This window comes from Triturus cristatus, chromosome 12 (genome assembly GCF_964204655.1).
Source record: "Triturus cristatus chromosome 12, aTriCri1.1, whole genome shotgun sequence".
Lineage (NCBI taxonomy): Eukaryota > Metazoa > Chordata > Amphibia > Caudata > Salamandridae > Triturus > Triturus cristatus.
The window spans coordinates 90251632-90323720 of NC_140595.1; the positions used below are offsets into that span (position 1 = coordinate 90251632).

Below are 72089 nucleotides of genomic sequence, written 5' to 3' on the forward strand. Positions count from 1 at the left end.
TTCTAGTTGTGTTTAGACGAAGTAACTCTGTAAGCCAGGGACTAACACAGGCCTAACGGCCGCAGCATTTCACAAATATTTTCTTTAGTTATTTCCAATTGGTCGTTAAAAACATTAGTACACCAGCACAGGGCTCGTCATAGCTGTCAGCAGTTGACACCTCCCACCAATCGCCTAACGTTATGGATCATGCGCCAGTCTTTCTGACGAAGTGATTGGCTGTGGCCCACGCAACCCCATCCTCATACGATGGCTCTGGCCAACCAAGGCTCCCGACGCCACATGTATCGCTGGGTGGAGGTGTCGTTCTCTGTGGCGAGGCCCGGTGACTCATGGGTGGTGTAGTTCCTGCGTGTACTAACATGAGATCCGGGAGGAAGTAAAACACTACGACTCCCACAACAGGGCGTGGGCGAAGGCGAGCTTTAAAGGGACTAGCGGGAGGTAGGGATGGGCGAGTTGTTGCTGTAAGGGACAGAACAGGAGGTAAGAGAGGGAGATAGGGTGTCACTGGATCGGTTCATGGGCTGTATGTGGTAATGTTGGTGCTTCAACGAAGTGCATGGGGACGCTGTCTAACGGCATTGTATGCTGCTTGCTTGGTGTTCCTAAATGACATCTGGTGAGAGTAGGCTCAGGTGGGGGATGCAGTGTTTTGGAGGCGTTTCGAATGAAGGCCCTTTGTGGTCGGTACCTTGGCGGCTGAAAGAAAATACTGCGTTGCAATTCCTGGAGGGACTGTTGGAAGTGGTGGGTTGAGTGGCGTAACGAGAAATTATGCCCATAGCCCCCAAGAGTAGTAGGTTTGAATGGGGGCCCTCGGCCTGCTCCAATTCCCGTTGTTGGGCTCTGACCAAGGGATCCTTTGTATGGGAGGCATTGCAGACCCATGATGCTTTTAGAAGCAACAGTATTGGGTGGTTGTTTAGAAATGTTTTTACCGTGTCCAGTGGCAACATGCTGGTCTACAGGCATGAGCATTTGTATATCCAGAGGGCAAAACATGCAGACGAATTTCGCTGATCATTTCCATGATGAGAACGTTCTCCATAACAATTCGTTTTTTTTGTCCATCAAGACAGGTCTCAGTCGACGGGGTGGGTCGTTGCTCCCTCTCTCGCGAACACTATTCATGGGCCACATTCAAATAGGAAGTGGATTTTCATTCCTGGAGTGACAGTCCTGTGTCAATATTGAAGGATAGTGGATTGACACCGCTACTGTGTCTTTTTTTTTTTTGCTGACGGGCTGCCGTCTTTGTGGGTATCCGGCGTTAGGGTGGTAACTACAGCCCACTTTGAGTCGTAGTAATTATATCTCTTACTAGCCGTTCTAACATTATGGGTTGCATCGATGGAGTGGAGTGTTGCTGTGAGCACGAAGGCAGTTGTGCATAGTCCACCCAGATCACTTCATGCAATTCATTCAACGCTTACTTGTAATATAATTTTCACGGTATGCATGAATTGTTTGTCGTCTTGGTAAGTCTTTGGACATTTTAGGTTGACTTTTGGTGTCCTTTGTTGTGTAATCTTGACGGTAATTGCATTGGAATGGGGGCCGATTGTCCCGCTTCGTGACGTTTCGGAGGACTTGGGCAGCAAGTATGTGTTTTAACTTGGTGTTGATGGCTTCAAAGGGTGGGAACAAGACCATTTCTATTCCATGATAGTTGGTGCAGAAGTTAATTGCTAGTAGTAAGAATTTTCCATGTTAGTGGTACAACGGTCTGCTTTTAAGATTGGCCCATCTGCCAGTCACTTGACCACTGTGATTGAGGACAGGCGCTGCCAGTGACGTGGCAGAGTTACCAGAGAGAGAGAGGGATCAGATCTCTCACCTTTTCACCAAGACCAGGGAGCAAAGCTTTCTCTGAAAGTCGTGCTTAATTTTCACCATTCCTTGATGTGTTAGTTGTAGTGTCCGCTCAGTAAGTGACTTTGTGGGATAATCGGATCAACATTCAAGATGATTGGGTCTTCGGTGGTACAAATCTCATGTCAGCCGCGGACAGTCCGCTCATGGGGTATTTTTACATGGTTCTCAGTGTCCATCAAGCAAATTTTTCTTTGAGTTGACTGGATTACCATGAGGGTAATGTGATGGCTTTTAACATTGCTGTGGCCTCTTTGATTTCATCAAGGCACATGACTTTATGGCGTGACACTTGGTCTTTGAAGTTTTTGTTTTCTTTGGCACTAGTGGCTGGGTAATCTTCTGGCGTTGTACGGGGCTTTGAATGCCAAGATAGTAAGCTGGGTTATTAACACCCGTCTCATCCTCTCCACAGAACTTGATGCTGAAGCAGTACTACACGTGTTGTACAGCCCACTTCTGTATGCACGTTGGTGGATGAGGGGCTGTGCCTTAAAACAGTAGTATCAGTGGCTTGTGATCTGTGATGGTATCTAAAGTCATGCCGGTATTGATGTATGTGGGAGCGTTGGCAACCCCACTTCATAGCCAGCACTTCTTTCTTTATCTAAGCACTGCCGCACTCTGCGTTGGGGTAGTGCGAAGTAGTACTGCGCATGGCCTGCATGGAGTGACTTGTACTTCTAGTTTGGTTTTCTTGGCCAAGTCAAAATTTTTCATTATGGTCTTCATTTTAGTGGCCTAGAATGCTTCCTCATAACCTGGATTCCAAGCCTAATTGTCCAGTGGTGGCTGGTAGGGGACGTTGGCGGGTGGGGAGGGAGAAGACTTATATGCTGGCCGCCACCTCTCCTCCATACTCCGTGTTTTCCTGGCAGCGCACACACCTGCCCAAGCCAATCACAATGCTGATGTCCCCAGCATGACAGCATCGTCATGATTGGGCTAAGCACCGTGGCTCGGCGCTCAGCTAGGGAGTGGGATCCTGTGCATGTGCTCCACCCAGGCGGTGCAAAACAGGCCAGTGGAGAACATGCTAAGTGCACTTGACGGTTTGACTATCCCAAGACGGCGGGCCAAACCGTTATGCACACTTACAGTACACCTACCACTCCTCCCACGTCAAGCAAGCCCCGCCCCACCCTAACCTGACTGCACGCTCCACACTAAAAATAAAATAACGTTCTATTATCATTTTATTTTTCCTTTACACTGCTTGTAGAGCAGGTGTGGTGATTCTCCACCGCCTTAGTGGTGGAGCAGCTGCTGTACCTGTCCTTTATTTAGCTTAAGTTGCATAGCAGCTATGTGACAGTGGCAAGATTAGGGTTGAACATCCCACAGTATGTGCCTTTCCCAGGAAGCTTTGGAGTTCTTTGCTGTTTCGGGGTTGGCCTGTGGTCTGGGTCCATTAAAGGTCCGCTTAAATTCCCTGTTCTGATAGCAGGTACCCAAATAATTGTAGTTAGCTCTTCTGGAATTTCAATTTTTCCTTATGCAGCATTAGGCGCTTGCCTAATTTTTTGATAAAACTCTGACTCCTTCTGTGTTGGCCTTGTCTATTCACTGCAGAAATCAAAATATCATCTTTATCATGCTTGACACCTCCATGTGCTGCCAAGGCTTCTGGTCGTGCATTTGGAAATACTTAAACTACTGATAAAATGCTGAAGTTAATACTGCAATGCCTTCAGAGCTGGGAGTGGCGAAGGAAGTGTGGGAAGAAGGAAGCGGGTAGAGCGATTGCTTTTAAATATATCTATCATTATAAGATGGAGGAGCTTCCTCTATCAACATGCGAAAACTTGCTCTTTTCTCTCCGCGTTTCACATTAATGCACTATCACAGGCTCCCTAATTTACCGTCCCGCAAGGCTCCGCCCTCAGCCCCATGCTTTCAACATCTATGTCCGTCCTTTAGGGGATCTGGTGGAAGGCTGCGGGCTAACTCTATACTCTTACTCAGACGACACCCAGATCATTTTCTTGCTGTCATCTGAGCGGGTAGTTAACTCTGAGGACCTCAACTCCTGCCCTCGGCCTGGTCTCCACTTGGATGAACACCAACTCCTTCAAAATTAATGGCGACAAGACGGAGGTGATGTTCTTTGGAAGGAACCCTGAGCTTTGGGGTCATCGACATTGGCCTGCCACGCTAGGTATGCTACCTATACCCGCAAATAAAGTTAAATACCTTGGCTTCTGGCTTGACTCCACCATGTCTATGAAGCCACTAGTGGCCAGAGTAGGCTCCACGTGCTTTGCCATTATGAAATGGCTTTAAGAAGATGTTATGGTTACTTCCTTTTTGCCCAGAGAATAGTTATCCAGGCCATGATATTATCCAGACTTGAATATTGCAATCAATATCTTGTAACTAGGGGCTGATAAGGCGTCTTTAAGACGTCTAAAGGTGGTTCAGAACTCCGCAGCAAGGCTTCTGTTTTGCCTCCCTAAACATTCCTCAGCATCTTGGCTCCTCCGCCAACACACTGGCTTTGAGTGGATAAGAAATTAGCTTAAAAGCTCTCTGTTATATGTACAAAATCCACACCTGTTCAGCACCACAATACTTGCAAAACCTGGCATCCCCCTATCCTCTTGTTCGCACTCTACGCTCTAGCAACCAATCTCTATTTGTAGTTCCAGGAGTGGAACTAGCTCAAATGGGAGGACGATCCTTCTCCTTCCTTGGTCCTAAACTATGGAACTCTCTTCCTGAATCCTTGGGATGCCGCACCTCCCATTTGAGCATTTGCAAAGCATAAAAGACCCTGCTTCTCTAGCCCTCAGACTGACCTACCCACAACCGAAGCACTGGGAAACCCTGTTGGGTAGCCATGCGTTATACAAACACTCAATAATAATAATAATAATCCACTGGTTTCCTACAGCTGTAGGCGATAGTATTCCACTTTGATGGGATCTACTTTGCCTTATTCAAAGCTACAAAACTGTCACTTATGAGCATTAGGTATCTTTCTCTTTTGTATTCTGTTGGGAGGACACAAATACTGACCACTCCTGGATGCTTCAACTTGATGTTGACTACCATCGGAAACACTTGTTATAGTGCTAGAGTCTTCGTCTACACCCCCACTTTTTTTTCCTTCAGTTTTCACAGTGGGTCTTCTGCTTGAGGGTGTAAATGGAATAGATGCTTCATAGCCACTGGTTGGAATGTCTTGTTGCTGGGAAGTTTTATGGCATGGTTTACAACTACCCTAGGCCAGTACCCAGATGTTGAAAGTTGTGTTCTAGATACAAAACTCTTCTGGTGCTGCACTTTTTGCAGACTAGTCACGCTACGATCTTCTGTGCACCACTGTGCTAGGAGCTAAGGCCACTCTTCTAACATGTAGCACATGATTCAAACTTGACTGTCTTTATGTTGGATGGTTTTCCTCAAAGATGGTCGCTAGTGAATGTTACTAAGCCTTCATACACATACATGCTAGTGTTTATCTTTTTTAGTTTGTGTCATGGTTTTAGCTGTGTGAACTGGCGCTTATTCAGATGGTTGCCTTCACGTCTGCGTTGATCAATGCATTGACTTCTAGAATGACCTCTTGATAGTGATCTCCGGGCTTGGGTTTCCTGTCCGGTCTGTGAATGATATTACAAGTACCCAGTCACTCTCTTCTGTGGCCATTGCACATATTTCATTGGGCGACAACGAGTTTCAATGTTATTTTCCCCTCCTGCTTTTCAGCAGACGTGAAAAATAATTCATGTGGCCTAGTCAGAGCATGTTTTGCAGAGTGCTAGGGAGTTCTCCAGGTGGTGTGCTTGGCATCTCAGTAGCAATATGTGCCTATTAAGGGCCACTGGTTTCAGTTAAATAGGGTCTTTTGTAAATCGTCCTTTACGTTTAATGACTGTTTCTGGTATAATTGCGGCTTTCTGGACCCTATTGAACTTTTTAGTTCGAGCCTGCGACAGCGCATGCTCTCTATCTTGCGAGAGTATTGTGTACAAGGGGCTTGCAGCCCACCCTTTGCTTACCGTTGGTGGGCTCCCTTGTCACTCTTTGGTGCCTCTTTGTTTGCCGACGCAGGCTAAGCCATCGCTTCACTCCCTTCCTGGAGCACCAACCAAGCACAGCTTGATTACATTTAACTTGGTTACCGTCTGCTGCGCTTGCGCTTTGGTTGAGGTACTATTTCTTCTCCCCTCCCTCATCCCATTCCCCTTTGTGCCTGGTTGTTCTTTCCCCTCTATCACGAACTCAACCTGAAGGTGTTGGAGCCCTTTCTTTACATGAGTTCTATTTACATTTTAATTTAGGCACAGGCACACAAACAGTGGCTCATTCATGTATTTTTATTTATTTATTTATTTTGTTTAAGCACTGGCCGGTTCAGTGATTTGCTTAGAATCACGGGATGTTGAGCTGTTACTGAGGCTCAAACCTGGCCGCCTGTGCAGTTTTACAGTGTTGGGTGCTTTGAACTGAATTGAAGAACCCAATCTGTTCTGTCATGGAATACTTCACTGCCTCCCAAGCTCTGATGCCATCATGGAAGTCACTGCTTACCAGACAGTGCTCAACAGTATATGTGGATTAATGTTTTGACCCGCTGTTTTCTTTGTAATCCAATTGCTTTTCATAGCTTTGTTACACTCGCTGGAATCAGTTGTACATTATTACATGGCGCATATGCCAACATGTTTTTGGGGTTAGTGCTATTTTTGACTGCTAAAATAAATTAATAATGAGAGGAGGGCAGACCTACTGAATAGTTTTGTTTCTCATCGCCTGTATTGCGCTCTCACCCATGTTTACTTTACCCCCATAGCTCTGTATTGCTGCTCTGATCCTTGACGGTCTAAGGGTTGCATCATGTATTCCCGAGCGGCTTTCCTGTTGAAATGTCGGACCTTTTCTTTGTAATCCAATGGTTTTTCATTGCCATGCTGCACAGTATCGGCGATGATGTGCCGCATCGCTAAAAGTAATTGGCATGGCCAATAGGTCCCAAAGGTGAGACCTATTGACTTTGCCAATGTTTGTTTGAGGGTAGATGGCACCTTTATGGCATTTGCATTTGATAGTTTCTGTGACCTGTTGAGGGTGAGGATCGCTTGGGTAGTCAGCCTGGTTCAAATAAGAGATCTGTGTTCTCCATGTTGGTGATGAGCACACCTGGAAGATCTGGATCCAACGTCTTTGGCCAGACCTTCATCCGTGCATGTGGTTGCTAATTTACACAGTGTAACATCGAATTTCTCTATTGATTCCTCTGTGCTATTGTTCTTGTCTAAGGATACACCTCTCATAACCCAGGTAGAATGGAACTTTTGAATGGCCTCTGGAGCTTAGCCATTCTTGCGTTGTCTTCGTTGTTTGGTAGGTCTTGGGACAGTTTATGTACTTCTTCCCCTGCAGTGTGGAAGGAGTGGTCTTTTACACCCCTGTCTCTCTCTTTGGTGGCCTTAAAATAGTTATTCAGTCTCCTGCCCAGATTTTCTATTTTGGGGCTATCCCATGTTGCTGGCCCTGTGGGCTTGCAAAATGCTTATAGTTGATTGGCTGAAACACTTTCCATGTTATGCCTTGTATGAGAATGTTGTTTAATGTGCCTTCTTTAGTAACTCTACTGTTTGGCTGGATGGGTGAGGTGGATACATGAGCCCCGTGTCTGTCAGATACTTAACCGTATAATATGATACAAGTGTCTGTGTGGACACTGTAGTGTGATCTTTGAGAAAGGAGACTGCATGAGATGTTATGGGGGCGTTTGCAGGGCGAGACTGTATTGGAGCGGGAGGGCGCACATGGAAGTGGCTTACTTGGAGCTCTAAGGTGTATTCTGTGACGGGTGAGCGGGTGGAAGAGTGCCTAATTTGTGTAAAAAAAAAAAAAAAGTGCCTGAGCTCTTCTCAGAAGGCCTCTGCAGCTTGCACCACACATTGCCCCTTCTATGCTGCCAATGATAGTAACAACACAACTACTAACCATCACACTCCTATAAATGTGATAATTCGAACTATTTCAGACCCCCAAAACTATAAGATTCGCTTGAGTGGCAGGTAATAGCTATTTTTAATGTGTATTGACTTAATAATTAACTGTTGCTGTGGTCATCAATATATTAGCGAGACAGCGCCACCTTGTGGCAGACTGTGACGAGTGCTGGTGCTGACATTTAAGTTGCAGTGCCGAGCACCGGAAACCACAGGCTCAAATTAAACATTGGGTAGAATGCTCTGAGGGTGGAGAGGTTCGTAAAAACCACTCTGACCAGGAGGCCTTTAAGGAGCTCCCTGAACGTGGGTGGTTGTGAAATGAGGCACAAGTGAGTGGGGACACAGTGAGGTGCCAGCTGCTGGAAGGGAGCCTGTTGTCAGTGGTCTGACAAGAGGCACTTGTGTGGAAGGTCTTGTTTGTGAGCTGTAGTGGAAGGGATCGCTGTGTATAGGTGTCCTTCATCAGTTTTTCTGAGAGAATAATTTAACTGTGGTGTATGCAAGTTGAACACCTTCACATCAGAAACAGGGTGATTTTAAACGCCTGCTCGTGAAGTTGGAATTTAAAGTTAAATATTATGTTGTAGAACTCCTGGCGCTCGCAGTACAACTGACTGCTCTCTGGTCCACGTGTCATAGGGGAGGAGAAGGACAGGTACTAGGTGTTTCTTCCTAAACAAAGATGTGTGGCCTATAGTCTGCCCTGCTCCACCGGTGGTCTAATGGTTCATTAGTGTAGCTGTACAGGAGACGCAGAGTCCCTCTGCCTAATCATGCAGAACCTTTAATATAGCTCCACACAGTGTAAGCCAGATTTACCTGAGATGCGGGAGATCCTGGGTTATGGCTCCCACAGTGTAAGCCAGATTTACCTTTTCTATGACATGTTCCACTTTCCATGTTATTCTCCAGCCCTGAAGAAGTCAAGCGTCTTACAAACCACTGACGAAACACGTGTTGGCTGTTTTGTGCGCAGGAACACTGCATTAAAAATGAACCACACCGGTTAAGGACTATGTCGTCTTCATTTGTGAATCTCTAGAACAATGTTTTTACTATTTGTGTTATACTCTATTGCGTGTGCATAGGACTTGTTGAAATTTGTTGTTTCAGACGTCCTGTTCCTTGTTTTGGGGGTTTAAGGGGTTTGTTTTCCCCCACCTGTGGCACCGCATCTAGTCTTTCCCAGACAAGCACTCTTCACGCTATTTAGTTTAGCTCTGTTGCAGATTCCTGTGAGAATTAATTTAATAACCCCCCCCATCCTTTTCAGCATCCAGATTTACCTGAGATGCAGAAGTTCCTGGGCTATGGCTCCCCACAGTGTAAGCCAGATTTACCTGAGATGCGGGAGTACCGGGGTTTTGGCCCCCAACAGTGTAAGCCAGATTTACCTGAGATGCTGGAGTTCCTGGGTTATGCCTCCCCTCAATATAAGCCAGATTTACCTGAGATGCTGGAGTTCCTGGGTTATGGCTCCCACAGTGTAAGCCAGATTTATCTGAGATGCAGGAGTACCGGGGTTATGACTCTGCTGCTCCTGAGATAAGTGGACCTCGCCAGAGTGTGGCCTACAATAGAAATCTGGCCAGGTTATACCTTTGATACCATAATCCTGTTAGCTGTTTAACTCTGACTCCAGTAATTAAGATACGGTGGAATACTCCAATCCCACACCTAGTTGACATCATGACAACCTCAGGGATTTATCATGATTTGCCAGAGGTTCTAGGTACCTATATCTAACGCTGCTGTGCTGAAAAATAGATACTCAGGAGTCTGCCCCAGTGAACTGGAAGACCTTTAAAAAACGAGGGGTAGAAATGACTGAATACGGTTGCACCACTAGCCCGACTGCTATTAAAGACCGGTCCCTCTTGCTCATACCACACAGAGGACAGTTTAGGCCAAACTGTTAGTCCATGTCCATTATAAATGGGAACATAACTGCCCCAGATAACTTGGTTTTGGCCTTAGTGACGAAGTACGGGGTGTTGGTTGGGCACAATAAGATTTCTGCCCTTGTCTGGGCATACCCCTGCCAAGGAAGGAGGCACGCTTTTATGCACGAAAGTAGTAGATGGACACATTTTAATATGTAATCCTATGTCCTTTTCAGAGTACAGCCCATTTCGTTTGAACTGACTGTTCCAGTGCAGACAGTAACACATTTTCTGTATCTAAGATACAGTACCCAGTCAATCTCATCAGCCAAGTATAAAATACAGGGGAGACTCTTAGTCTCCTCAGACTTGTGCTGCTGTTAATGAAATTCAGGGACTTTTCCTGGACATAACCAGCATCTGAGATATTGGCCTCCCAGGGCCATCTAAGAGGCCATGTTGTAATGGAGAGGAAATGAATGAATGGAATGAAAAGGGCTTTTATATGGCGCATGGCTACCCGGAGGCATCCCAGCGTTGCAGCAAAGCCGGGGGGCTGGGGGGGGGGGGGGTGGTGGGGGGGAGACCCAATGCAATGGGTGTCGTCCCTCTGTCAATACTTGGCTTTGTACAAACCCACCACTTCCATTATGCAGACTGTATTGACCACTTGCAACACATCCTGCATTTCCTATCCCCATGACGCTTCCCTACCTACTGGATCGCTTGCATCAATCGATTCACTCATCCATAGAGGTACTCATCCGTCCATTCATACATGTAATGCACCTGGTTGTCCCTCCTCTGCATAGGGTGATTGGACCTGCATCTATGCACGGTATACATTTCTGCATCCATGCACGTGTTGCTTTTTGTCACGACTTTTCTCTCTGTTGAAGCCTCCTGTCACTCACTAACCGCTGGTGTGTATCATTCTTTAACCCTTCTCTGTGAATGGCTTCTTGGTTTCCTTCGTACCACAAGTACTCTTGCTGGGCTGGGAGAGCTTTTATTTGTTACCTTCTGCACAGTACTTTCCTAGCTGATTATATTTTTCTTGTGTTTTCCTGCAGCTTCTTTGGCCACAGATTCTTGTCTCTAATTTACCTTTGTGCGCATTGCTCATCCCCTGAGTTTGGATAGAAAGTGTTTAGTTTACATTCCGTGACCATATCCTTGTCTATGTCACAAAGTCATGCAGCTAGGCTGCAGAGTAGGGTGTTGTGAACAGAGACAGCACGCGGTCTGAAGAGGTGGGCTGCTAGGGCAGAACCCTGATGACGTCAAGGATTGAGGCTTTGCTACTAGCTACGACAGGAGGTGGGCCAAGGTTGCCATAGAGACATCATGTGGTCACGCTTGCTATGGACCAGGCGGTCCCACTGCTGCGCCAGCTGGGGGAGGCATCTGCCTGTCCCTCGAAGAGGCCAGACCAGCCTGCCTTGGTTCAAAGTTGGCGACTCTGGAAAGCTACCAAAGGAGCAGCTGCCGTCCATGGCACCTACAGTGAGTGAAGACCGCGTTGAGGTTTTTTTGTGGCCTTCAGGGAACACCTCACAGCTGCTTTGAGGGAGGGGTGGTCCTGCTTGGCACCAGATGGGAGAAGGACAATCTCATTTGTTTTTAGGTCGAGCATTCGAGACTTCTTGTATATACTTTAGTATATACTTATATGTGTATATACTTTGTGGGCTCTGCGGATCAGCCCTAGGACTTGTCTGCTTCCGCTTAGGGACTTTTTTTCTGTTCAACTGCCTCTATTTAACTGTCTTGATAGAAAACGACCAGCAGAGGTCCGTAAAATACCAGAATTGCTTTCTGCTGAGGAACTTTCTTTTTAAAAATTTTCTGGCAACTGCCCCTATTTAACTTTCTTGATAGAAAACGACCAGCAGAGGTCAGTAAAATACCAGAATCACTTTAGCATTCTCCAGCTCATAGAAATTGTCTTCCACGAGCGCCCGTAGATGTGAAGAAGTTGCTGACTCCAATATGCCATCAATCTTCTTTATTCAGGACATACATCATCCAAGGTCCCATCCACAGAACAGTAGTCTTCAACTGTCACCAACACAGACATCCACAAGCAGATGTCATTACATTCTATACAGATGTCATTACATTCTACTCCTACGTAACATTCCATAACCAAGCCAATGAATACCTGTAAGCTATATATAAACATATGAAAGCTGTATATAAACATATGACAACATCAAGGATACCACACACCTTCCCCCGAACCAACAAAGAAAATACAAATGCAAGGATGTACATTGTTTCAATATAACACAAAGTCATAGAGAACAGCAGGAACCTTAACAGCACGTGACCTCCTGCGCTTTAACATTCTGATCAATTTAACACGAAATCATGAAGAGCAGCAGGAACTCTAACAGCACGTGAGCTCCTACGCAATAAAGCACTACCATCCCTTTGTATGGACTTAGGCACCGGTCTTGAAAGTTTGTCATCACGCTCAGGTAGATTATTAGAGATAAGTGATATCCTATTTAAGTTCCAAATGCGTCCATCATGAAGTTTAACCGCATTGTTAAAAAGTTTAACAACTTTAAAAGGAGAGGAGAACTTTGAGCCGCCCAATTTATGAGGGAGTCGCACTCTAACACGATCACCAACATTTACACAGGTGCGAGCCACAGCATGTCTAACATCAAACTTACTTTTCCTTTGCAAGGACTTGGCACTTTGTCTTGCTAGCATCTGAGCATTGCTTAAATTTTCCGTCTCGGCCCCTTTCTCCCTCATCCAGGACTGGAACAATACACTATTAGGAGTACAACCTCTAAAGAGTTCAAAGGGAATAGCACCGGTAGTGGAGTGAGGTGTGATCCTGTAAACCTTGACTCTCTCATGAATCCCAGCTACCCAGTCTTTCCCTTGCGCCTTGGCTAACTGGATGGACTCCTTCAACACTCGGTTGAATCTCTCCACCATCCCATTACATTCAGGATGATAGAGAGAGCAACGTTTATGTTTAATGCCTTTTTTTGCTAAAAACTCTTCCATATCATTCGAGACAAACTGAACCCCATTGTCAGTTAACAAAGATTCAGGAAACCCTTCTCTACCAAATACCTCCTCCAAGAACTTTGTTACATTACTGGTCTGTATAATCTGTGTAACTTTTATTTCTGGCCATCTAGAGAACATGTCCATCAGAACCAGAACAAAAAACTGGCCACTCTTATTGTACACAGGCCCTAGAATGTCCAATGCTACATCTTGCCAGCATCGTATGGGTGCTTCACGAATAACCATGGGTTGTACCCTGGTTTTGCATACCTTGTCAGATATGTTACAATCAGTGCAATCCCTTATCAGACGTTCCACACTTAAATCCACACCAGGCCACCAGAAATGTAGACGCACTCTTTCTTTTGTCTTTGAAATGCCCTGATGACCTTGATGGGCAAGATGAACAATTTTCCCCCTAATCAAAGACGGAGGAATTAATCTTGTCCCTCTCCACAACAGACCCTTACTCACAGACAGTTCATTCCTCACATTCCAATACCTACGAGCATTTTCTCTCAAATTTCTCAATAAAGGCCAACCATTCGCCATTAAACCACAAATTTCCGTCAAATCCACATCCTCAGACATGGCATCCCTCCAATCTCTTTCAGTGACAACACCCTCAACAACTTCACACACCTTAAATTCGTCAACCTCCCATGGGTCCTCAACACCCTCAACACTATCTTCATTTTGCGTTGGAATTAACCGGGACAGACAGTCCGCTACTTTATTGTCAACCCCTGGTATATATTTGACCACAAAATCAAAGTCTTGCAGCGCAATTACCCACTTGCAAATCCGTGATGATATTGCATCAAGACTTTTCTTGCAAAACACATCTTTTAAAGGCTTGTGATCCGAATGAACAGTAAAAGCATTACCCCAAAGGAATTTTTTTAACTTCTTGATGGCCCAAAAAATGCACAGTGCCTCCTTCTCAATTACAGAATAAAGAAGCTCAGGACCTACCAGAGCTCTTGAGAGAAAAAGAATGGTAACCTCTTTCCCATTCTTGACTTGCTTGAGAACCGCACCCAAACCACGTGAGCTTGCATCTGTAACTAGTATGGAGGTTGAAGAGATGTCAAAACTCTGGAGAGAGGGAGCAGAATTAAGGGCCATCTTAACGTCATCAAATTCCAACTGACACTTGGAGGACCAGATAAATTTGACCCCCTTTTTTAAAAGGGATCTCAAATTAGGTGTACGGGAAGCAAACTGCGGTACAAATTTATTATAATACTCCGCCATACCTAGAAAAGTAACCAACTCCTCCCTGGACTCTGGAACCGGCAGTTCACTTATAGTTTTAACCAGGCTCACCTTGGGTTTGACCCCAGTGGACGTTAGACAGTGACCTAAATAATCAATTTCTTTAAGATTAAACTTGCATTTATTTTCTCTCAAGGTCAGACCCCTCTCTGCAAATCGTTGCAAAACAGCTTTCAATCGTTGATCATGTTCCTCTTGAGACGAACCATACACTAGTACATCGTCCTGGTATATTTTTACCCCATGAATCCCATTAAGTACATCCTCCATGACCCTCTGAAACACAGACGCTGCGGAAATCAAACCAAATGGCAGCCGTGTAAATTTGTAAGTTCCAAATGGGGTTATGAAAGAAGTAAGACCCATGGATTTTTCATCAATTTTGACCTGGTGATATGCAGCCCTTAAATCCAAAGACGAGAAAACACACGCATCCCCAAGCTGTGTTAACATGGTTGTGATGTTAGGTAACGGATATTTATCAGGTACAACCTCACGATTGAGAGCGCGCAAGTCCACACATAAACGAACCTCTCCGGAAGCCTTGCGTGCCAAAACTACCGGAGCCAACCATTCACATGCCTCAGTCTCCACAATAATACCTTCTTTTCTTAACTTCTCTAATTCTAGACGCATTGGTTCTAGCATGGCCAAAGGTACATTACGTACTTTACACGTAACAGGGTTTGCCTCTGCTTTTAGAGTTATACTGTGAGTGAATCCAGTGAGACAACCTAGTTTATCACTGAACACTTTTTAAAATTGAAGCTGCCATACAGTACTTGGTTTATCTTTAAAAGACACAGAGTTCAAAGTACCAGGACCATGAGAATTAACTCTAGCAGAAGTACCCAAATCTCTTAGAACTATACACGGGTCACAACCAGGAGCTAACGACACTCCTAAATCTGCTTGATGAAACCAACTTATTATGCTGTCGCCTCTGCAGGAGATATAAATTTTGCCTGCAGTTAACCTTCCTTTATATTCGATGTCGCCTAAGAAGTACCCAAATAGTTTTATAGGCTGTCCACCATATGCAAGAGGTTTGATGTCAGGCTTGAATACCTTGACCTTACCACGCAATTCCTTATCAAAAAACACTTTTGGGAATTAGTGATATCTTAGCCCCAGAATCAAAAAGCATTTTGATACAAGAACTGTTCACATTTACATCGTCTAGAGATCCCATCAATCGTCGCCAGTGTGAAGAAGTTGCTGACTCCAATATGCCATCAATCTTCTTTATTCAGGACATACATCATCCAAGGTCCCATCCACAGAACAGTAGTCTTCAACTGTCACCAACACAGACATCCACAAGCAGATGTCATTACATTCTATACAGATGTCATTACATTCTACTCCTACGTAACATTCCATAACCAAGCCAATGAATACCTGTAAGCTATATATAAACATATGAAAGCTGTATATAAACATATGACAACATCAAGGATACCACAGTAGACAATAATATTTTTTTCAAATCTTTTATTTTCAGTGATATGACCACTGAAGGCCCTGATTTTATATTCAAAACGGAGCTTTGGACTATTCCATTTCCTGCTGAAATTCAATCTTTCTCTCCATGTGTTCCCATACCCGGCGTGTCACGCAGTTTGGTGCTTACTTTCCCTCCATGTTAAAGAACAGTAGATGTTTCAGCACCCGGGCTAATGTGCTGCACAGCTAAATATACATAAGGTCCCGAAGGCGAGACCGATTGCATTGCAAATGCTTGTTCTCTGTTACAGTCCTATGTTAAATAATCTGATTTATAAGACTATATTAGGAGCCTTTCGAGGGCTAAATATGTGCAACCTTTTATTTAAGACTACCCCTTCTCCCAGAAGTGATGCTCTTATTTTCGGAATGGTGCATAAGGACACTTGCAGACAGGCCATTGCTTAAAGCTAAGTTGATGGCGTATGCTGGTAGGACTTTGGGACCTTATCTTTAGTTTGGTGGACCGTATGTTTCCACCACAAATGTGGCAGATGTCCCATCCACCGTACCACAAGTGCATTATAGCCTGTGGCACTCATTCGACCAAGGCGTAGTCTGCCTGCCAAACCACAAACCAGGATCTCAGTCTTTACATTGATTTATCATACTAAAAGAACTTCTATGCAGTGTAGAGCTGGCGACATCTGACAAGTTCTATTGTACTGCAGCAAAACCACTGAGCCTTTATATTAATATGCTCTAGTAATTTCACCTTCGTCCCTGACAATAAAATCACACAATATTCATTTGTCATGAGATGTATGTAGCACCACTTTGTAGATCAAAGTATCAAACTTTTAGGTTTACGTATGCTATTGTAGCCCATCCTTCGTAGGGCTTTTATATAATCTTAGTGTGGATGGCAGATTCTGAAATCTGGAGGAAACATTCCAGTTGAAATTAAATACCTCATGCTCCCACGTTGACATACCTGCTGGTGCATAGAGCTGTGACTGCAAGAGTCCCTCCGTTTACTAAATTAAAGGCAAATGTAGACTTCTAGTCCATATGTGTTTTTTTTTTTTTTGTTTTTTTTTGTGTGTGGTTTTTTTTCTTCAATTCGAATTGATTGGAAATCGAATTATTTAGAAAGAAAATGAAACTAGGCATTTAATCTGTGGCAGATTCTTCATTTTGATTGACACCCTGCCTCTATTCATTACTGGGCACTTGTCAGTACTGGGTACTTTTTGGGGTACTCTTACTTAGTGTGTAGTAAGAGGTATTACAGTAGCATGGTAGCACTTTTTCTTGAAATTCGATGAAATTGCTATTATGTGCATTGTTTGCATATTGTCCTAGACATCTGCCTCTGGCATCTTACATTTGGGCTTGATGTCACTACTGTTCTTGCTTTGGGACACGACAGGTGAGACATTCTGTATGTGATTAAGTTCTTTTTTGGTAGAGCTCTCGCTTTATATCAAAAGGGATGTTCTGACCGTATGTATTTTTTTTGCAAAATTATACACGAAAGGTAACTCTGCATGAACTCGAAGCTTACTGAAAGTTCCAAAGGTCAAATGTTCATCCTCGTTTAACAGATTCCTTCTTTCCAATCCATCACGAAGTGGGAGCCATAATGTAGTATCCAAAATAATTGTATTGTTGTTTTTTAGACATCACAATCCAGCCCAGCCAACACGTTTCATCCTGAGGAGGACTTCCTCAGGGTTCATAAGTTGTTGTGTTGTCTTCCAGGATTTGCGGTAGATCAGACTACTAATGTAATAGTAGAAAGTCACTCCCAAGTGGTTTCTCCAAAGTATAACCGGCACAGCACGGCACCGATACTGAGGTTCCTCCAAGTGGGAATCCTTAGCGTTATATAGGAATTTGGGCCAAGATGTAGTAAACCATTTAGTGGTGCAAACCCTGAAATTTGGTGAATGACAGGGTTTACAACCACTAAACCTATTTTGCAATTCAGTAAATAGTTACTGAATCAAAAAATTAGTTTAGGAACAAATAACGAATCAGTTTGGAAGGGGCGTGTTTAGGGTGTCACTTCGAAATTGCGATTTACAAAGTAATGCATCCGATTTTTGCAATCACACTTTTAGTTACCATTGAAAAGTTACCAACTCCTTTAAGAAGCAATAGAGCGGAGGCCCCATTGTGTGAATGTTGAAATACATTTTTAAAAAAATGAAGTGTTTGGGTCAGACTGTGGTCTGAGGACTCGCTACCAACTCTAAAACGTTAAAGGAAAACAAGCTGCATTTCTAAATATAAAAGTTGACTGTATTTAACTACAATCACAGGCATAGGGGTCCGCTGACCCCTGCAGGCCACATTCCTTTGATTGCATCCAGTTGTAGTAAGCTGCAATTTGTGACCTATCCCATTAATATTCAAGAGGTAAGTCTGGTTGCGACCCACTCCGAATGGTGATTGCATGAACCTACCTAATATTACATAGATCAGTTTGCTAAATCTCACTGGATTCAATAAAAAGCTGACACGCAATTTGAAATTTTTTGTGAATCCAATGTTCATACATCTGGCCCCAGATGAAGCATAAGAAATTGACACTTTCATCTCTGATCTCGTATGCCGATAGGGTATTTAGAACCAATATTGGAGTGTTGCAGACTGCAGATTGCCCGTGACATCCACTCTGCACATAGGGTCCCTGGTTGGCTCTAGATCCCTTTTTACAATTAATCTGATTGATAGGGGATGGTTTGCTCCCATGTAGCCAGAACCCAAGATAGTCTGCAGAGGGCACGTTAAAGGTCTTTGTGGCACCTCTTGGGTAAACTACACCCCACTCATTACCAATTTCTATCTCTTGCACTGAGAGCTGGTGTTTGTATGACACTGCAGGGTCTGTCCTTGGCCTGACAGTCTTGTTTTTTACTCCTCGTAGTTAGTAACATCCCATTGGACTCCCTTCTCTAACGCCAGTGCTCAGAATGATTTGCGACTAAGCATAATCCTATGCTCTGCCCCATCTCTCTATCTTGTTCAGTCCTCAAAGTTATTTGGCTTTAGATGAATTGCCAGGTAACCCCATTTCATACACCGGTCTCCTCCATTTGAGTGATGCAGGGTGTGTGACTCACCATCATCAGATCTATCACTCATCGCTCTTTTTAAGGCACTAGGGTGTAAGTGACCAACCATAGACCTCTCGTGTCCATTTTTCTCCTACTTGCGGGCATTGTGGGTGTCTATCTAAACTGGTCCTCCAGTCTAACCCTCTTGTCTTCTTCTTTCTGCACCCAGGCTCTGAGAATGAACGGCACACAGCGGTCATCGTCTTCTGCTGACAAACAGGAGTTTGTCGGCTTCTTTACGCAGATTTTGCAGGACCTCACGGAGGATGATCTGCAGCACCCGGAAATTGGAGACGCCATTGTGCGACTCAAAGAGGTAACGGCAGTGAGAACTCCCTTGTGACTCCAGCTAAGACAGACATTTACAAAAGCTTTCTTATGCAGGTGGATCAGTCTTTTAGCCTTGAGGATGTTCTCAATTTCCCATAAACCTTGTAATAAAGTTGCATCTAGTATTTTTCCCTCTTGATTTGTACCAATTTTTTTTATGGCTTTTGTACAGCTTAATGCTTGTTGTTCCTTGCATTGCACCCGGCAGACTCGCCCTAGGTTATTTAACTGTTCTGACTTTTAAGCTCACTGCTTATCTTACATACGGTGTGTGTGTGTGTATATATGTGTGTGTGTAATATATAATTAGTCCCATCCTGTCTGTTTTTAACCAATGCTACGGTGTTGTACTCCTTTCACTGCAGTCACATGGATGAAGTCTGGTGCATGTGATTATATACAAGCCCCAGAGTAAAATGAGTGTTTACCACTCTTCATCCACCATCTGTGTTGCTGCTCTGTCCTGGTTTACTTTGAATCCTTACCTTGTACTTGTTCATCCGGCTTCCGCCTTTAGCTTTCTTAATTCCCTCAGTCTACTTGTCTCATTCTTGCTTCCCTACCTCATGGCCTTCCCTCCTGCATTTGTTACTTTAAAAAAAAAAAAAGTTACGATTTTTTTTTCTCTTCACTTCTCGCTAGGCTTTCCCACATCTTAACATTCATTTAAAGTGCTTCATTATTCAAGTTCTCCTATCTTTATTACAAGGAACACTTCCTTTCTTTAGAACTCCAAGAATGAAGACCTAAAGAGAGAACATGTTTTGGGTAGTTTCTGGTACATGTCTCATTGCAATGTGTTTTTTTTTTTATTTTTTTTAAAAAAAGGCCATTAATCATAATTTATTTGGAATGAAACCTACAAAATTTCTGCCAGCATTCAGTAAATTATAAAATGGGCACCAAATTCATAGGTCAACAACCAAAAATATCAGAAATTGTAAATAAGCCGGACTCCTTCGTAAATGAAACCTTTGAGGCATTTAATGAAAGTTCAAGCAAATTAATGCTACCAGTTTGAATGTGTTTAATGTCAGCTGTAGTAAACGTGGCACCATCACTGGATGTGTGGGTCTGTGCTGATTCATAGTTTCTGCTGAAGGGAATAATTCAGCAGTGTTTGTTTCAATGTTGTGTCACTGCAGGTGGTGGAGTACACAACGCCAGGTGGAAAAAACAATCGCGGCCTGACTGTACTCGCAGCCTACCGAGAGCTGGCGGGACCAGAGTTACAGAAGCCGGGAAATCTCCAGTGTGTGCTGGCTGTGGGATGGTGCATTGAGCTGGTGAGTAAGGCTGTGTTGTCTGCCACCCGATTGCGTCATAAGGCAACCGATGTTGTGACTCTAGTGGGGTGTGGGGCTTGTCAAGTGTGGCGTAGACTGTAAAGCACTAGTGGGGTATGGGGCTTGTCAAGTGTTGGGCAGTGTAAAGCGCTAGTGGGGTATGGGACTTGTCAAGTGTCGGGCAGTGTAAAGCACTAGTGGGGTATGGGGCTTGTCGGCAGAGTGTAAAGCACTAGTGGGGTATGGGGCTGGTCGAGTGTTGGGCAGAGTGTAAAGCACTAGTAGGGTATGGGGCTTGTTGAGTGTCGGGCATGGTGTAAAGCACTAGTGGGGTATGGGGCTTGTTGAGTGTCGGGCATGGTGTAAAGCACTAGTGGGGTATTGGGCTGGTCGAGTGTCGGGCATGGTGTAAAGCACTAGTGGGGTATGGGGCTTGTCGAGTGTCGGGCAGAGTGTAAAGCACTAGTAGGGTATTGGGCTGGTCGAGTGTCGGGCATGGTGTAAAGCACTAGTGGGGTATGGGGCTTGTCGAGTGTCGGGCATGGTGTAAAGCACTAGTGGGGTATGGGGCTGGTCGAGTGTCGGGCAGAGTGTACAGCACCTGATTGATCAGTGAGTGCCGTAAGACTAGGGAACAGACTTTGAGGAAACACTGATGTTATCAAATGCCCTTCAATATCAGACTTTACAGCGTGGGCCTTTACCCTGCCGGCATACAACGCGTTCAGCCCTTTACAACATGTTTTAATGCCACGCATGCCTTTACCCCACAATGCTGTTGTAAAGGCTCATGCTTTTCTCTATCTCCTATATAATATGCTCTAAACACATTTTTTTTTTCTCTTGTCCGCTGGAAGGGGGTGGGCGGGGGCACCTGAACGAGGGGCTCGCCTAGTCTTTGGGCTCATTCATTGACTGAGAGAGACTTTGGGACTGATTCATTTTGCATGTGTGGGAGGTGGTTCACAGGATAAAGACAGCAGCATGTGTAACTGGGTTCATTGGAAGCAATGTTTGAGAGGAATCCCACAGGCCCTTAGGAGAAGCCAAGTTTAAGATCAGAAAGCATGAATGGCTCCGTACATGCTTTGCGCATGAGCGGAGATCTTCATGTCCAATAAGATGCCGAATATCTGGGTTTTGTTGGCCCATGATATTTTGGAGGGAAAACCCAGGAACCAGGGCAAGCTTGACTTGGTATCTAGTCCTCATTGAAAAAGACCGCTGAAGTGCAGCCACCTTCCTCATCCGGTCACTTTTTAGTAGGGATTGGGGTGATGCTTAAAGGAGAAATAATTGCTTCCTCTCCACAAGAACCCTTCCGGAGCAGTCGTCAGTGAAAACATAGTCCTCACCAGTGGTTGAAAACCCTAAATAAACATACCTAGAAGTTGCCACAACGAGTCCCGTAATAGGCCTGTTTCACTTGTACCTGTTCACTCTGAAGTATCTTTTTTGCTTCCCTGCAGCTCCAAGCGTTCTTTCTGGTGGCTGATGACATCATGGACTATTCAGTGATGCGGCGAGGGAAACCCTGCTGGTACAAAAAGGTGAGGGTCCGAGGGTGTAAATAGGTGCTGCAAGGTCTGTGGTTACTACATTATGCCAGAGGAAGCGGGCTTGTTTAAAAGCGGCATATCACTTATTTGCTTTTGTAAAGTAATCTAGTGTATATGTGTAACTTTTATTTGTGGTTTAGAATGTGCACTTTGGTGACCACATAGTCTTCCCTTGAGAGATGAGACATGCTTGTGAGTGGGAGCTCTTTCTTTTGGCCAGCCCTATAAAGTGGGGGAGGATTGTTGGGAAGCCTTTTGGCAGAAAGCCTAGCCTGTTTAATTACCAGAACCATCTTTTTCAGTACTTAATGAATCTGGTAACTTGCTCTGCACATTTTATCTGCTTGCCACATTTAATTTGGCAAAAATGTCCAGCGCCCCAAAGTTCTTCTGAGGAGCTCCAGAATGCCATGGTCACACAATGGCACTTCATGGATCTTTAGCCCAGGTTCATTTTCACAGCCCCTTTGTCGCTGTTTTGTTTCTGTTCATCCTTCATTCTTTCATTTCTGCCTTTTTTTTTTTTTTTCCCCCACCCTTGCTCTGTCTGGGATGAGCGTCTGACAAAATTAGTCCCAGAGCTCACCACTGCCTGAAAGTAAGAAGATCTCCCTCCCCCTGCAGTCTAGCAGCTTTATGTTGGCAGTGCTTGGGTGTACTGTGGTTAAATCTGTCGCATTGTCTCCGGGTTAGATCTAATCTCCAAGAGGATAGGCCATGGAGATGGTTTCTGCCTACCCTTTCCTGAATCTCGGATTGCTCTTAGACAGCAGTCCATACACTGCTCGTGTGCATGCAGCCGGAGTGACGAGCATGCGTGGTGATCCTTGCTTTAACCATCTCTTCTGTTCCAGGGTGGCATAGGCCTGAGTGCCATCAACGACTCCTTCCTTCTTGAAGCATGTATATACCGCCTACTGAAGAAATACTGTCGCCAGCAGCCCTATTACCTCAACCTGCTTGAGCTCTTCCTACAGGTAAGAGTAGCCAATCTGCTCTTTCCTTTTGTTACTTGATCTCTGCCCTGTGTTTTTCTCCTTGCTCACTCTTCTCCTCCGCTTTCTTTCACTTCTTGACTTTTCGTGCTGCCTGTACAGTTTCCCTTCTACTCCCATTCAGTCCACTGTATCTCTTTTCAAGCTTACCTGCTCTCTCGCTTTCCCTTAATAGACTTGTTCGTCCACTCTGTTTCAGCCTACTCTGCATCCCTTGTCTGGTTTACTCTATCACTTTTTTTTAAATCCTAAAATTGCTATCACCATTTTTGTTCTCCATCACTCTTGTCCTTTTTAAAGGCATGATGTTATTGGTCCTTCGTCTGTTTACTCTGTACTTGCCACCATAGGTACATATTGTATTTGTTTCGTTCCATTGTGTGTGTTCTACTCTGTTTTCCTCTACCTGTTCTGGCTTCCTTTCCTAGGCCCAAGCTTGTTCTCTGACCTTTTCCAGTGTTGCCATGTTTTGCAGGTGAAACTATTTTGTAAAATTGAACCAGTGTTTGTTTCTTTCGCACAGACTACCTACAATACTGAGCTTGGCCAGTCCTTGGATATAAACACCGCAGAGCCCGGCAAGGTTGACTTTACCCGGTTCACAGAGCAGAGGTGGGTGTGATGGATGAGCGAAGGAGCCTATGATCCCTGTACATTTGAGTGGGAGCTCCAGAACCCAGCACTGTGACTGGTGTAAGTTGTACTGTGAGCAAATTGGTCCAGGAACCCTGTATTGTGAGTGAGAATGGAATGCTATATTGTAGGCTCTGTCTTAAACAACAGTCTGCATTCTTCACCACAACTTTGTAGATCCCTCCCCTTCCAGTCACATGCTTGAAAATGTATTCCCCGCCACCCCTTGTTCCGACCATCTTCCCCAAAACTGTTCAGATGATCAATTGGGTAGATAACTCCACTTGAGACTGCCCCTCCCTTTCTCTAAAAGTTTACTTCTATTCTGTTTTTCACTCCCCAAGTTTTTACACTGTAAATATTCACAAGTCTTTTGGTTGAGCGATACTAATTAGATAAGCTACACTTTAAACTCTTGCTGTAAGTGGGGGTCCCATTGAAGCATACAAAGAAAGTGATGGATGGGGTGCTTTAATACCAGTCACTGGTGATTACTCTTGGCTGCATCCCAGTCTGTCATTATTTTGACCCAGTCTTGCACAAATCAATCTTGCTCTTCTTTAGTGGTAAGAGTCCAGCCAAACCACCAGGTCAGGTTCCTCCTGAAGTGGTACACAAGGACATAAGACTGGTTTTCCCTTGATTGGAGCTCATCAGTTAGGGGCAGCTTGGTTCCAGTGGCATAGTGCTCACGGAACCCACGTCTGGGGGATACCCTTCCTAAGCCACCCGCATGAGGCACTACAACCAGCAGCGAATGTGTGTGCGTGTGTGTGTATAATGTATGTAGTTACAGTTGGCACCTAGTATCCATAGGAACAGCAATATAACTTTTGGTATCGTTTGACCAATCTTCATGAAATTTTCCCAAACAGTTGTCAAAGTAGGTTCTGTGTGTCATGGAGAGTTTGGGGGTGATCCTGCAGTGGGTACCGAGAAATAGGGGCGTGAAAAAAAGGATGCATTTGTAATATTAATTCCCATAGGAACATGTTGCCGAACCTACAGCCCAAATTGCTGGACGGAATTACACCAAATTTGGCAGAAAGGCAGATGTTCTTACTCAGATTGTGATATTTGGTGTTAATCCGTTCAATAGTTTTTCAGAAATGTAAGAAGAAAAAGATAGATACATCTCTGGTTGCGAAGCCTTTGCGGAAAAAAGACGATCGTATAGGGAAAAACACTGCTCTGATTGGCTGCCAACACTTCAACACGGAAGTGTTGGCAGCCATCTTGGGACTCTGCTTCAGAGTCCTAGAAAAAAAGTGAAAATAAAGAAAAGGGGGCAGGGTAGGAATACCCAGACCTCCAAGCCATTGTTTTGGGGTCCCCCTGGAACCCCGCCATGGCACAAAAGCATTTTTTTTTAATTTAAATAAAAAACATTTGCTGCGATATTCACAAATTTGCAGGGAAAAACAAAAAGCATGTGCGGTCTCCCGCTCTTGCTTTCAAATAACCCCCGGTTGGGCCAGGTCCCGGGGGCATATAATAAATATAGGAGGGGGGCACACAGGTCCCCCTTCCTCAGGCTATCGAAAGCCCCGGGGACCACCAGCTCCCTGGGGCAGTTTTTGTTATGAATGTGGCTGGGCCCAATGGGCCTGTCTGCAACCCCGTGGGCCACCATCTCCCTGGGGCTATTTCCAATTATGTGGTGGGAGGGTGCCTCGTGGACACACCTCCCATAGGCTAAAATGAGTAACAAAGTGTGGGGGGGAGCACCGCCCCCTCCCCCCACGCAGCCCCGGGGACCGCCACCTACCTGGGGGACACATACAATAATTAAAGGGGTCCATTGCGGACCCCTGGGACCGGGAAACACCACCTCCCCGGGTCCAATCTGAATAAAGGAGAGGGGCGCGTGGCCCCCCTCCAAAATCCCTACATAGCCCTTGAAGATTACCACCCCCCCAGGACCGGCTCTAGCAGTGTTCCAGGGTGCCCATCTCGGGACATTGCAGTTTGTTATGGCTTGGTGGGAGAAAACACTGCTCTGCTTTATTAAAAATGCTCTTGCTTCCACGAAGCTGCGCAGAATTGCTTTTGGTCAGAGGGAGCTGCATGTGCAGCAGCTCCCTCTGTCCATAAGCAATTCTGGCTACCTCAAGAGGAGGGCAGAGAGAGCTGCCTAACTATAATGTCCCTATAACCTTTGTTTTTTTCAGTGAATGAATATATATATATATTACAGTGGTCTCGGATAAGTCTGATCTTGAAAACAATGAGGTAATGGGTGGGTGTGAAATAGATGGAGTGCCTTGAGGCGGGAAGGGCGCATTTTGTTGTCTTGGACAGCAGCGTGGTGGGTGAGGATGAAGGGGGCAATCGAAGGCATTGAGTTTTTATTTTTTGCCTTGTTAGAGAATCTAGTATGTGGACTATTTTAGTTTGCGAAGCAGGTGGAGGGTTTATTACCTGCATAGCACAGGGTATGTACCTCTTCCTGAGCGGTGTGAAAAGTCTTTCTTTTAGGAGCTTTGGATAAGGCTTTGCCTCAAGGGGTTGCTGTACAGCGCTATTGAAGCGAAACTTAAAAAAGAGGACACTTAGGGAGGCACATCGATTATTGTGGTAGAACGAGGTGCTTAGGGCTGCTTTGCCCCTCTTGTGAACAGTAGTTTTGCTGCACTGCACTCCAATTACTTGTTTACTCTTAATTTGATCAACTTTTTAAATACATTTAAAAATTGTTCCTTTTTTTTTTTTTTTTTTTTATTAGGTACAAAGCCATTGTTAAATACAAAACGGCCTTCTATTCGTTCTACCTTCCAGTTGCTGCAGCCATGTACATGGTGAGTGGACAAGCAGTGTTTATCTGTGCAGGGGGAGGGTGCCTGTATTTCAGTTTCTCCTTCGATTCCCAGGCTGACCAAGGATAAAGAGGGCCAATATTGTTGTATAGCTTTTTAGTAGGTTACAGTCCCCGAAGGAAAATACTTTATCAAATTATTTTGTCCCTCACTAGTCAGTCCCCTATTTTGCTCCCCCAGATTGTTTGTTACTTCCCCCACCACTCCTCATCCTGCTTTTCCTACCCCAGCTCTCTCTGTTACTCCCCCGCCGCAGTCTCCTCTTTACTACTCCCTGCTCCTCCGTGGCATTGAGCAGCTCTGCTTACCCCACATCTCCATTTCTTACCCACCCCATTATTTTCTCTTCGTTCTTTGAATTGTCTTTTTCAGAGGGATCGATAGCGACAGTTAGCTACGTGATAGATAATTTCTCTATAGCATACTTTTGCACACTTTTCAGGTTGTTTATAACCATCTTTTAACAGTGACTTACAAGTAAATCAAATGGCCACCTCCTCATCATGGCTCCTATGTCTTCATGCAAGGCCCAGCCATTCTTCCATTTTGGATATTTGGGTTATGTGCTTATTTATTTTTGACTGATGCTGTTCTGCAGTGCCAACAAGAAATGGTAAAGCCAAAGGGTACGCCATAGCCTTTCCAGGCTAAGTCCTTTTAGCTATACCACTGCATACGTGTGCGTTTGTGGGTTTTTTTCTTCTTCTTAAATTTGCATGTATATTTGGGGATGCATTGTTTGCTTTCGAAATAAAAATCACTAATCTTGTTTTTTTTTTTCTGCATGTGTTTGCATACATAAAAAAAAAGGCATAAAAAAAAGGTTTCTGAGATCATTACAGATTTTTAAAATTTTGCAAGCTTCTGCACAGTTTTATCTGAACCAGTCAGTACTTGACTTTTTCACAGTAGAACCACTGTCAGTAATGCAGGATGAGCTTACAGCTCATTGTATATATTTTGGTAGCTCAACTTAACCGCTTAGGTTTTGGGCTAATGAACTATATACATAAATTTAGCATCTTCAACAAAATTACTTTCCTATTCCACTGTTGCCTTAGAGGCCAACCTGTCCCACAAATGTACTGCAAATAGGCAGACAACTATTTGTTGATGCAGGAGGTGGAGGCTACTTGTCCTAAGTGCAAAATGAATGAAAGCTGCTTGTCCTTGTCGCCATAAAATGTCCTAGACGGTGTGGCTTTGGGAATGCCCCAACCCTGGCTGATATAAAGTTTTTAGAAAAATAATGTGTATTGTTTACTGTGTACCTCCATGTAATCCTCACTGGCTCCCCAGTTTCCTCATTAAAACCTCCAAGGACCTATTTAAAGTTTCGAAAAGCTTTTGGCAGAACTTCATTTTATTAGATCCTGTTATAAAGGAAATCTCTTCACTCCACAGGGTAGCAAGAATCATCCTGCATCTTAGAATAATTTAAAAAAAAATGTATTAGTAATATTAGCACCACATACACACAGAAAAGAGAATACTCATGGAGTGAAACTATACGCTCAAGGACTGAAGCAAAGCGTTCTGCTTCTGCAGATTGTATTGACTATTCCTTCTTTCCTCAGGCCGGCATTGACGGAGAGGAAGAACACGAACATGCGAAAGCCATCCTGCTGGAGATGGGCGAGTTTTTCCAGATTCAGGTACTGGGCACTGCCCTGTTATGTAATCGAAGGAGGGGCTGATTGTGAGAGCGCCTTCACGCGTCCTAGTTGGCAAGAGTGTGAAGCGTTTGGGATGACACCTAGATCTGTCCTTGTTTGTGTAACTGTGACTCATGCACAGTTTGAAAGTTCTCTGAAGGTAGAGGTGTCCAAGCTCCAAGGGAGAGCTGAGCCAGAAAGGAGCTATGGATCTGCTTCGCCTTAAGAGCAAAACTACGAGCTGATCCATTGCTAACCCATCATGTCTACTAGAAATAACTCTCACTTTGTGGTCTGCATACAAGTAAACATGCATATCCTGTGTAATTAAACCTGTTCAGTTCCCATTTTATTCCTACTCTTGTCCGTTATGCAAGGTGATGCTCCTTTTTTATTTTTTAAATGATTTTTATCAAGCTGCACAATGAAATCCGGAGAGAGATTTCTTCCCTTAATTGGTCATCAACAGTTTTAAGTATGCTCTGTTGGAAGAACAATCTTCATGACTCTTTGATAGAAGAATACATCTGTATAGTGCTGGAGCAAGGAAGCTTCAGTCCTACATGCATTGTATTCATACATATATGAAGGTGTGAACCAATAGGCAGACGACCGATGCAGTGTACATAGTTGTTCAACAGACAACAATCATTATAATGCAAAGACATCGCTGTGGGATCCCAATGGTTGTGTGTACACGAGTTTCCAACAATAAAAAGAGGCTCAAAGAGTCTGGCCACCCTTATGGTTAAATTCTAGGTATCAACCAATTGGGAATGTTTTTTGATGTTTCGACCCCAAGCAATTTATAGGGGGTCTCCTCAGGACGTCATCAGACTATCACAGCTGTGTGAATAGAAACAGAGGAACGGGGGGTCACAGCTCAATTACTTATTATGTAAGACTAAAGCAGTGGCAACTCTGTTAAGTCCACTAACTTGACGCGTTCAATCAATTCCTAAAATATGCTACGATTAAGTAGAATAAAGCGGGCCAACCATTAGCCAAACCTAATGTCCTATCATTTAAACTTTAAAACAACTCGAAGTTGGCAGGGAGGTCCATGCAATCGTGCCAAAAGTGCTCTTTAGGCTGGGGTTAAGTGATCTAAAAGCACACATGAATATGTGGCCGAGGCCACAGCGTCCCCAGGAGGGAGGGCAACACCTCTATGAGAATATTACTTGCTGTTCCCATATCCAACTAGAATGGCACCCAAATAGGTTATACCAAATCGTATCATATTAAGCGTGTGGCATCCAAGTTATCCAAAGTGCTAAAGTAAAATACTTACATTGATAGGTAGGCATATAGCCTGTAACAGTTGCTGTGTCACCTCACAGTGGGAAATGCCCAAAGAGGCATGCACAAGACTCGCTAGTGCCGCGCTATACCAGTGCAGTAGCCAGGCAGGTCAAAATCAAATGTTAGCTAAGTCTGTGGTTACGACAATCCCAAGAATAGATCGGACTAAAGCATCCTTGTGCAACCGTATCCTACTTAAATGGCATGCAATCTGGTTTTCCCAGATCATACTGGAGAATTCAACGATTAATCAGTAACAACCCCAAGAACGTGGCATGAAATTTCTCAAAAGTGCTGTATACAAATGCTTACTTAAATGGCTCGAAAATGCATAACGGTCGCTGTGTCGCCTCTCAAAGCGGCATACACCGGAATTGATGATGCCGCTCTGCGCTGCAAAGTCACTGCACTATTGATTCACGCTTTAAACACCTTTTATATGTATGGATACAATATATGTACGACAAACTTCCTTGGTCCAGCACTTTATTGATGTATTCTTTTATCAAAGAGTTGTGATTATTCTTCCAACAGTGTAGACTTAATACTGTTGATGAATTAAGCTAAAATAGCTAATATTTTCTATTGATGTTTAGAACCCTCTAATTTCTGTATGAGGTTTCTTGCCTTGAATAAGACCTATGCGATGTTTTGCATCGCTTGATATACACATTTACACAGGTCTTGTGGGCGTATTGGGTTGTTCTTGTGATTAAGGTATATCTTCAGTTAATTGAGCCCCATGTTTGTCCTGAGGTTACCTTGGCTCGTTCGTCTATCCAAAAAGGTTCTCGTGGAAGCGGGATATAACGGGTGGAGATTTATAAGCCCACGTTCCTGGAGTATAATACCAGTTCACAGCCCTAACAATAGTTTTTGCAAGAATTAGATGAACTAGCGACCCAGTCCTTCTAAGGTTGGTCCTTGGGTACCTTTTTAGGTCTCGCTGAGCCAGCGCATGCGCTGCTCTGCGAGGAATTTAGTAAACGGGGTTTTAAAAGTGCTACTAGAGGCTTTTCCTGGCCTCAAGCTTGCGTGCACAGGCGCAGCTGCCATGTGGGTTTCTGTCAAGGCTCATTAAGCCTTGCATGCCTCTCTCCGCGCTTCAATTCCCTCTTCCTCCCCCACCACAGATCGCGTCACTCTGCTGGCCTCCACTCCTCCCCCCCCCCCCCCCCCCACCCCCGCCTCTCTATACAGCAGCAGGCCGTAGCGTGTTTTTTTTTTTTTTCTCTTCATTTTCTTCCTCCACAGTTTCTCAACCTGTTTTCTTTACTTCAGACATTGCAGAGTACTTGCGCTGTATTTAGCAATAGTCAGTCGGCATTGGCAAGATAGTGTAATCATTGTGTCATGGCACCCGGTTGCCTGCAATCGCAGTAAAATGTCTCTTAAAGTGCAGTTTAATCACCGGATGTCACTTCCACACCGTAGCTCTTTTCAAAATCCACCAAAAGCGATGATGTTCCGTCTTTACCAGACCAAACACGGCAACATAATTGCCGTGCACATAGAAATGGCCTTTACGGGCTCTTTGAAACCTGCGGTATTTGCTGAAAAGAAACCTACCCTACATACTGACACCGCACCAGAGTGCATGACTTTTGTTTCATCTACAATTTCAATAAAAAAAAAAGTATCCCGCTAGCAGGTTTTCGTCCGTTTTGCAGATCTTGACAATAAAAAGACTTTAATATCACTCTTGTTCAGCCCTCAGCAGCTTGGTAAAATTATCTGAAGAGACTGATTTCTCACAGTAGGGTCTGCAGCCGTGTTTCATGACATCATTGAGCAAGCACGTGCTGGTATTAGCAACTCCCCACTTAATTTCTGCAGGAAACTACTTTGGGCTACACGGCGAAATTACAATATCGACCTACCAATCGAGGTTAATTTTCAAAATCCAAAAATATATGCATTTTGTCGTTCTGGAATCCCAATTCTCATTAGAATACCAGGCAAGTAGTGACGATCACTGAAAAAATATCCCATCGACTCTCCTAAGATAACACATTAATTCAATATGCTCACGTACATTTGATTTTTGTAGATATGGATCTGTATGCTTTCACATATTTGTAAATCCTATTAACATTGTAATTGTAATTAAAAAGACCTATATTTTGTAATAGCCCTTATTTAAAGGTTTGCATGATTTATGGCAGTTAAATTAAATTGATTTAGATCATTATCTGTCCTAGATAATACTGCTCCGCTACTGGAATCGCTAGTATTAAGTATTTTTTAGTAGTCAATTGTTCCCAGAAATCAAGCGTTTCGTTCAGAAATAATTTTCAAACATGAAATTACAGTAATTTTATGACTAAGTGGCGTCAGTGGTCAAACTAATCGAGCAAGAATGTTCACTACCCATAGCAAATCAATGGTCCCTTCTTAATATGAGCTAAATAAGAATTGTGCGAACAACGTTGGCTTTGCAACGACAGACGTGTTGCTTTTTAAGGCCCATACATTGCAGTGCCCCTTACTGGTATTCTGCCTTACTTGGGTTTTCCAAAGAAGCTGTGTCAAGACAGGAGGACAATCATCAGGTCGTCATACATACATACTATTGGGGTGCTTAGGAGTCCAGTGCTTTGGGGGTCAAGATTTCCCACACACAATAAAATCCAGTATCCCTGGGTTTAGGATTTGCTGAGCATGAAATAGCATAAATTAAACATTTTTCAACTGTACAATGGGGAATAACATGCCGATGTTGGTGGTTTCTGCACTTAATTGCACATGTGCAGACATTTTTCCTCCTGTAAATTTCGTTGGGGGGATTGGCCTGCCCCGATTACCTGGGGAAACGTGTTAATGCAGTAATTACTGCAAACTTTTAATAATGATCCCTGCAAGAGTTTGCACAGGAATCAGGAAAAAAATAGGCCACTCGTACTGAGTGCCTATGTGCAAAGGGTGTGGTGTGGCCAATAAGCTCCCATTATATTTTCAACCGAGACCATTGAATTTCTCAAGAGACTTAACAAGACTCTTAAAAGCATGACTGGAAGTTGTGAATAGCCCCATTATTCATACAGCATGCACTCTGGACACAAACCTGTTTGCTACCTGGCGTCAGAGAAACAGGCAAGCATTGAACATTCTTTCGCTTTCTTCAAAAATAGGAAAAACAGTACATCCTCTAAGGCAGTCTTCACTTTTTAGGTCGAGCCTGCGAGGCATGCTGTATTGAGGTATGAACTTGAAGCTCCGCCCACTGTCCGTCCATTATTTTTCATTGGCGTGTGTCATTGTCTACTGTAAACTATGGCTTTTCATTGGTCAATAGGCTTAGTAGTCCCTCCTTAGTACTGCCTTGTCTTATTTTGTAACCTTCCATAAGGACACCCCCTGTTACGTGTGCTGTTACTCGGTAGGCTTTATTTACAGCCTCCGAGCACTGTTTTCTCAAATCGCTTTGTCCTGCCTGCTGTTGCAGGCAGGACACACTCTCTCCTAACGCTATTAAAACAAGCATTGGTATAGCCAATAGGTCTCACCTTTGGGACCTTATAAGTGTTTAACCATACAACAGTTGATGTTGTTGCACCAAGGATATTGTGCTGCATAACTAAATACTTATAAGGTCCCAAAAGCGAGACCTATTGGCTATGACAATGCTCGTTTCTTTTACGGCTTGTACATGGGGAAACAGCTAGTAGCTGTCACGCTTCTGTTGTTGGAGACCACCGTGGGAAGTCGGTAGTCAATCTGGGACCTGGTTCTTTCAGGATGCTTGCATGATGGGACTAGAAATGACCCTATTATGTAAATCGTACAGGCTAATAAATAATTCTAGGGGTTCTATAATCTTCCTCCTTTCTGCACCATACCCCCATTCCACCCCTCTGGGAGAACTTAAACCCACAGAGGGTGACGTGGGAGAGGACTTCATCCTGGATCGTCTTTGGAGGAGGAGGGAGGTAAAATCAGGTGCCTTCTGGAATGGAACTGTGGGCACTTTCCTTTGCAATGTGATGCACCTCAGCTCTTATGTTTGTCTTCAGTGGATCTTTGGTCTGAGGCAACCTATGTGACTCCTGGACACTGTCTCAGTGTCCTCACACAGGACCCAGTCAACTGGGGTTTCTGCAGGTCTTCTTGGGGGTCAGTGTACAGTGGCTCCTCCTGGCAGCTGTAGTCCACTGATTTGGATGGCTGGGCAGCGCTCCTCCTGTCTGATGGTCAAAGTAGCGACTGGATCATCAGGCTTACCGTACTTGGTACAGAGTATGGAAAGAATAGCTCTGTCGAGGTTCCACTTGGGATACAGGTTCTTCCACTTGTGCAGGCCTCCTAGCTGTCCAGATGACCAAGCCAGGAGAAAAGGCCAGGTACTGGCGGAGTGGGACAGTACATACACCCCCTCGTTGGTAGGTGTCCAATGCCGGAAGTTGTACAAGAGCAACAGCCTGTCCTTGATTCTAGCCAGTTTTGTGCACAGTTCTGAGCCCAGAGTCTGCAGTCAGACCGGTTTACTGCTGTTGCCAAGTGGAATGACCAAACCACAGGATGTGGTGAACTGGCGTGCTCACCTAGGACAGGGTAATCCTATAGTCTGCAAATGAAGTCGCTGGAATCCTCTGAACCCGCCCTCCAGATGCACATATTTCCAATAATGGGGGCAGAAATAGGGGCGTATGCAGGCTGAGTTCTCACTGGTTAAACACAAACATGACTACCCTTTTTACATTATGCTCCGCGTCCCAATGTACTCCATTATTCGCTTGTCCAGCTGTGAAAAACCACAACCCACGATAGGTGTACCCAGGCCCATGGCTCTGGTATTTACTAATTACATGGACCACTGCTAGTCTACTAGTTTGTTTGTTGATTTCATTCTACTTAGCAAACCCTGGGTAAAGTAAGACAACAGAGCTTTCCCAAGTCCTGCAGGGGACTTTTGTCCACCCCTCATTTATTAAATCTACCCTGTGCTTCTTGGAGTTCATTATTACATTAGAGCATCTTCAACTGGGCTGTCATTTCTTACCAACCTATTGTATCCTTTGTGGGAGGCAGCTAAAAATGCAAGCTTGATTTGAAATCTGGAGGAGCTACAAATCGGTTTTGGGCCCTTGATCTGACAACTGTGTGTCACATGTGCCTCCATCAATAGTACCTCTGTCTACATGCATCTTGTTTTACACTCACACCCCTTCCTCCCACAGGCCTTGAGATATTGTATTGTAATTGCATTTGTATAGCGCTTACTACCCCTGACGAGGCGTCGAAGCGCTTTTTCGGCGAGTAGCTAATATTATTACTAATATTGTTGCTCTTTTCATGTAGGATGATTTCCTGGACATCTACGGTGACCCCACGGTGACGGGCAAGATTGGCACAGATATTCAGGAGAACAAGTGCAGCTGGGTAGTGGTGGAGGCCTTGAAGCGTGTTTCACCTGAGCAGCGGCAGACCCTGGAGGTAGTACTGCATGACACACAGGGATGTGTATTCCACAATACACCATGTACTGGAAGAAAACCAGCTTTGGAACCTTTTTTATTTTGTCTCCACACACCTGTGCCATGCCTCTTGATATTAACTAGTTATGGGGTTTGTTTACATTGATTTGTATGCATCTGGTATTTGTATGCTTTAAACTATTCGCGGGCATAATTGCCCTTCACATGAATTGACCATTCTGGCGGCTAGTAGGTTCTTTGTCAGACTTTTGGGTCTTTCAAGCTACCTTATGCTCTTGAGTTCTCTAGGGTGCCATCTTCTCATGCATGTGTTTCAAATGGAACTTTCTCCAAAGTGTTTAATTGCTCTGTGTTGAATATGTACATTTAAGGGTTAAAGTATTACATACTAATATCACCATCATCTGCCTGCCAAGACTTCTAGGTTTCTGTTAATAAGTTTTGGTCTATATGTGTCGGCATCGGTTCGTCAATGTACTTCTGGAAAGGTGGTTCATGTGGAGGGACTGGACTTGAAGTCTCTCCCCCAGGGACATCCGCAATTCTTTCACTGCAGCTTGAGTGACGGAGTGCATAGTTGCTCATTCTCATTTCATCTCCTATCCTTAATAATTTGGAGTGCTTTAAATTTTGTAGTCAAATAGAATTTCAGGTTTTTGGTTTTCCACAAGATCCATGCAGTAGTCCAATTTTCATTTTTTAGTTTGTCTACCAGGCAGTCCAAGATGTCTGTTGGAGAAAATACATCTTGTCAGCTTACAGTGGGCTAGAGCCCGCCCCTTGCTTACCATTGGTTAGCTTTATTGTCACTCTCAATTGCCTGCTTTTTAATTGTTGGCTTGAGTGGGCTTTAATTCCTCTGCTTGTGGTTGTACCTCCCCTGGATCATGCGGTACAAAAGGGGGTGGTGATGGACGGAGCATCAGAACCAATCAAACACTCACACCCAGTCAATAGATCTGGGTTTGATCCATCACCGTTCTTTAGCCCACTCTGTCACCCCAGTTCAGACATGGCCATATGCAAATCAGTCTGACCCTGTGCCTCATGGGAACAGTCCAGCCCGAACTGCCAAGCCATGCCTTCCCTGGACCGGAAACAAGCTTCCTAGGACCGGTTTCTGGCATTTCAGCCGTCTTCAGCCAGGCTTGCTTGAATCCAGTGGCAAAGTGAGCAAGGGACTCACGTCTGAGCATACCCTGCCAACTTATGGCGAACAAAGCGGTACAAAAGGGGGTGGTGATGGACGGAGCATCAGAACCAATCAAACACTCACACCCAGTCAATAGATCTGGGTTTGATCCATCACCGTTCTTTAGCCCACTCTGTCACCCCAGTTCAGACATGGCCATATGCAAATCAGTCTGACCCTGTGCCTCATGGGAACAGTCCAGCCCGAACTGCCAAGCCATGCCTTCCCTGGACCGGAAACAAGCTTCCTAGGACCGGTTTCTGGCATTTCAGCCGTCTTCAGCCAGGCTTGCTTGAATCCAGTGGCAAAGTGAGCAAGGGACTCACGTCTGAGCATACCCTGCCAACTTATGGCGAACAAAGCGGTACAAAAGGGGGTGGTGATGGACGGAGCATCAGAACCAATCAAACACTCACACCCAGTCAATAGATCTGGGTTTGATCCATCACCGTTCTTTAGCCCACTCTGTCACCCCAGTTCAGACATGGCCATATGCAAATCAGTCTGACCCTGTGCCTCATGGGAACAGTCCAGCCCGAACTGCCAAGCCATGCCTTCCCTGGACCGGAAACAAGCTTCCTAGGACCGGTTTCTGGCATTTCAGCCGTCTTCAGCCAGGCTTGCTTGAATCCAGTGGCAAAGTGAGCAAGGGACTCACGTCTGAGCATACCCTGCCAACTTATGGCGAACAAAGCGGTACAAAAGGGGGTGGTGATGGACGGAGCATCAGAACCAATCAAACACTCACACCCAGTCAATGGATCTGGGTTTGATCCATCACCGTTCTTTAGCCCACTCTGTCACCCCAGTTCAGACATGGCCATATGCAAATCAGTCTGACCCTGTGCCTCATGGGAACAGTCCAGCCCGAACTGCCAAGCCATGCCTTCCCTGGACCGGAAACAAGCTTCCTAGGACCGGTTTCTGGCATTTCAGCCGTCTTCAGCCAGGCTTGCTTGAATCCAGTGGCAAAGTGAGCAAGGGACTCACGTCTGAGCATACCCTGCCAACTTATGGCGAACAAAGCGGTACAAAAGGGGGTGGTGATGGACGGAGCATCAGAACCAATCAAACACTCACACCCAGTCAATAGATCTGGGTTTGATCCATCACCGTTCTTTAGCCCACTCTGTCACCCCAGTTCAGACATGGCCATATGCAAATCAGTCTGACCCTGTGCCTCATGGGAACAGTCCAGCCCGAACTGCCAAGCCATGCCTTCCCTGGACCGGAAACAAGCTTCCTAGGACCGGTTTCTGGCATTTCAGCCGTCTTCAGCCAGGCTTGCTTGAATCCAGTGGCAAAGTGAGCAAGGGACTCACGTCTGAGCATACCCTGCCAACTTATGGCGAACAAAGCGGTACAAAAGGGGGTGGTGATGGACGGAGCATCAGAACCAATCAAACACTCACACCCAGTCAATAGATCTGGGTTTGATCCATCACCGTTCTTTAGCCCACTCTTGTCACCCCAGTTCAGACATGGCCATATGCAAATCAGTCTGACCCTGTGCCTCATGGGAACAGTCCAGCCCGAACTGCCAAGCCATGCCTTCCCTGGACCGGAAACAAGCTTCCTAGGACCGGTTTCTGGCATTTCAGCCGTCTTCAGCCAGGCTTGCTTGAATCCAGTGGCAAAGTGAGCAAGGGACTCACGTCTGAGCATACCCTGCCAACTTATGGCGAACAAAGCGGTACAAAAGGGGGTGGTGATGGACGGAGCATCAGAACCAATCAAACACTCACACCCAGTCAATAGATCTGGGTTTGATCCATCACCGTTCTTTAGCCCACTCTGTCACCCCAGTTCAGACATGGCCGGTCCTAGGAAGCTTGTTTCCGGTCCAGGGAAGGCATGGCTTGGCAGTTCGGGCTGGACTGTTCCCATGAGGCACAGGGTCAGACTGATTTGCATATGGCCATGTCTGAACTGGGGTGGCAGAGTGGGCTAAAGAACGGTGATGGATCAAACCCAGATCTGTTGACTGGGTGTGAGTGTTTGATTGGTTCTGATGCTCCGTCCATCACCACCCCCTTTTGTACCGCTTTGTTCGCCATAAGTTGGCAGGGTATGCTCAGACGTGAGTCCCTTGCTCACTTTGCCACTGGATTCAAGCAAGCCTGGCTGAAGACGGCTGAAATGCCAGAAACCGGTCCTAGGAAGCTTGTTTCCGGTCCAGGGAAGGCATGGCTTGGCAGTTCGGGCTGGACTGTTCCCATGAGGCACAGGGTCAGACTGATTTGCATATGGCCATGTCTGAACTGGGGTGGCAGAGTGGGCTAAAGAACGGTGATGGATCAAACCCAGATCTGTTGACTGGGTGTGAGTGTTTGATTGGTTCTGATGCTCCGTCCATCACCACCCCCTTTTGTACCGCTTTGTTCGCCATAAGTTGGCAGGGTATGCTCAGACGTGAGTCCCTTGCTCACTTTGCCACTGGATTCAAGCAAGCCTGGCTGAAGACGGCTGAAATGCCAGAAACCGGTCCTAGGAAGCTTGTTTCCGGTCCAGGGAAGGCATGGCTTGGCAGTTCGGGCTGGACTGTTCCCATGAGGCACAGGGTCAGACTGATTTGCATATGGCCATGTCTGAACTGGGGTGGCGGAGTGGGCTAAAGAACGGTGATGGATCAAACCCAGATCTGTTGACTGGGTGTGAGTGTTTGATTGGTTCTGATGCTCCGTCCATCACCACCCCCTTTTGTACCGCTTTGTTCGCCATAAGTTGGCAGGGTATGCTCAGACGTGAGTCCCTTGCTCACTTTGCCACTGGATTCAAGCAAGCCTGGCTGAAGACGGCTGAAATGCCAGAAACCGGTCCTAGGAAGCTTGTTTCCGGTCCAGGGAAGGCATGGCTTGGCAGTTCGGGCTGGACTGTTCCCATGAGGCACAGGGTCAGACTGATTTGCATATGGCCATGTCTGAACTGGGGTGGCAGAGTGGGCTAAAGAACGGTGATGGATCAAACCCAGATCTGTTGACTGGGTGTGAGTGTTTGATTGGTTCTGATGCTCCGTCCATCACCACCCCCTTTTGTACCTCCCCTGGATCATGGCCTCATTACTTGTGTCCTTTCACTGATTACGTTTCCAGCACAATGTTTGTTTGGTTACGTGCTCCATGAGTGCAAGGGTTTTTCATGGATTCCTCATGTATTTCTGTACACCCCCCACACGCTCCGTGCTGCTGCCTGTATATTGTGCTGCTCTCCTGCCGCCTGCTCCTTTCTCGCTTGTGTGCTTCTGCCTTGCGTGACTCCACGTGCCCTCAGTTGCTGCTGCCTCCCTGCCTTTCTTTACGGAGGACCAGGCAGCAAATTGCTTCTGGCCTGGCCACACTGCTTTAAAAGGCTTTTGACGTTTATATAATACCGATCCATCTTGGATCGGTAAATAAAATAATGGGCGAGTCCTTTCATTTGTTGTTATCATTAAAGCTTTTAGCCAGGCTGCATTAACACGTCTGGCAGCTTCTCCGTAATCCCTTTGCCTCCGAAAGCCTTATTTTATTGCATCATTGGATAAGAACTGCAAATATTTCACTTGCCTGTTTGGAGGCTTTATACAAGAACTGGGATGGTGTCACTGCCAGTTCATATAAGGAACACCACTGCTTGCTGAAGATATGTTTCTTAGAGCCTGTTTTTACAGTTCATAAATAGAAGCGGACTTTGAATAACTACATTCTCCCTTCCCCATTCTCTTAAATCCTTCTAAACCAAAGTGAACTTGGTCATTACAGCTGTAGCCAGAAGGTATTTAATACGTATTGTAGTCACTTATTTTATACACCCTGACACAAATGTAGACCGTCTGATATTTGAGGTCTTCCCAACACTATTCTTTAGTATATGAGCATCTATGCACCCTGGCTTATGTAGTGACCTACGATCGTGAGATGTGGCAGAAAATGTGCGCAAGATTAGATTAGTATATCTAAGGAGATAAATTGCTGCTAATCCTCAGTGTTGTTGATATTAAAGATTTAGGGTTCAGACAGATGTCCATGGAGACTGTCCTCCCAAGGTGAGTTAAAGCAAGTGAATGTGAGGCCTTTTGTTGGAACCCTGGGGCAGTCCCAGGTTACTGATTGCTTAAGTTCTGTAGCCATCGGATCCATTTAGGGACTTGACTCTCAGGGTGGGGAGGGTGAGCATTCAAAGCTTAATTTGCACCATTATGAGGTGCTTCGAGCCTTGGAACAGGGGAAATTCATCCGCATTTTTCCCTTTCCTGTGTGCAAACACTTGTGCTGTACCTGACGCTGATCCAAAGGGCTAAGAAATGATTTTCCCTTCTAATACCACCAGTGCACTAGAAGAACAAGACCAATTCCAGTGGCGGCCAATACAAATAAAAGTGGTGAGACGAGTGGAGGGGGCGTGTATGGAACGCTGGGGGTTAAATATAAATAAAAGACTTACCTTATGCTGCCGGCCACCTCGCGCCTCTGTGCTCCCTTGCTCCCAGCAGTCCTTGGGACACAACAGACTACCCATCCAATCCAGTTTAAATCTATATTTATTATCTTTTTGGGGAGAGATCCCTCTTACCTTAAATGCGCAGTAAAGTCATGCATGGTAAAGGCCTATGCGTGCTAAACAAATGTGTGGTGAAGGCACTGCTATGTAAAAATCGCTTTGCAAAGACTGTTCCCCCCCCCCCCCCCCCCCCCACCCTTGAATCGTCATAGCAAGGAAAAATGATAATGTTTTATTATCATTTTATTTTTCCTGTATTCACTGATCAGAAAGCAGTGGGGCGGTGTTCCTCCGCCTTAACAGAAGAGCCGCCACTGCCCAACTCTTGGGGGGAACCATAGTATTTTACTTACAAGATAGGACACTCGGGGTGAAGTGCGTTCTCTGAAGATGCAGAGCAACGTTTTAAAGAGAATTAGTAGAACAGCAATGCTAAACCAACGTCTAGAGCCAGCATGAGGCCATATTGTTGGTGCTAAAATAGACTACGATGCCACATGCGTCTTGAAGGTAGCAAGTAAAAAAATGTATGTTTTGCACAGGATCGTAAAATCGTTTCTGTCAAACATATCACCGTATCCCTCTCAGTGTTGCAAAGACCTTGGCTTCAAAAATACTTTTTCTCCTATTCCTTGGCCATTCTTAACAACTAAACTAGGTCTCTGGTGACACTTCCTGTGTTCCAAAAAGACTTGGTGAAAGTTCCATTCACACCAGTGAGTCAGTTCTGAAAGGCAGAGAAATAATCGCGACTTCCAACCTATCTGAACTGTTCCCGGCACCAATCCTTACAGACTGTCATTGATAGCATCCCCAGATATCCTGAGGTTGCTGAATGCCTCCCTCCAGAAAAGCATAGCCCCAAAGGCCTTAAAGCATACTAAAATCTCCTTTCGAAAAAACTGGCCGTGGGCTGGCATAATCCAGTCAGCTATTATCTGACCTGCAACATGACCATCAAAGGTGAGACCATGGAATAGATTCATTTCTTATGGTGTCTTGCAGCATCCTTCCAACCTTCACATTATAAAAGCCTACAAATGCACCCGAAGTTCGCCAAGTTCATCTACTGGTGGATGAATCATCGGTTGAGCCTGAATGGTCATGAAAATGGCTCATGTAGAGAAGTTTTCCTCTCAGTTGGCAACTTACCTCTGTGCATGCCACACAACTGTAAAAACCCTTAGTACTTGGATCGATTAAGACATTTCCATTAAACAGCCAATCACTGCACTTGTTAAAACAGCAACCCTTTAGGACCTGGGACTCGGGAGGATCCTTCTTTTAGTGCAGATACACAAAAGAATGTAATCGCACCCCGAGGACATAGTGAAACCTAAAGAATCCCAAACCGGTTACCTAGACTGTCTGATCCTGAATAAAGCCTATCACATCCATCTGACCCTGAAGAATGCTTCTGGTTCCAAGAGGGAGAAAAGGAACAATTCCTAGTACGATGCAAAGAGTACAGATCTTTTGAGAGCAAGATTTCAACACCTCTGCAGAAAATGGCACCACACTACACCCTCTGTTAAAACTTGGAATGCGACTGTACAAGACTTATCAACTTGACCAAAAATAAGAAGCATGAAGGTAAAACTGTCTGGCTTGAAATGCCTTGGACCCCCCATTTAATAGTCTGCCGGCAATCTGCTTACCTGGGACCTTCATAAAACTATACTGTACAATTGGGCCTTCGACCAGGCCAAACACCAGCCATTATTTCATTCACCACCCTCTAAAAGCACCACCACTCTCCTCGAAGGCCAAGATTTCTGAGACTTGAGGCCTCTCCCTACGGCTGGAGATCGCTGCATAAAGTATTCACCTTGAAATCTAATATAGGTCTTTGGCAACTTGTCTGTGCGTCCTGAGATCAACAGGATCATTAAGTGCAGTCCTCAGTAAGCTGAAAAAAGTGCTTTGCCATGGAGAGATGTGGATAAGAATTTTCCCTTCTGATGGGAACTCTACTAGAGGTTTGTGTCCAGGGGAAGACTATGAAGCGGAATGCGAGGTAACTGGAGATGCTGGTGTATGTTGGGAACTGGATGCTTTAAGAATATAGGAACAAGCATATGCAAATAAAAGAAAGACTACAAGATTAATGTGAAGGAGACCGGCCTTTGTGGTGTGAGAGCGTTTGAACTCATCTGTGGACACGAAGGTACAAGAATGATGGAAGAAAGGGTATGTAGGCTTACAAGAGGAGTGAAGAAGCTGCTGTACCACTATTGCCCTCTGGCTAACGTGAAAGTGTTTGTCCAAGCAACCAAGGAGCAGATGTCAACTATGGATTTTCAAGGACCATTGGAGATCACTGCCTTTGTCTCTGTTATTGATGTTATATTGGAAAGCATTCAACATTGGGGTTGTGAGTTGGAAGTCCATGCTTTTTTGAACAGGACTAGAAGAATTTTTTTTTTTTTTTCTCTCCCCTTTTTTCAATATGAATAAAAGACAAAAATACAATTAAACAATACACATGTACCAATACACAAAGCATAATATCTGACCATGTACCTATAGAAAGATACAAATTGTGATGAAATAAATTGTACAAAAGAGAAACTAAAAAAAAAAAAAGACACCAAACATTATAATCGCAAAAAAAACTATCCATAATACAGCAGGGAGCGGGGAAGTGACGTTGGCACTGTGTCAAGGTTCGACAATACCGGTATATTGTTTCATGATATAGTAGGGCAACAGTGGAGTAGATTGCCATGCCTAATAACAGAACTGAGGGAGCTGACCACAATGTAGGAAAGCTTTGAGGTTAATAGTTTAGTCTCGAGAGGGGGCCCGATGTACGAGAATGGGCTCCGGGGTCGGGTTCCGCAGGGGTAGGGACGACCTGAGACGCAACAAGGGCTTGTTGCAGATGGAAACGGTAGATGCACCATATATCTGGAGGTGGGAGGTTGGAGAGAGGGAGGAGAAAATCTCAGTTTGTAGACTACAGTAGGCTAAGCTGCGTGTCCATGCCGTCCTCTGGGGAATAGATTTTGCCTCCCAGTGGAGAGCTACTTCTCTTTTGGCTAACAGGACAATAGCTATGAATCGCTGCTAGCAGCACTTGATGCGGTTAACTAGACCAAGGAGGGCCAGACGTGGTGAAGGAAGCAGAGGAGCGTCCATGATAGCGGCAAGGGTCTGAAACACCTCCTTCCAAAAAGGGAGGATCCTCGCGCAGGACCAGGCCATATGGGCAAAGTCGGCATTTACCGCACCGCATTTCGGGCACTCGGAGGATTTAGATGGATCAAATTTGGCCAATTGCAGTGGGGTTATATATGTACAGTGGATACATTTTAAAAAGAAGGAGTTTGTGTCAATGATTAGGAGAGACTCTCTGAATTTGGTCGAGACAGTAAGTCCACTCTTTATCTGTCAGGGAATGTCCAATATCCTCCTCCCATTGTTGCTCGGACCCCCCTGTCTTTCACAGTTTTAAGAGACCTGCAGGATTTATAGAGCTTGGTAATTAAGTGGGAGCCGTTTGTGTCAGAGATGAGCAAAGTAAGCGGAATGAAGACTATAACAATAGTTGCCGGTCACCCCGCAAAGGAAGCATTTTGATCGACTGTTCTGCTCAGTTTCACTCCAAGGGGTTAATTCTTCAGTCAGTTGGAGAGTGTGCAGATGAGTTGCAAGGAGGATTGTTGTCCAGAGTTTCACAACAAAGCCTCTTAAATATTTCACAGTGGCTGTCTTTTCAACTTTGTAGGGTTTTTGTGCTGATGCACTGACCAGCATCAACATGGAGAATCAGCCCAGCTCTTTCTAGGTTGATGAGTGGCTCTTATGAAACAACCACTGCACAAATCCCAAGCGTTTGTGATCACAATTGCTTTTAGACCCATCCGTGAGATTCCAGCTATTCCTACACCTGATCTGCTTACCAAGTGCTATAGTATTGTGGTGGTTGTTGGAAGACCTCTCTTGTATCATTCCTGAAGCGCTCTCAGGCTGTTCATCCTATGAAAGCTTCTGTCTTGCAAAACCAAACTACACCGGCAGACCAAGTGGCCTTGCACTGTAAGCCCATTGAGGGAAGGTGATACGTTGGTAGGACAAGGAATTTCAGAAGTTTTTCCCCAATGTTTGTTACTTTTGGGTCTAGTACTGAAGACCAACCACGACCGATTCCCAAGTACTGAAAGATGGATAGTCTCTTGCGCATAAAATTAGATTATTTAAAGGGGAATTGCTTTCTTCCTGTAAGGGTAACAACCCATTCGGCAAGAGGCAAATCTGCCACAGCCATACTGCGATTGAGTATAGAGAGATAGGTCTACAAAGCAGCCCTTTGTACAGTTTCCTCATGGCCTCCAGCCTCACAAACCTGGACAGCGGGGTGATGTGGAGTAATTTGTGTACTGAGTGAAGAGCCACATGTGACCGTGTTTTATACTCCATTCAAGGCATGCTCATACATGTAAGATCTAATGCTAGAGGACGAAAAGTCGCTTGCCATGAAGTACAGTTAAGATTCGCATATTTCATAGACTCGCATGCAACGTTTCCATCGCCTCAGTAAGACTCGTGCCTGTAAAGATGTGTTTCATGGATATAGAGTTGATGATCGTTTCTGAGGACAGGCTCAAGACCTATTCAAAGATTTGCTGAGCCTTCTGTAGAGTAGGACTTTTGTGTTGTCTTGACCATGTATTGAAATGTATCCGTGATTTCAAGAGTGATGTTATTTATCTAACAAGTGATGCATAGATTTATTTAATCTCCACCATTGGCGATTGCTCGGGGCTTATCCAGGTCTTTTGTGCTCTCTACCACACTAGACAAATTCCCACCATATGCATATTTAGTCTTGGTCCTGAGCTAATCGGAGCAGTCCAGCCAGAACTGCCAAATCTGGTTCCTTTCAGAATAGAACACAAGCCAATCCAAACCTGTTTTGACCTTGTCGGTGAGTTCTAGCAGGAGTTCCGGGGCCCTGCAAGCACCGTAGCCACGTCTGGGGCGGGATTGGGCCTCACTGGTGAGACTGAACTAGATCAAAACCAGTTCAAGGTTACATGTGTTTACTTCTGCAGGGGAACTGGCCTTTTTTGTTCAGGCTGGACTGACACTGTTTGAGCAGGACCATGGTTAATTTTCAAAGGGCTGGTCTGTCTAGAATGGCACATTGAGTGGAATATGATGAAATGCAGCCTCAAGTGATCACCAGTTACTGAAATGAATCAAACAATCTTTCAAACAGTTTGTTGCAACAAAATAATCCAAGAATGAAATACTATAAAGATAGTGGTGGCGACCTCTAATTACAGTTAAGTAAACATTTTTTTTTATTTTTTTTATCTTAAACCGAAGCGTACGAAAATAAAAAAATATTCAAATTTGTTGTGAGATGACTGAGAAGTGAGACTTGGTGCCCAACTTTTACATGTTATTTTTATTAGGAAAACTATGGCCGCGACGATGCTGAGAAGATATCAAGAGTGAAGCAGTTATACGATGACCTGGATATGCGGGCTGTGTACCTGGCGTATGAGGAGCAGAGTTATAGCAACCTTCAGCAGCTTATTGAGACGCACGCCAAGAACTTGTCCAAGAACATCTTCCTGAGTCTGGCTGCCTTGATCTACAAGCGTCAGAAGTAAGACTGGTGACTGGACCCTAACATCATCTGACCTGATGCTGGTCCATTGTTGTGCTACAAGAGCCCTTCCCGCTACCCAAGCAGAAACTAGCTAGTAAAATGGAATGGGCGCTGCTTGGGCTTGTGCTCCCATGATGGCTTGGATGCTCGCAGACTGTTGTGCCGGCGGAGAACTTTACCTGCATTTTGTTTGGAGGCCGGAAGAGTAACTTTCAGTTGTTGAATGTGTTTTCATAGATCCTTAAACTGGAATCCAGGTCATTGGATGTTCTGAACTGAAAAGCAAGAACTAGTATTGTTCCCACTGCATCCTATGTGATAAGGCGCTTCAACGTGTGCTGCCACCATCTGAAAAAGGATGGGTCTGTGTTACCCATGGCACCTAGTACTCATAGTTGCAGTCTCTACCCATTGACATTATGTCGCAGGTTTCAGACACCTTTTATTTGTATAGTGTCTTAGGATCAACTGTTATTTTAAGGTTAAACTTGATAGAATCCATTGTATTAACGAAAAATAAATGTTATGTATTTTTTATTATGTTTACTAGCTACTTCTGTTTTCTGTAGCGGGAGCTCGGTTTGAGCAAGATCGTTGGTACCACCTGTCTGTCTTCTGTTAAAACGTTTGTGAACTTTGAGTGTGTACAAAATCGTGATGACTCTACATCTGAGTGCCCAGAAGATTTGTTGAGTAGGGGGTAGAGTTCGTCGATGGTTAAGCTGAGGTTAAAGCCTGTTGAGGAAATACTTAAGTTTTGCCTATGGCAAGTTACTTAAATGGGGGAAAAACTGTGAACGTGGAGTGGGTATGGAATAGCTATGCTTAATTACGCGGCAGCTTGCGTAACTTGTGCACCCACGTCTTAATATCTTTTAGGAAATGTCTGCATTTGAACACGATGCTGGGAAACCTATTGATAATTCCTTCCAAAGTGGGGTTGATATTTTTCAGGTGAGCCTGATTGAACGGCCTGGGTCAAAAAATTCCTGGCGTGCTCTCCTAAATCCAAAATCCAGTATTAGCCGCTTTTAATGATGTTTCCTTGCCCACCAGTGCATAAAGAACCGAACACTATTTTGTTATCTCCATGAAGCATGTTCTTTATCCGTGTAGACATTTTCTACTATCTGGGTCTGCAAAGCATTGATTCTGCAGTGTACCCTTCATTGGTCCTTTGTGCTTATATGAGCTGAGACAGAGACGCAGCAAGAGCTCTGGGTGTTCGCGAAATTCTTATTTGACCTGAATGCCTTCCACCATTGCTGAATAGTCCTTGGAGAGCGAAGCTTCAAAAGGATTCGTTAAATCTGTGCAATGAGACAAAATCTCAGTGCACGAACCTGCTCTTAGCCCTGTTGAAATTTTCCTTGGTCTTCGATGCCTTTATAAATGTTGGCCGCTGGCTGACACTGAATGGTGAAGTCTGTTTTACTCTCAGCTGGTAAGATGGCTTTGTTGTTTACAAGCAAAAGTAAGGTGACTCCTTTTACTGTAGCTCAAAAAAGCATAATTTGGCTATACACTAAAAAAGTGGCAGTAAAAATAGAGAAACGTAGTTCTAAAAGTTTTTTACTATACAAATGAAGGCTCAAACTTAAATTAACCGGCTGGAATGAGATCAGGATGTGGACAACCGTATAGTTTTGGGGATAAATGGTAGGCTTAATTGCTGTCTTTGTAAGGCCATTATTCTGGTTTTTATTTTCCTACAGTCTGCATGAATATTGCATTTAATTCTTAGCATAAGGAGGTACACATAACAAAATGCTGACATTGTCATAATGCTTGTAATTCTGGTCTTCCAGAGGGAAGGACTATCCACACTGAACGGAGAAAGCCAACAGACAACACTTGACCTATTGTGCAGTCCAATAACTGACTGTGTGCAGTAGGCAACAGCAGGCACAGGACATTCTATTCACATTCCATAACAATGTGTACAACACAGATACCTGCCCTGCTTAGTACCGATGCACACTGCTCTTGGCTGCCTAGAACAGTGAATTGCCAAAGAAGCCCCATGTACCTCGCGTCCATGGGTGTTGTTTTTCAATGCTCTCTACCTAAATAGGATACACAAAAGTGATTGTGGAATATTTGTGAATTAATCTCAGCCACTGTTAGTTACTCTGAGCTGCATTTCAGTCCAATGTTTTTTGCCCACCATACTACCGGAGACAGGAACCAGTTATATGCGATTGTCTTGATCCTGCTCTAGTAGGGACCATTGGCAGCTCCTCACCAGTGGCTTCAGGACGCGGTGTAAACTCCTGTGAGGGAGCACTACTGCTTCTTGCAACAACTGCTAATTATTTAACTGAACAGGTTTCTTAAAAATACGTCTTTCGTGTTTTCATGAACACTGCTAGTGCGCATGTCAGCCCTCTCTGAGTCGACTCCAAGCTCCTCCTGGTGGCAGGAAGAGGGGGTGGTCGAGCAGGGTGAGACATGATTATGTTTTAAAACCCAGCACGTTGTAGGTGGATGTCTGGATTGCGTATGTTGAGGGGCGTAATTCAACTATAATGCCCCCACACAGGCACAATCCATATTTCTTTTGTAGGGGACAAACTGCGCACGCATTGTGCAGGACTGTATATCAGCTAAAATGTGACTCCTCGTTGGGAATCGTGGCTCACTCGTTCCAATGTCCAGTGCCAGATTCCTGCACAGATGCTGCCATGAAGCCTCCGAGTTGCAAGCAAAGGAAGGTAAAATAAATGTTTCCATGAGCATGTGTACAAGTGTGTGTTTGTGAGTGAATGAGAGTGTGTTTGGGAGTGTCAATGACGGTGAAAGTGAATGAGCCTATGAGTTTAAGAGAGTATGAATGAGGGAGGGAGTGAGTGAGTGAATGTGTTGTGAGTGAGTGGAAGCAGAAGTGAGTCCGCTGCATAGCTGTCAGTGGTGCAGGTGCACCATGGCCCAGAGTCTGAGAGTTGAAACAGTGAGTATGTTTGTGTGAGTGGTAACGAGTACTAGTGAGTGTGTTTTATGATTGACTCTGCTGCTACAGACTCAATGTAATCTGGGATTATGGAAGCACCCAAGTTAATATGCTGCAGCTGACCTGTTGGAGCTAATTCTTAACAAAATGAATAGCAACCGTGTCAAAATGCAGGCCTTAACATACTGCAAAAAGAACAATTGATGGACGGAATGCTGAACAATGTCAAACATTTACCCCCAGACAGAGATCTGGGCCTAAATCCATCAAAGTTTTGCTCACCATGCCGCACCAGTTTAATCCCAGCCTTATGCAAATCAGTCTTGACTCTGCGCCCCATGGGAACAGTCCAACTCGAACTGCCAGGCTAGGTACTCCCTGTACCGGAAACGAGCATTCTGGGACTGGTTTCGGAGTATCGCCCCTAATCAGCCAGGCTAGCTTGAATCCAGTGGCATGGAGAGCACGGGACCCATATCTTATTCGTAAATCATTGTTTAACTGGTGCCCTGTCCATGATTTGCTCCTACCAATCTGTGAACATGTGACATGTTGTGGCGTCCCTTTCCTTCACCACTCACATCATACTAGGCACAATGCATCTGGGCAAATTGTGTGCTGGTATGCAATGCGGCGTGCTCCCTCTTCGATCCACCCCTTGTTTAAATTCAGACTACTCTTTAAGTGAATGAAAACGAGGCATGCCAAAAAGTAAACGAAATGTGCATATTTGCGATTCACCAAAGTTGTAAACCAAGCGAAAACGTTTTTCCAATGGAATTTTAGGCCAACTAGAACTATGGTGTTAGATTCACAGACTCTGTAGCAATACACATATAAAAAGGAAGATCTTGCGGAATGTTGCGCAATTCCATTATCCTGGATTTTCGCTGAACCCACAGATCTTCTTGAAGGGTGTGTCAGGATCCTTGAATCTGTGCCAGGACCTGTGAATCGGGATTTTTAAAAATGTTTTTATTTAATCTTGTCAAAGTGGCACTCCTTAGGTAAACGCTGCCACCTGCCATGTGCTGCTGAGGTTGGGTGCATACCGTGTGGTCAACCCCAGTTGATGTCTGCGCACCGGTGTGTTGGACGTGCTCATGGATTGAACCAGCAAGTGTGTTGGGCCTAGGGCCCGGCCAAAATCTTTTGTGCATGGGCACAGCAGGGGTTTGCGCCCTCAGGGATTGTGCCCGCCAGGTGGTAATGCAGTATATGATCAAACAAAATATGGTTTCTTTCACGCTTAACATATTAATATGTGCTTACAAAAAACATTTGAAATTCACTTAAACCGCTTCAGATTTAGTTTAATTAAAAACTAAAACCCCTATGCCTTCTCCCATTGTGCCTGTGGTTCATAACTTGCACACCAAATGCAGTGCTTATTACCTCACAAAATGTATATCAATAAGAACATCTGACAACAAAACACCATTAAATAGTGACACATGCCCAAAGAGATCTTCTATCCACAGTTGCTTGGTCGGTAATGTTAATCGTAACATCTTGTCACCTTAGAAGGCATTTACGGCATCTGCAATGTGATCTGACGTGAGCACTGTATTTGGTGTTAGAGTTATGGTTTGCATGGCTTTTATGCATTTCAGCTCTCCTGCCTCCATACACTAATCTGGGCGTTGCTGCAAGTAGCCTGTTAGACCCGGCCCTCGTAACATAGCTAGACCTGACCCCTGCACCTCACACCAGCCCCCAAACCCACGGCCTAGCCGATCCTCCCCACCAGAACTCACACGCACCCAACCCGGACTTCCCCGTCCATGGCCTTCCTCCCTTCGGCCACACCGGGCCCGCTTGCCCACTTCATGCACCAAGATGGCCGCCCGGCCCCAGCGCGACCCTGGCCTAGAGGCGCCACTCCGGCTGGAGGACATCGCGCTCCCCTTGGGATGAGAGAGGGAGGAGCAGTTTCTATCACACCTCTGCGCTTCCCTGGGACGGTGGGTTTCGATCGACCTGCCGGCCTCACCGAGGGCTGGCTCCACGCCTGCTGGGTGTCTGGGACTCCTCCCGACCCGGCCCTGGAAGGATCAAAAGACAATGGCAGGAAACCCCAACAAGCAACCCCCCCAGGTGACAAGACTCCGGGCATCAAAGAGGAGTCGCCCTATAACAAGGGGTGCTCTGGGACTGTCCGGCAGATTCGCCTTGGAACACCTGAGCCCTGCTGAGTGACTCGCGGCTCCCTGAAGATCGTAAGACCTCCGAACTTGTGCTTGAGCCCTGCTGAGTGACTCGCGGCTCCCTGAAGATCGTAAGACCTCCGAACTGGTGCTTGAGCCCTGCTGAGTGACTCGCGGCTCCCTGAAGATCGTAAAACCTCCGAAATGGTGCTTGAGCCCTGCTGAGTGACTCGCGGCTCCCTGAAGATCGTAAAACCTCCGAACTTGTGCTTGAGCCCTGCTGAGTGACTCGCGGCTCCTCGAAGATCGTAAGACCACCGAACTTGTATCCGAGCCTTGCTGAGTGACTTGCGGCCCCCGCAGACTCTCTTGGTCCCGCCGGACCCCACGACGACAAGCGTATCCCCCAGCTCGAGGATTGTGAGCTGTGCGCCGGGTACGCTCCTGCATTTGATCCATATCCCCAAAGACTGTCCCGCTACCTCCTACCCCCTTCCGAGACTCTGAGAGCCCACGCTCTGCTTGTATATATTTGCCGTGCTGATCATAAAGATCCTACTACGCTAACCTGATAAAGATTTGCTCGTAATAACTCCTCGTGTGGTGTGTCTCTGTCGTGTGGTGCCGAGTGTGCGATCCTAGATACGAGGTTCCTCCCTGGAGGAGTCTCCCGCCAGTGCCCGGCTACGATACTTCGAGGGTGGGTCTCAGGGCAGTCAGGGCCCCCTCCGGGCCCCTCTGAGGTCGCCTTCTAACATTGGTGGCAAGCGACGGGATTCGGGCCCATAATCTAGAGATCGTACCGTGAACGGCTGACGCACTACCGACAAAGATGGCGGAAGGAAACGCCGTGGTTCTCATAGAAGACGACGCCAGTACCGTGTTCCAGGTGGAACAGCTGGAAGCGTACACTCACAAAGAACTAAAACAATTCTGTAAGGAACTCCGAATCGCTACCACTGGTCTCAACACTAAAGAAGATATGCAAAAGGCACTGAAAGCTTGGGTGGATTCAGGGGCCTCCCGGCCAGAAGGAGCGGGGGAACCCCACGACGAAGCTGGACCCTCCCAAGGAGAACGCAGCAACAACCAGGTGCGAGGCTTCGTACCAGACGGGGGCCTATCCCCGGAGGAACTCGCAGACCGAGAAAAAAGTCGCCATCACGAGCTCGAATTAGCGAAACTCAAAATTGAGGGCGAGCTGAAATTAGCCGAGAAAAAGCTAGCAGTAGAACAGTTGCGAGTACAAGGAGAGCTGGAAGAGAAGAAACTCCAACGAGAACACGAGGGAAAGAGACTTCAACTGGAGCATGAACGCAGCCTGAAGGAAATAGAACTGAAAGCAAAAAGCGGAGAAACGCGGCCCCCGGGGAACCGGGAGGCGGCCGCCCCAACGGAACAGAAGGTCCACATCCCCAAGGATGTGGTCAAAGAATATTATAAAAATGATGACATCCAGCAGTGGTTCCGGGCCTACGAGGTCGCCATGACCTCCCATCGGGTCCCACAGAAGGATTGGGGGGCTGGGTTATGGGGACGATTCCTGAGCGAAGGGAGAGACACCCTGATCGACCTACCCACCTCCATGCAAACGTCCTATGAACACATGAAAGCGGCCCTCCTCACAAGGTACGGCCTCACCCCCGGAGATGTACCGCCAGCGGTTCCGGGACTGCCGGAAGATCCCGGGTACCACCTGGGTGGAATATGTGAATTTCTTCAGCCGCGCCTTCGATGGGTGGATCAAGGGCAGCAAGGTAACCACCCTGGAAGAACTAACAGACCTTATGTTGTGGGAACACCTGGCGGCCAACTGCTTTGTAGAACTCCGCCAGCATCTGCTCGACAGCAAGCTCACGGACCCAAGGAAGCTGGCTGTCGAGGCGGATCGCTGGACCAACACCCGGGTCTCCCGGAGCCCTGTAGGAGAGTACCCCCGAGCCAGTCAGGGACCACCCCGCCAGAGAGGGGGGGGAAACCAGGGAGGGCAGAGAATCCCAGGCTAGTCCCCCGAAATCCCAACCTCCACCCTTCCCGGCACCCCCACCTGCTGTATCCGGCCCCCCCCTTAGACGGGGGCACCGGGTAACCATCACTTGTTTCCGTTGCCAGAAGCCCGGGCATTACGCCAACGACCCTGAATGCCCCATGGCCCCACGCACCTCCCAGGCAGCACCCCCTGCTAGACAGATCGCCAATGTAGCCCTGGGGAAGGAGGTTGAGGAGGCCGAGGAGTGGGAACCCGCCGCTATGGCCCTAGTATCCTTAGGAGATAGAGAGATGGTCCCTGGGAGCCTCCTGCCCTCTAACACAAAGAAATATGGGCAGCTCGTAACGATCAATGGCCACCAAGTAGAAGCCCTCCGTGACACCGGGGCCAGCATCACCGGTGTCCTTAGCCATTTAGTACACGAAGACCAGGTCCTCCCCAACGTCTTTTGCCCTGTCATCTCAGCCGACAACACAGAAAGCCTATGTAAAGTAGCCCTGGTGCCCTTTGAGTGGGGAGGGGTGGTCGGTAAACTGAAGGTTGCAGTAAACCTCCCAGCCCGTCGACTGTCTCCTGGGGAACGACCTGGAAAGTTCCCCCTGGGGACAAGTTGAGCGCAAGACCCATCTAGGGATGATGGGCCTCCCTGAGTGGGGGTGCGCCACCACTCGATCCATGGCGGCCCGACTGACCCCCCTGAGGGAAGTAGACGACGCCCCGACCCCTGAAGATAGGATGGTCCCAGCCGAGGGTCCCCCCATTACCCCACCAGAGGAGTCGATTGCCAGTGACGAACCCCCGCCTTCCGACTCCACCCCAGTCACCGAGTTCGGCGATCTGCCCGAATTAGCCCAGTGGCACCACGAGGGGGGCCCCTCCCGAGAAGAGTTCTGCCGAGAGCAGGCTTCCTGTCACTCCCTGGACGGGCCCCGGCAACAGGCAGAGGCCCAGGCCGCGGGCGACCAGACGGGGACGCACCGGGTGTACTGGGAGAATGACCTCCTGTACAGTGAACAGAAGTCGGTGGAGCTAGGGTCCGGCCGGGTGCTGGTGGTACCCCTACGCTTCCGAAACCTCCTCCTGGGCTTGGCCCACGATGTCCCCCTCGCAGGCCACTTGGGCCAGGACAAAACGTACAGTCGCCTCGTGACCCACTTCTACTGGCCCCGGATGAAAGCCGATGTAGGAGCCCACTGCAAGTTCTGTCCCATGTGCCAGGCCAGTGGGAAGAGCGGAGGGAAGAGCAAGGCTCCCCTCCAACCCTTCCCTGTCGTCAGTACCCCTTTTGAGCGGGTCGGGATCGACATTGTAGGGCCCCTGGACCCCCCAACTTCCCAAGGGCACCGGTTCATCCTCGTCCTGGTGGACCATGCCACCCGTTACCCTGAGGCCATCCCCCTGCGCACCGTCACGGCCCCTGGGGTGGGCCGGGCGTTGATGGGAATCTTCTCCCGCATGGGTTTCCCCCGCGAGGTCGTGAGCGATCGCGGTACCAACTTTATCTCCCGATACATGAAGTCCTTATGGCAACAATGCGGGGTGTCCTATAAGTTCACCACCCCGTACCACCCCCAGGGAAACGGCCTGGTAGAGCGGTTTAACCGGACTCTGAAGGGGAAGATCGCGGGCCTGGAAGAGCCCCTCCGGCGTAAGTGGGACATCCTGCTCCCCTGCCTCCTATTCGCATACCGCGAAGTTCCCCAGAAATCCTTGGGGTTCAGCCCCTTTGAGTTACTCTACGGGCACCCCGTCAGGGGGCCCCTCAGCCTGGTCAAGGAAGGCTGGGAGGCGGCGCCTCGAGGCCCCCCCCCCCGAGATGTGTTCCGGTATGTCCTGACCCTCCGAAATCAGACTAGAAGGTTCCGAGAGATGGCCGAGGCCAACCTGGAGGCGAGTCAGGAGGAGATGAAGCGCTGGTACGACCAGAACGCCACTCTGGTCGAGTTTCAGCCGGGCCAGCTGGTATGGGTCATGGCCCCAGTGAAACCCTGCGCCCTCCAGGATAAATGGACCGGGCCCTTCAAAGTGGTTGAGCGGAAGTGCCAGGTCACGTACTTGGTGGACGTCCAGTCCCCCCGGGACCCCCTCCGGGTCCTCCATGTGAACCGCCTCAAGCCCCACTTCGTGCGGACGGAGCTGAGTCTGCTGCTGGCCACCGATGACGGGGCCGAGGAGGAGTCCGATCCTCTCCCCGATCTCCTGTGTACCAAAGAGAAGGACGGCTCCGTAGAGGGAGTGAACCTCTCCCCGTCTCTCACTCCCCAGCAACGGGAAGATTGCCGCCAGCTCCTAGGGCAGTTTTCGGACCTCTTCTCCCTGGTCCCTAGGGTCACCGACTGGTGTGTCCATGACGTGGATACCGGGGACAGTCCGCCAGTGAGACACCGGGCCTACCGAGTCCCTGATCGGGTCCGGTCCTGTATCCAGGCCGAAGTCTCGAAAATGTTGACCCTAGGCGTAATCGAACCCTCAGATAGCCCCTGGGCCAGCCCCGTGGTCCTGGTCCCTAAAGCAGCCGCCCCCGGGGTCGCGCCAGAACTCCGCTTCTGCGTGGACTACCGGGGACTCAATGAAGTCACCCGAACCGATGCCCACCCCATTCCCCGAGCCGATGAGCTCATTGACCGGCTCGGGGCTGCTCGGTTCCTCGGTACCTTCGATCTCACCTGTGGCTACTGGCAAATTGCGCTCACAGAAGGAGCCAAGAAGCGGTCCGCCTTCTCCACCCCGGATGGGCACTATCGCTTACGCGTGATGCCTTTCGGGATGAAAAATGCCCCGGCCACCTTTCAGCGACGGGTAAATAGAGTCCTGGCCGGGCTGGAAAAATTCAGTGCCGCATATCTCGACGATATCGCAGTTTTTAGTTCTGAGTGGAGTGAGCACCTCCAGCACCTTCGGAGGGTGCTGACCGCCCTGCGCCAGGCAGGCCTCACCGTGAAAGCCAGCAAGTGCCAGATTGGGCAAGGTTCGGTAACCTACCTGGGGCACCAGGTCGGAAGCGGCCAGGTCGCCCCCCTACAGTCCAAAATCGACGCCATCCTAGCCTGGGAACCACCCACTACCCAAACGGAGGTTCGAGCCTTCCTGGGCCTCACGGGCTACTACCGGAGATTCATCCGGAATTACGGCAGCCTGGTCGGTCCCCTCACGGGACTCACGTCCAAAAAACAGCCCAAGAAGGTGCAATGGTCCCCTGCCTGCCAAGAGGCGTTCGAGGCCCTGAAAGCGGCCATGTGTACTGCCCCCGTCCTCCAGGCCCCCGACTACTCCAAAAAGTTTGTGGTACAGACTGATGCCTCCGAGCATGGCATCGGGGCAGTCCTCTCCCAGGTGAATGACTAAGGCCTAGACCAGCCCGTGGCCTTCCTCAGCCGAAGGCTATTGCCCAGGGAACAGAGATGGAGCACCATCGAGCGAGAGGCATTCGCCGTAGTCTGGGCCCTCAAAAAACTACGCCCTTACCTGTTCGGCACCCATTTCAAGGTCCAAACCGACCATCGCCCCTTGCGATGGCTCATGCAGATGCGAGGAGAAAACCCCAAGCTACTGCGGTGGTCAATCTCCCTCCAGGGGATGGATTTCACCGTAGAACATCGCCCTGGGAATGACCACGCCAACGCCGATGGCCTCTCCCGGTTCTTCCGCCTCAGCGAAGAGAACCCCCAAGATGATGGGTAGTTCTCTCCGGCTTTCAGCTGGGGGGGACGCATGTTAGACCCGGCCCTCGTAACATAGCTAGACCTGACCCCTGCACCTCACACCAGCCCCCAAACCCACGGCCTAGCCGATCCTCCCCACCAGAACTCTCACGCACCCAACCTGGACTTCCCCGTCCATGGCCTTCCTCCCGTTGGCCACACCGGGCCCGCGTGCCCACTTCATGCACCAAGATGGCCGCCCGGCCCCAGCGCGACCCTGGCCTAGAGGCGCCACTCCGGCTGGAGGACATCGCGCTCCCCTTGGGATGAGAGAGGGAGGAGCAGTTTCTATCACACCTCTGCGCTTCCCTGGGACGGTGGGTTTCGATCGACCTGCCGGCCTCCCCGAGGGCTGGCTCCACGCCTGCTGGGTGTCTGGGACTCCTCCCGACCCGGCCCTGGAAGGATCAAAAGACAATGGCAGGAAACCCCAACAAGCAACCCCCCAGGTGACAAGACTCCGGGCATCAAAGAGGAGTCGCCCTATAACAAGGGGTGCTCTGGGACTGTCCGGCAGATTCGCCTTGGAACACCTGAGCCCTGCTGAGTGACTCGCGGCTCCCTGAAGATCGTAAGACCTCCGAACTTGTGCTTGAGCCCTGCTGAGTGACTCGCGGCTCCCTGAAGATCGTAAGACCTCCGAAATGGTGCTTGAGCCCTGCTGAGTGACTCGCGGCTCCCTGAAGATCGTAAAACCTCCGAACTTGTGCTTGAGCCCTGCTGAGTGACTCGCGGCTCCTCGAAGATCGTAAGACCACCGAACTTGTATCCGAGCCTTGCTGAGTGACTCTCGGCTCCCGCAGACTCTCTTGGTCCTGCCGGACCCCACGACGACAAGCGTATCCCCCAGCTCGAGGATTGTGAGCTGTGCGCCGGGTACGCTCCTGCATTTGATCCATATCCCCAAAGACTGTCCCGCTACCTCCTACCCCCTTCCGAGACTCTGAGAGCCCACGCTCTGCTTGTATATATTTGCCGTGCTGATCATAAAGATCCTACTACGCTAACCTGATAAAGATTTGCTCGTAAGAATTCCTCGTGTGGTGTCTCTCTGTCGTGTGGTGCCAAGTGTGCGATCCTAGATACGAGGTTCCTCCCTGGAGGAGTCTCCCGCCAGTGCCCGGCTACGATACTTCGAGGGTGGGTCTCAGGGCAGTCAGGGCCCCCTCCGGGCCTCTCTGAGGTCGCCTTCTAACATAGCCCAACCACAAGATGGCCCTATCACGTGACCCAGCCACAGGCTATCCTCCTCTCTGCCGCGGGCCTTTATGGTGGCCATCCATCATCAAGGTGTGCCATGGGGTTTGGGATCTCCCTTTGTTGAAAGCCTCTTTGCTAATCACTTGCATCACAGTGATGTAGGCCTTGGAGAGACATTATCGCGCCTTCTAACGATTGGGCTAATCATCCTGCAATGAATAATTTAAACACCTTGTGCTCTGCTTCTGCACAGGCAAATCAATTTTTTTTTTTGTTGCTTCTTGGTTTGTCTTTTTTTTGCTCAGTCCTGTGTGGGAATGTATCCAACAAGCCGCCATCCAAGGATAAATCCACCATCACTACTGTTCCTTCAGAATCCTCCACTCAAGTGGTCGTCCTGGTATTGCTACAGCTGCTAGTAACTTGACAATGAAAGAAAAAAGCTTTGTTACATTCACTGGGCATTTGGTCATCTGCCACAGCTGGCCTGGGTGCTGGAGATTACTAGGAGTTAATAGAAGTGAGCAAGGATTTCAAGGTCATCGTCTTTATCCTTTATTTCAACTATATGAGGTACAAGAGAAACATTATTTAGAAATAAAATATTAAAGTTTGTATATAAAGAGAGCACATACAATTACAGTACAATAAAAGCTTAGAAACCCTAATACAATCCTTTTGGCATGGACACAATCCAATAAAATTAGTGTGCATACTAAAACAATTGCTCAATCCCACTTAATAAAATTCTATATAATCTTCATCTAAATAAAACCTATTTGTTATGCAATTAATGAAGTAAGAGCTTAACAATGAAGATAGAGCCCAAACCAATGATCCAAAAACAACTCCAGCTATCCAAAGTGGCCACTGGACGAAGAAAGCCCTTACATCTTGAGTCCATTTGATTGTAGTACTTTCATCCTGATGTACCATATTGAGAAGACAATACGGTCTCTACTATTTGTTTTGCATACTCTCATGGCATTATGTCGGTCAGTAAAGCCAAGGAGACGACAAAAAGGGATAGTCTAATATGAACATTGCTTTACATTGGCAAGCCGACTTCTCCCCATATGATGCACCTGATCCACCCAGATCAGGTGGGATTTATCCCACGTCGCAACACCATGATCAGTCAGACGACTAGCCCAGTGTTGCACGACCTGTGTATAATGCAGGAGGAACATGCTTTAGTCCTCCTAGATATTGAACAAGCGTTCGATTTGGTGGCCTGGCCCTTCATATAGGCAACACTGCAAAAAATGGGTGTGGGCGCGGGGTTTATTAAATGGGTACAATTACTTAATACATTGCCCAGTGCCAGGGTGAAGGCAGGGGGTAGAATTTCAGAAGCGTTCCGACTGGCAAGGGGTACAAGGCAGGGCTTCCCCCTATCCCCCCCCCCGATATTTGCAATTGCTCCACTGGCTTGGGCGCTCTGAAATCTGCTAAAAGAAGGGGGAATCAAAGTGGGGAATACCAGCCATGTGGTCTCAATGTATGCCGATGACCCTCTGGTGTATTGTAGACGGCCAACTAGGTCAATACCTGTTCTGTTGGAAATTCTGGAGGAATTCGTAAAGCTGTCTGGCCTCTGGGTAAACCCAAAGAAATCGAAATTACTGCCACTAGGGTATTTGGCAAGTCGCCCAGTGGACATGCTACCCGAGGTGGGCTTGCCCTGGACGACGGATCCCCCTAGATATCTGGGGGATAGACTGGCACAGGCGGCTGAAAGGTTCCTGGAGCTCAATATAGGCAGAGTGGTAGAGTGGATCCGTGGCTCGGTGTGATCTTGGAGGGACTTGTCCATATCTTTTATGGGAAACGTTGAAATAACAAAGAGTCATTTTACCAAGATGTTTTGTATGCGCTACAAAATTAATAAAAAAAAAAAAAATCCCGCCCAGCCATTAAAAAAAACTATATATCTTGATGACATACCTGCAGTGGGGTCCCAAACGTAAGCGTATCAGTCTCTCATTGTTACTGAGACCCTGGCAAATGGGTGGGGTAGAGGTCCCATGTATTGAATACTACTATATGGCCGCACAACTACAGCATGCGATCCACTGGTTGGATGACCAGGATAACTGGGGAAAAAGGCTTCTTGAGGGGTCGTATGAGGGTGGAACCCTACCAGAATTATTAATGAGAGATAAAGGAGTCTCTGGTGCATCTCCGTGCCTTATTAGACACGCTGCGGAGGTCTGGGAAAACACAATCCGAAGAGTAGTGAGGCAGGCACCATATGCGCCAGACGCCCCCCTGTGGGCGATTCCAGGGTTTGCCAAGATCATCGAACCAATGTCGATCTGTAAATGGAAAACAGGAAGATGCCTGGCGATGGGAGACTTCTACCACAGCGGGCAGTTTATCACGCTGGAAAATGCGCAGCCCTCCTTTTGATTTCGGCAGAGGACAGTACTTACAATATGCAAAGGTCTCTCAGGTGGCCAGTGAGATGTTTTTTCATAAACAAAATGATTCTACCCTGCAAAAGTGAAATTTATTTAATATTTTATGGTTTTTTAGTGATAATAAGCAAAGAAAAGTGCTCCATGAATTGTCATGGGAAGGCACTAAGTGTTTTTAAAATACCCCTCACACACTATGAATCCCATAGTGACATGCTTCATCATGGGGGTCTTCCCGTCCCTCTACGGGGCGGGGCGTGCTACGTCCAGCGAAATACGTGGGAGCACTATTGTTAGTGATGGAATAGGCTATGTGTAATGTGAGGGTAAGAGTGATAGGGGTGGTGAATAATTATAAAAATTAAAAATTCTCTGGCTAGTGGAAAAAACAATTGTATTCGTTTCCCTGGCTGAGAATGTTAAAAAATGGGGACGTGTAGGGGGTGCATCTTAACTCAATACTCCCTACTGGGTCAACATGTTTCGTAAGCAGTCCCCACTGCTTAACTCATCAGGACCTAGTGTGATCCCTACTGCACTCAAAAAGTAATACTATTTCTTATATGTAATTGTATGCCTATTTTACAAAAACCAAATCTGCCAAAAATGTGCAGGTCTGGAGAAAGTGTATAAAGGTACAGTGACCTCTATGGTTTGAAGTTACCGAGTTGGTATCTGAAATGATAAATAAATGAAAAAAAAAAACAACTCTTGATTGTTATGGAACACATCACCATACTGTGGATTCATTGTGTAAAAGAAAAACGTTATATATTTTTCTATTTAATAGCATTGAAGGTTGCTATTCTTAAAAGTTGAAATAAGTCGCCCGTGTTTCTGGCGCAACTTAGTCTCAGGTTATTACTCCCAGTTAGACATGGACAAACAAACGCACACATTCATCAAATTCATTCTGTTTTGTCGAGTGATGAATCCTTCTTCAGAACAAACAAAACATATGAGCGGCAATAAATCTAACAATACTTGTTTCAATCATGCGTAAAGATAGCTTGGTACATACACTGTTGTGAAAGTTAATCGGGCTTCAAGCGGTCACACCAGAGGGAAGGATGCCTTGTAATAGTCACTGTAGGTAAAGTGAAAAAGCATACAAGCGTTATAGTGTAGCGATTTCGCTGTGTCATGATTGCGTGATTGATAAAGCTTCTTAGAGTGCGGTAACAAATGCCTGGTTTAAAGACTTTGGCCTCTGTCTTACTCGCATGTAAACCGGTCTTTCCTCGCTTCTGTATGCCTCCGTGATGCTCCGTGCGATGTGGGACAGACATCGGCATCCGGCTTTTTAACTGATTGCTAATTGGCCCAGGACCCGGGAAAACTTTTTTTTTTATAAAAGGAAACACTAGAGTGGTGGATTTCGTCAAAATGGCTACCCTGATTGTGCACAAAAAGCAATGCGCTTCGCTATACTTCCTGGTGTTTCCGGAAGTTGCAGGGCCGTGTAATTTGTATCGCTTACATTAAAAATTGGGCTCCCATGGGGATTACAAAATAAAAATAGCTATAGCTACTTCCTTGGATGTCATAAAAAGGGGTTACTAGTCATTGTCAGTTGGCTCCATGCTGAGGCAGAAAAATAACGCTCTATGCTGTAGCAGAAAAATAACCGCTACATGTTTGGTGGATCAAGTGGAGATAGCTGAAACAGCTGCTACCCAGTATTACCCAAGACGTGTGAATCTGGTGTGCGTGTTACCGTGTTTCTCGGTCATGTGCTTAGCGTCTGTTCAGAGTGATAATAGTCGGGGGTACTGGACAGACGTATATCTGGCAAAATTTTCCCGGGTCCTGGGCCAATTAGCAATCAGTTAAAAGCCGGATGCTGATGTCTGTCCCACATCGCACGGAGCATCACGGAGGCATACAGAAGCGAGGAAAGACCGGTTTACATGTGAGTAAGACAGAGGCCAAAGTCTTAAAACCAGGCATTTGTTACCGCACGCTAAGAAGTTTTTTCGATCACGCAATGATGACACAGCGAGATCGCTACACTATAACGCTTGCATGCTTTTTCACTTTACCTACAGTGACTATTACAAGGCATCCTTCCCTCTGGTGTGACCGCTTGAAGCCCGATTAACTTTCACAACAGTGTATGTACCAAACTATCTTTACGCATGATTGAAACAAGTATTGTTAGATTTATTGCCGCTCATATGTTTTGTTTGTTCTGAAGAATGATTCATCACTCGACAAAACAGAATGAATTTGATGAATGTGTGTGTTTGTTTGTCCATGTCTAACTGGGAGTAATAACCTGAGACTAAGTTGCGCCAGAAACACGGACGACTTATTTCAACTTTTAAGAATAGCAACCTTCGAGAGCGCTAGGTGGCGCTAGCCAAGATGGCCGCGCCGAGGTAGAGCTCCGTGATGCCGGACCACTCGCATCCGTCCTTACTCCGCTGCAGCTGTCCTGGACGCACTCCGCTTCCCGCTACCTGTTGAGGAGCCGTAACCCTACCCTCGCTACAACTTTGGGCCGATTCTGAGCATTGGGGACCGAGTTCTGCCGCCTGAAAGTGATACCGTGGCTGAGGCGCGCACTCGGCCGGTTCCTCGGCCGGCGGCGCCTGCTACGAGCGCCCGCGGCGCCACACGAGGGGCGCAGGCCATTATCTGCTGGCGGCTGTCCGGAGGCGGGAGAAGCCCGCGGAGAAGAACCTCGGCCTGTGGCGCACTGTGGGTGAGTCGGGGGGGGGGGGCGACAGACCCTCAGCGCCTCCCCGGACCGCCCCCGGCAGCGGGGCCCTGATCGGCGGGCGGATCGGCCCGGGTAATGGGAACTCGTGGGACTGGGCCCAGCTAAGCGATTGCCGCCACCCGCTGTATCATCGTGCCTTGGCCTGTGGACCGGTGCGTCCTCCGGGGGACTGCCTCCATCCACCCCCCCTGCCCTCCTGCTCTGCACGCCTGGTGGGGATTTGCTGCTGGCGAGGTGCCCCCGTGGAGGCTCGGCCCCCCCCCGGATCTTGTGGAGGGCCCCCCGCGCGTAGAGCGGTGTCGCGCCCTGGCACCCGCGGCGGCGATCTGACGGGGGAGCGACACTGGACCGTTTCTGCCTGGGGCCGCCTGCTGGGGGGCTATCGCTGAGGGGGCCCCCCCTGCCCATTGCCCCTCGTCCTCCCTGCCCGGTGAGGTTGCCCACGGAGCTGCATCGGAGCCGGAAAGGGGGCGCCCTGTGACCTCTGCATCCCGGGAGGGATCGGGCTGTTGGCCCTGAGCTGGGGCAGTGGCGGTGCTCCGGGCTGCTGGACTGGCCCTGCGGATTGAGGCCGTGGACAGCATTGGTGCGGCCCGAGTGTTGCGGCTCCTCCGGGGGCCATCTCTGGGGACTGCCCGCGGCGTGGGACCAGTGGCGGGGCGGCGCTGGCCCGGCCTCGGACTCGGAGGGCGAGACGCGTGGACCCACCATGGGCAAAGAAAAAGGCCCTAAGCAGCCGGCGGCCTCCCACCAAACGAAGATTGACCGCTTTGCGACCCCGGACCCCCCCGGGTGCCGGTGGGGGGGAGGCGCCCGCCCCCAACAAGGACTTGGCCACCATCCTACACGCAATCGATGCTTCTCGCACCTCCTTGGAGGGGATGGTTGGGGAAGTGAAGATAGATGTTGCGCTTCTGAGGCAGGATCTCCGCAACGCCACGGCCCGCATCACGGAGGCAGAATCGCGGATCTCCGCGACGGAGGACGACATCCATCAACTACAAGACCAGGTCCGGGAGCTCACGACCCACTCCAAAGAACTACACAGGCGGGCGGAGGATGCCGAAAATCGCGCCCGCCGCAACAACCTTCGCCTGGTGGGCTTTCCGGAGGGAGTTGAGTCGGGCCGGGCCGACGACTTCCTGGAGGCCTGGTTTAAATCCTGGATGCCGGCGGGCAGCCTGTCAACCTGGTTCGTGGTGGAGAGGGCGCATCAGTCGCTGGCGTCCAAGCCTCCGGTAGGGGCCCCCCCACGTCCCTTTATTCTTCGGATCCTTAACTTCAGGGACAGAGATGCCATTCTGCGGGAGGCTCGGGCGAGTGGCAAGCTGTCTTACAACAACCACACCATTATGATTTTCCCAGACTACACCCGGGAGGTCCAGGAGCAGCGCCGTTCATACACGGAGGTGAAGCAACAGCTGCGCTCCCTGGGCCTTCAGTACCAGCTCCAGTTCCCGGCCCGTCTCCGACTTGTCTTTCAGGGTAAGACGCTGTTCTTCGACACCCCCAGGGCGGCCTGGACCTGGCTTACCGAGGAGCGGCCTCTGCGACAGCCGGGTGGAGGGCCGTCCGTTGCTGGGCCTGGGTGCCCCGTTGTGGCTGGGTCCCAGCGACCGCGGCGCGGGAAGCGCACACGCTCCCGGCAGCGGCGAGGTGCCGCGGTCATCAAGGCCCGGTCTGCGAGCGCTTCTGGCAGACCAGTGAGAGATTTATCCGCCTCGTCTGAAGCCTCCTCCCGGGCGGCCGGGGGATCCCGGCGCCGAGCATCGCCTGGGCCGGACGGGTCTCTGACCCCCCTTAACACGCACATTGACTCATCAGAACTTTCCCGCAGTCCCGCTATATGACTTTCTCCTTGTCTCTTGCAGTCGCGGGGAAGGTGACAGCCTTGCCCGAGGGCGGGGGGCTCCACAATCTTGCGCTCCCCGGTGCCAGCCCGGGTCAGAACATTGTAATCCGTACTTCAGGAGGGGTCCACTACGCTCTTTATACCCGAGCACCTGAGCTTGGGGTCTTGTGACTGTTGGTTCAGTTCGGGCGACAGATGCTTCTGGTTTTGAAGTGTAGGGTGGGGGGTTGGGGGTTTGGGGTTTGTTTAGGGTCTCTCTTTTCGAGACTGTTTTGTTTGGGTTGTTATTTACTGAGCCTTTCACACAGCGCTGCGCGGCGCCCGGCGTCGTGTCCCTTCATTCAGCTCCACCTGCGCGCTCTACTGCCGCTCACCTTTCGCTGCCGTCCGCTCGCTTCCTCTGGTGGGAGTTCCGTGGTCCCTTCGGGGCCTGCACGCTCCGTGCCCCCTCCGCAGGCACCCGGGTCCGGGGGTGCCCCCCCGGCACCCCCTGCCTGCCCCCTTCCCAGCGCGCTCCATTCCCACTGTTGCCATGGCTGATTTAGCTCCCAAAGCCCAGGTGCGCATCCTGTCCTGGAATGTGAATGGCCTGCTGGACCGGCTTAAACGCACTGCCGTCCTCAAATACGCCCAGCGCACGGGTGCGGACGTGCTCCTGCTTCAGGAAACCCACCTCCTCGGTGAGAACTGTCCCTTTCTGGCGCGCTTCGGATATGATCGGGTGTGGCACTCCGGGTTCTCACGCGGGTCGCGGGGGGCTGTGGTCCTCCTGCGCCGTTCCTTCCCTTTTGTGTTGGCCCGGGTGGTCCATGACTCCCAGGGGAGGGGGGTTGCGGTTAGCGGCACGCTTGAGGGCCGGCCGCTCAGCCTCTTGTCACTCTATGTGCCGCCCGCGGGGCTGTCTTCGGCCTTATCCCTGACCGCGTCCTGGCTAGCGACTTTTCCGCCTGGCACTGTTGTTCTCGGCGGAGACTTTAACGCCGTCTCGGCCCCGCACCTCGACTCTTCGGGTCCGGTCTCGGACTCCCGCGCGGCGCGGGCGAAACAGCTGGCCGGGTGGGCGGAGGCACAGGGCCTGTAACGCGTGGCGGCTCTGGCACCCACACATGCGACAATATACCCACACCTCGGCCGCCCACCACACTCAGGCTCACATTGACGTGATCTTTGTCCCCCCGGCCGACTGTCCGGGTATCCAGGACGTCCGTATCCTTCCCCGGGGGATATCCGACCATTCTCCGCTTTTGCTGGGTTTGGGCCCCCCGCCTCACGGGGCTCGCCAAATGTGGCGCTTTAATGCATGGTTCCTGCAGGACAAGACGCTCCGTAGGGAAGTGGGGTCCGCGCTGACACTCTATATTGGCGACAACGACGGATCGGTCTCCTCGGCGGGCACCCTCTGGGAGGCATGTAAGGCCACGGTTAGGGGGGTTGCCAAGGCACAAGTGGTGAAACATCGCCTGGCGCAGCTGCAGCGGCTCACGGCCTGCGAGGCTCAGGCGCTGCGCCTGGAGCAATCCGTCTCTGACTCTGGCGACCCGGCCGAGACCCGACAGCTGCGGCTCCTACGCGAGGAGATTCGTCAACGGTCACTTGAAGCGGCTAAGCTTCTTTGGCAATCCTCGGTGGTGCGGGTATACGGCTGGGGCGACAAAAATGGGGCAATCCTGCACCGGCTGGCCACTTACCCCAGGGCATCGCGCATCATCCCGGCGGTGACCGACTCGAGTGGCACGCTTCAGTCCTCGTCTGTGACTATAGCAGACGCTTTCGCTCAGTACTACTCGCAACTCTACCGGGCACGGGCACCGGATCTGTCATTGGCTTCATTGCTCGCCGCTGGTGATTTAAGCCTTCCCCGACTGAGGCAGAGTGATTGGCAGAGCCTGGAGGTCCCCATCTCTCCTGAGGAGATCGGAGACGCGATAGGGCGCACGTCCGCCGGGAAGACCCCGGGTCCGGACGGGTTCCCACAGGAGTTTTATGCCACCTACAAGGAGCACTTGGTACCACGGCTGAGTGCCCTGTACGCGGAGGCAATTGAGAGAGGCTCCTTCCCCCCGGAGGCCGACATTGCCACGATTGAGGTCCTGCCTAAATCCACTCCGCCGCCCAGTGATAGGTCGGCCTATCGGCCGATCTCTCTGATCAATACCGATATCAAACTGTATGCTGCGGTCCTGGCCCAGCGGCTCCGGCCCCTCGTGTCGTGCCTGGTGCACCCGGATCAGTGCGGCTTCATGCCGGATCGGGGCACTCGCCACTGCCTCCGCCGCCTCCATGTGGCTCTGGCACACCGCCACCGCATATCTCCCTACCTCACTCTCCTGCTTGCCGACTTCGAGAAAGCCTTCGATTCGGTGGGGTGGCCCTACCTGTTCGACGTCTTGGCCCACATGGGTTTCGGTCCCAAGTTTATTGGAATGGTGCGGGTTCTGTACGCGCGCCCTCGCGCTAGAGTGTTGGTTAATGGGGCGCTGTCCAGTGCGTTCCGGATCGGCCGGGGCACGCGGCAGGGGTGCCCGCTCTCACCCCTCCTTTTTGCGCTCGCAATGGAGCCCCTTGCTGCCCTGATCAGAGCGGACCCTCTCATTCGGGGATGGGAGTGGCCGGGCCTTGAGGCGGACAGGATCGCCCTTTATGCGGACGACGTTCTGCTGTACCTTGGTGACCCGGCGCGCTCGGGCCCTCGGGCTCTCCACGTCTTGGGCCGTTTTGCCCACGCTTCTGGCCTCCGTCTCAACTCGCACAAGTCGGTCCTCGTGCCTCTTCACCCTTCCCGAGAATGCTTTGATTGGCAGACCACGATTCCCCTCCACCGGCTGTCTTTCAAATACCTGGGCATCTGGGTCTCCCTCCTCCCGGAACTGAGCTGGGCACTCAACGTGGCGCCTTTAGTCAAGAAAGCCAAAGCGGACCTCACTCGGTGGCACTCGCTCCCGCTGAACCCGCTGGGGAGAGTGGCGCTCTACAAAATGATGATCCTCCCTCGGTTTCTGTATGTATTGCAGAACACCCCGGTGTCCTTTCCGAGGTCGTGGTTTAGTGAGTTGGACGGGATGGCCACCAAGTTCCTCTGGGGTGGTGGAAGGCCACGGCTGGCATTGCCGATCTGCCGCCTCCCCACCTTTGACGGGGTGCTTGGCATGACCAACCTCTACCTTTATTACCTGGCCACCCGGCTTCTGCTCATTCATGACTGGTTTGGGGGGGATGGTCCGATCCGGCCTACAGGGTGGAACTGGAGGCCCTGGGTCTCTCCAGTGTTCAGGACCGCATGTACGGCGCCCCTATTCCCGCCTCCTGCCCCGACATCACCAAGGCGGTTTTCCTGGCTTGGCGGGCAGCGCTCCGCCACACCGGGTGGACCGGGAAGTTGACGCGCGCCACCCCTCTCTGGCGTGGGACATGGTTGCGGGGCTGGAGGGTTTTGGGCCGTGGGACTTGCTCGGCATCTCCCAGCTGGGGGATGTATGGCGGGGGGGACGCATGTGCTCATACTCAGAGCTGCAGGCACGCTTTTCTCTCCACTCATCCCAATTCTATAGGTACCTTCAATTGTGACACGCCATACGGGCACACACCCCGCTGGACATTCGGCTGCCAGATCATAGCCCCCCGGAGGCTCAGGTTCTGATGGGTAACCTAGGAAGGGGAGGCATATCCAGAATATATCGTTCCCTTGTTAACAATACCCCTGTGCCCCAGGGGGGTCTGAAGGAGCGATGGGAGGAATGGGTGGGTCCCTTGGACGAGATCGACTGGCGGGACGCCCTTATGGCTCCCAGGCTGGTGACGGCCTCCGCCAAGCTGAGGCTCATTGAAATCTATTATCTACACTCGGCCTACCTTACACCAGCGCGCATGCGCCGCGCGGGTCTTTCCACCGACGCAGCTTGCCCTCGTTGTGGCTTTGACCCGGCCGACTTCATCCATATGGTATGGTCATGCCCGAAACTGGAGGGGTACTGACGTGGCATTGAAACTGACTTGACGGAGGTCCTGGGGTGGGAGGTACCGCACGACCCCAAACACATCCTATTGGGTATCACTGATGGCCTGGACGGCACACGCGCTGAAAAAGTGTTTCTTATGACCGCGTTAATGGTGGCAAAAAGGGACATTGCGGCAGCCTGGAAACAGCCGCAGCCGCCCAGTCTGACAAGGTGGAGCGCAGGAGTAGACTGGTGTGCGGCGCAGGAGCGGACTCTCTACCACGCTCGGGGCTGCCACAAAAAGTACCGTAGGGTTTGGGGGAAATGGTTAGGAAATGTAATGTGATTTGGTGGGGCGGGGTGGGGGCGGCGGGGGGGTGGTCCGGGGGGGGGGGCGGAAAGGGGGCGTGATTCCCAGACGGGACTAATGTATATTGTTGGTCTGAAAGGCTCACCGTGTTTTGTTGCTCAAGAAAACAATAAAAAATTGTTTATCAAAAAAAGAATAGCAACCTTCAATGCTATTAAATAGAAAAATATATCACGTTTTTCTTTTACACAATGAATCCACAGTATGGTGATGTGTTCCATAACAATCATAGAGTTGTGTTTTTTTTTTCTCATTTCCGATACCAACTCGGTAACTTCAAACCATAGAGGTCACTGTACCTTTATACACTTTCTCCAGACCTGCACATTTTTGGCAGATTTGGGTTTTGTAAAATAGGCATACAATTACATATAAGAAATAGTATTACTTTTTGAGTGCAGTAGGGATCACACTAGGTCCTGATGAGTTAAGCAGTGGGGACTGCTTACGAAACATGTTGACCCAGTAGGGAGTATTGAGTTAAGATACACGTCCCCATTTTTTTAACATTCTCAGCCAGGGAAACGAATAAAATTGTTTTTTCCACTAGTCAGAGAATTTTTAATTTTTATAATTATTCACCACCCCTACCACTCTTACCCTCACATTACACATAGCCTATTCCATCACTAACAATAGTGCTCCCACGTATTTCGCTGGTCGTAGCACGCCCCGCCCTGTAGAGGGACGGGAAGACCCCCATGATGAAGAATGGCACTATGGGATTCATAGTGTGTGAGGGGTATTTTAAAAACACTTAGTGCCTTCCCATGACAATTCATGGAGCACTTTTCTTTGCTTATTATCACTAAAAAAACATAAAATAATAAATAAATTAAACTTTTGCAGGGTAGAATCATTTTGTTTATCAAAAGTCTTACAGGAGGTAGATACTACCTGAATACCTCTTAACTCCCTCCCCCTTGTTTTTGTTTTCTGGCCAGTGAGATATGGCCAAGGACGGCATATGATAACCCATCTATTCAAAGCAATCTGTGAGGACCTACCGAGGAAACCACTCCCCTTGCAGGCGAGATGGGAGGAAGCGAAAGGAGAACACATAACAGAGAAAGAATGGTGTAGAGTACATGAAGGGGTAAAACGGGGGTGCTCAAATACCAGTTTTAAATTAATACAATATAACTATATCCATCAAGCTAGCCTCCCTCCCAAAGTACTCAGTAAAATATACCCAGAGTGTCCAGTGCGTGCCCCCGATGCCGGGAGCTAGAAGCTGACTTCTTACATATGGTGTGGGCATGCCTGTCAGTGGTAACATTCTGGGAAGAAGTAGAGCAGAAAATAAGGGTTGCCTTGGGCTGGAAAGTCCCCAGAGAGTTGCGGACAGTACGTCTCCCAACACCTGAAAAGAGGAAGTTAAGCAGGAAATGTCTGCTTCTGGGCTTAATAATAGCAAAGAGACGCATTGCAATTTAATGTCAAAACCGACGCCCCTGAAATGCGAAAGATGGCTGAAAGACACGTGCGAATGGGCAACTGCCGAGAAAGTAAGAATGAAACGAGTTAGGAGAGACGAAAAATTAGAGGATGACCTCCAAACATGGAGGGTAATGATAACTGACCTACAGCCCCCAATAGAAGCGAACTCACAGACTGGGACAACCAACTCATAAAACTCATAAGCCACACAAAAGCAGGGTAGTTGAACAGACGATACATTATTCAGACAGCAAAAGGAATACAGATGTCTGACAGTGGGGGGTGTTTACGGGATACGTTGGCATAAAAGCAAATAAGCAGGAAACGCCAACATTAAAGGTATCTCTCAGAGAGTGGGAGAGAGATACAGTCTAAAGGCCGCATCGTCATTGAATCATGTCTTAACCTGAATGAGACAGAAGTATGTATAATGACCAGCGGGCACTAACCCGTTGGAAGAGTTACTGTACGGTCTATGCTAGACAATGCTGTTGCATGTATTTTGAAATGCCAATAAAGTTTATAAAAAAACAAAACAAAAAACAGAACCTAAAGGCCCATGGGGACCCCTACCCTTCACAGAACAATTCCAAAGTTTTGCTCTTGGAACTAGGTTGAACGCGGCAAGGAGGTCCACAAAAGCTACAAATTGCGACTCCCGGTCAATATCTACTACCTTCCATTTGATAGATCGGAACCGCAGAATCTGGTAAATTGTGCTTATGTTGGATCTAAATCCCGTCTTGAAGTGCGTTAATACTTGCCCCAAGGATATCAATCCTACAGTCTAGTTAAAATTTGCATTAAATAAACTTTTTGTATACTATCAATCAAGATTATCGGCCTGTAGTTCCTCGGTGCCAATTAGTCTCCCTTTTAAATAGTGGGATAATTTCTGGGCCCTTCCAAGAGCTCGGGATAGGGGCTTCTGCCGTTAAAACATTCGACAGAGAATTTACATAGGGACCCCAAATCTGTGGCTCGGATCGAAATAATTCAGCCGGAATCCTGTCCAACCCAGGGGCTTTCGCAAATTTCTGGACCTGGATTGCAGCGTTAGTTTCCTCCAGGGAAAATGGCATTAACTCTTCTCCATAAGATTCAGTGGAGATGAATGGCAAAGTGACTATTCTGCCTTCACTGGGGTTTCTATCTGCGTAGTGAACTGAGAAATGCTTGACTCAGTCCCCCGGGGGAATGTGACAGTTCAGTGGACTCCGTCTCTACACCCATTGTGTGTAGCCTAAAGCGCTTAGTCCCTGCGTTTAGACACATCCAACAGGTCTTCTCAGATCCTAGCCTCCCACTGGGCTTTGCTAATCTTAATAGCCCTGGCGTATTTCCGTCTTGCTTCAATAATCTTTCCTTTGTTTATTTTTAGTGCATGCACCAAATCCTTTTTTGCATTAGCCATTAAACCATTCATTTACTCAATTTTC

The 72089-nt window shown here is 47.9% G+C and overlaps 1 protein-coding gene across 5 annotated transcripts; it reads left to right on the forward strand.

The window, feature by feature from the left end:
* Window positions 1-267: 267 nt before the first annotated feature.
* Window positions 268-46457, forward strand: FDPS (farnesyl diphosphate synthase). Of its 5 annotated transcripts, none has more exons than XM_085639096.1 (11): window positions 272-486; window positions 10801-11233; window positions 18782-18928; window positions 20088-20228; window positions 21698-21778; window positions 22642-22764; window positions 23306-23394; window positions 26141-26213; window positions 27809-27886; window positions 34490-34624; window positions 45721-46457. In XM_085639096.1, the coding sequence occupies exons 2-11, from the start codon at window positions 11075-11077 to the stop codon at window positions 45919-45921; spliced, it is 1227 nt and encodes a 408-aa protein (XP_085495222.1). In that variant the 5' UTR covers window positions 272-486; window positions 10801-11074; the 3' UTR covers window positions 45922-46457. The 5 variants fall into 5 exon arrangements, with proteins under 5 accessions (XP_085495226.1, XP_085495222.1, XP_085495225.1 ...); XM_085639097.1 differs by having other exon boundaries at window positions 358-444; XM_085639100.1 differs by lacking the exon at window positions 10801-11233 and having other exon boundaries at window positions 268-418.
* The last annotated feature ends 25632 nt before the right edge of the window (window positions 46458-72089 follow it).

Bases quoted from the DNA above. Each gene is read 5' to 3' on its own strand.
- FDPS (XM_085639096.1), top strand. From the start codon at position 11,075: ATGTGGTCACGCTTGCTATGGACCAGGCGGTCCCACTGCTGCGCCAGC. The intron at 20,229-21,697 runs GTGAGTAAGGCT...GCTTCCCTGCAG, and splicing joins TGGGATGGTGCATTGAGCTG to CTCCAAGCGTTCTTTCTGGT. The intron at 23,395-26,140 runs GTGGGTGTGATG...TTTTTTTATTAG, and splicing joins ACCCGGTTCACAGAGCAGAG to GTACAAAGCCATTGTTAAAT.